This window comes from Mixophyes fleayi, chromosome 9 (assembly GCF_038048845.1).
Source record: "Mixophyes fleayi isolate aMixFle1 chromosome 9, aMixFle1.hap1, whole genome shotgun sequence".
NCBI lineage: Eukaryota > Metazoa > Chordata > Amphibia > Anura > Limnodynastidae > Mixophyes > Mixophyes fleayi.
Genome location: NC_134410.1, coordinates 63,729,659 through 63,801,747, shown reverse-complemented (window position 1 = coordinate 63,801,747; position 72,089 = coordinate 63,729,659). Strand labels below are relative to the sequence as shown.

General features: G+C 38.8%; 2 protein-coding genes across 2 annotated transcripts in view; one reads left to right on the top strand and one right to left on the bottom strand.

Annotated features, from left to right (window-relative positions):
- Positions 1-1,622, top strand: part of ATRX (ATRX chromatin remodeler) — a 157,537-nt gene extending 155,915 nt beyond the window's left edge. The window contains exon 35 of the mRNA XM_075184434.1: positions 1-1,622. This exon is cut by the window's left edge and continues 1,585 nt beyond it. The gene's annotated coding sequence lies outside the window, so the exon portion shown is untranslated.
- Positions 1,623-39,373: 37,751 nt separating this feature from the next.
- Positions 39,374-70,328, bottom strand: FGF16 (fibroblast growth factor 16). The gene is made up of 3 exons (XM_075186024.1): positions 69,696-70,328; positions 47,976-48,079; positions 39,374-41,661 (listed from the first exon to the last, which is right to left on the bottom strand). Exons 1-3 carry the CDS (start codon positions 69,967-69,969, stop codon positions 41,416-41,418), a joined length of 624 nt encoding a protein of 207 aa, XP_075042125.1. The 5' UTR covers positions 69,970-70,328; the 3' UTR covers positions 39,374-41,415.
- Between the last annotated feature and the right edge of the window lie 1,761 nt (positions 70,329-72,089).

Sequence of the window (72,089 nt, the reverse complement as noted above, 5' to 3'; positions counted from 1 at the left end):
TTAATGTAAAAGTGGACATCACAGAGAATGTCAGTGTTGGGATTCAAACTTTCATTTTAGTATGTTGTTTTTTTTTGTTTTTTTTCCTCTTTCAACTATGAGAAGTGACTAGGCTAATATTACTTATGGCAATGTTTTGTTTTTTTAAATGGAAATTTTTACCAAAAACTATAAAGTTTAGAAAGTAGCACTCACAGTTCTATTTGATATCAGATATTAATATAGTGTACTTAAGCTTCCTTCTAATGTGCAGTTCTGATTTAAATTGGCGATGGGAGCTCCCATAATCTCTACACGTTTTCCCATTTAATTACTCTTCGTGCCCATGGCTGTGTCTGAAGCATGCAAATAATTTCACATTTGGCTGTTTGCAAGCAACTTATAAATGGTTGACTTTCTCATAATGTGCATCTATTAAATGAAAGATGAACTGTAGATGGCCTTTTTTTAAATTGCAAATTTAATTTTGTGGCCCTTATATTTTTCCAACATTAATACTGCAAAATGTATGAAAGTACACTAATGAATAACATCAGAGGAAAAAAGCTGGTGAATATGAGCATTTCTTCCAGCAAACTTGTAATAATGCATATTTGTGTGGGTAGCTGCACTCAGAAGCTGCAGCCAGTATGGTCTCATAGGAAGGCTCACCTTGATACAGTTCAACAAAACTTTACATATATACTTTTTTTGTTATTTAAATGCTCTGTTAGTTTTGCATATTAGTAATTGAAAGTCAGAATTTAATTGCGTTATTGATTTGGCAAGTTAAAATGTTTCAGATGTTTAAGAAAAATGTATGCTTTCTAACTGCTTTAAATGTCTTGTAATACGTTCTTTTGTGTTTAATTTTTACCTAAATGTAAAAACAGAGTAAAAAATGCAGTTGCTCTTTAATAAATCAGAAAATGCAACTTGCCTTTTGAAGAAACCACTTTGGTAAATCGGCAAAATCCTCGGACAGCTTACGAACAGGACTCTTGGATATGAGAATTACAGCATTTTTTCTGGAGAGGACATGTAACATGGACCAGTCACACAATTTGTCAGTAGACATTTTAGCTGCATATATTGTCTGTGCATTAAGTAGAGCATCAAGCTTTAACCAATATGAAGACTATCTTAGAAAGATGTGGAAGGCTCATTTTTTATGTTCTAGACATTTTAACTAGCTGCACCAGCTTTAAGCACAGTTAAAACAAAGTTGCTTGTATTACAGTTTTGCCTGCAAAATTCTCCACATTTTAATGCTGTTACTTTGGATGTAAAGCGTTCTTGGCTTGATATTTGTGATATTGTACATGTATGTCTCGGTTGTATAGTAGTTTCAGTCCATTTAACCAGCTTTGGCTTCTGAAATCATACAGCTGTGGAAATTTGCCTTTTTCTGTTTCCTGCTCTTTGATTTCAGTATGATCTGAAGTACTATAGAAAAGTCATTTCTGACAGTTTTTTTTTTGTTTTTTTGTAATATACTGAAGGACTAAGATTGTGCTTTTAATGATTGAGCATTCAAATCTGGAATTATCCTATGTGTTTTCACCATTGAAAGTGCTGTTTAGTAGTTGAAACTTTAAAAAAATATATTTAATATCTCATTTAATAAAGTGACCAAAACTGTTTTCATGCTTGGACTTGTTTATATGGATCACGTGCAACTGATCTCCATACATGACATGCAAAGGAAAGAATGTTGGTGTAACGCGCTTCACCAGTGTGAATGATTACACTTGTGTCAGTCATTTGACTTGCATTTATTCAGACCCCTGAAAAGGACTCTTTGTAATTTACCACCTCTTGCTTCTCAGGTGTGTGACTATGTAAGAGGTATATAGGTAACACATGAATGGAAACTGGGACAAGCGTGGAATTAGGGAACGTCCTGTATACATTTTCAGAACTGTGATTCTGCTTTCACCAATGCAGACATGGCCGTTTTCAGCAGTGTGATATTTCCTCCACTTATTTTCTGGTTCCAACAAACTGCGTTCACATAATTGCTATATTTGTCCAATGTAAAGATCAGCAGATTATTACTGTAGATGAATCAGTCGCTCTATTTTTTTGGGCAGTGACAGCAATGTTAGTTTCAAGGTTGAGATCACACTTCTACCTTCATCATATTTGTATGCATCTAATTCAGTCCAGGTAATTGTAGTTAGGACAGTAAGTAGGGAAAACAAGCAGAGCTTTTATCACAGTATGGAAATAGGTAAAATCGGTAGATCAGCATATTTTGTGAACTGCTTTTTGTCTGCCATCAAAGCTTTTAAAATGCGTTATACATCATTTATAAGTTTTCTATGTCAATATCTTTTATTTACTTTTACCCATGGCAATTGCATCTGGTACCTAATATCAATATATGAGCATTAAACTGGGTAGGAGTACAAATTGAGGGAGAGGCCGGCTCTGTGTTGATAGCAGAATCCAACAGCTGCTGAAGTTTAGACTAGAGCCCTAGACAAAATAAACTGCATTGTTACTGCATAGAAGAGATTTACTATTCCAGTCTAATGTAACTATGATTTTTTCCCTGTAAACCAATCTGGCTGCAATGGAATTGGTTCCCAAATGAGGCTCACAGAGTATCGGCAAGAATGCAAGTGTCTAGTATACGTTAACACATTTATTAAATATTGTTAGATTTGATTTTCTACCTACTGTTATTGTCTACAAAAACATTAAGTTCAAAGACTATTTCAGAGTAGAAATTTAGTTTAAATTTAGAACAGTGAAATTTGGCCTGAAAAGTTGTTGGTGAAAATATACTGTATGCTTTTGCATTGGTGGCAGGATTGTTTTCTTATGCTTTGCCTTTGAGTAAACATTCTAATCTATTGTTGGTGATTAGTTTAATCTACTAATTAATTTCCCAGCTGAAAATACTCTGCTGGTCTCTGAGATGTTTTCATCTTTCTCTCTCTTTAAAGAAGATAGTCCACATTATGCAAGTCAGGTTCTTGTGTCCTGAAAGCTTGTCAGTTGAATAGTGGAAACTACTGCATGATTCATTTGAAATACATTGGTTCTCGTGAGCAGGCTTACAAAGCAATTCTGACAAAATAAACAACCACAGCCCTCTAAAATGAGTATACATTTAATATTTCATGTCCATTTTTCAAAGAGTAGGATTAATTTAGTTGTGAAGGAAAATTGATTGTATGTGGCATAAATGATAGATGAAAGAGAGTTATATTTATTATAGTACAGATAACTAATAGTTTGATACAAGATCCAGAAGATCATGCCAGTGATTAATTGTTGCTGTGTCCTCATAGAGCCTATTCAGTAACTGCATTTCTGATATATACTTATGAGAATACCATCCTTGGTCTCCAGAAACCTTACTTTGCTGCAGATTGCTGGGCCAAATCATAAAGACGTTTATAGGGGTTTTTTTGTGCATAACTTTGTGCTTCCTTAAATGTAGTGTTTTATTTAATCTACTGCATGTTCATCCTAATTTCACAGTTTTTACAAAAGCTATAGTTACTCGACACATGATATGCCATAAATACACACTGTAGATAGGTCACTAACTCTAAAGGATTTTAGTCAAGCCAAGACTACTTTGAAACCAAATTTAACACAAGCCATGTTTGTGTTTGGCTATTTTTAATGTGTCACTTTTTTTGGTGTTAAATCATTTGAGGAAAGTACTTTAATATGTTTCTCATTCATTGGATTTTTACTTTGCCAATAAAGCCAACTTTTCTTTTTATGACAATCTATTGATTTAGATTTTTGCCCAAGTTACTAACTGTCATCCTATTTTTTTCTCCATAAAAATAATTTTGCTATTTGTTAAGCCTGCCACTTGCTTTACTACTCCACATATAGAAGAATATTCTATAGGAGGATATGATCCACAGCCTTCACTACTTAAATTAGGAAGGTTTATGGAGATAAATTCCATAGCAATTAAAAAGTGACTCTTTACAGCATCCCACCAACAGTTGCTTCATGTAACTTGTACACCTAATCAATAGTGGTGACTTACCGCTAAATCCTTCCCATCACAAGTGTAGGTTCAAACGAGTGGGCTGATGCATTGTATTAACCCAAATCAACAATGTTATCACATTACATCTTCAGTTAATAAAAGGTTGGACAAAGGGACTTTAAACTGTCATATTTTGTGGCAGAGGCAATTTGGGTATTACTTTTCTCCTCGGGTGGCAATCCATGTTATGTGGATTTCATATAATCAGATTACTGAAAAATGAATTTTAATACACTTCTGTTTACAGTCAATCTCTTATGATTAATTCTCTTCCGGCCTATAATGTTTCCAATACAACATTAATTGCATTTACAAATTAAAATGTATTTACATATATGCAAAATTACTTCTTAGAGTAATAAAAATAAACTGGTGTTGTGTTAGGGCTGAGTACACACTACAGGGTTTTCAGCAGATTATCAGGCCAATCACACGATAATCAACCATTTGGCCCACATTAGTATGTACGCGCCAGTGATAAACGATTATCATTTCAAAGCACATTGTATCGTTTTATTTGAGTTTTAAACCGAACAGTCTATCGTTGAATATTCATTCAACGATAGAAGTATGCCGTGCCAATTCTGCAGTGTGCGCCTTCAGGGCCGGCAGTGTCCATCTCTGAAATGTGCAGAGTCAGGATTTTTTCAGCTGATGGTTGACAGTTGAAGAGCACAGATTTGAAGATAAAGTTTTGTAAAATGTGTTTATGTACACATGATTTGGCATGCTGATCGGATTTATTTTTTAATTTTTTTTTTTTTTTTGTCAGTCATTGGTAATATCGTTAACAATATCGCATCGGGTGAAATTTTCTGTAGTCTGTACCAAGCCTTACACAACCTAATCTTTGGAGTATTCTCTCTAATCATGGATTTGCACTTATTTAGATCCACTTTTCAAGTTTCCTGAAGATCTAAAGGAAAATAGCCACATATTAACTTTTAATTAAGTGATCTCTGTTTACAATGTCTTTAAAAGGATATAGCCTGTGTTCCTTCTCCTTTAAAATGTTGTCCACCTCAATTAGATGCCAGTTGTTTCGAACAACCCTGAGAATCACCTCTAAAATGATCACCCCCTGACTTTCTATTTCATCTAATCACTTCTTGTCCCCATTAGCTGCGTAAGTCATTCTTGTTGCTGCTTGAGCCATTTTCATATCCAGACACCTTTTATAGCTTATTAACTGATTTTGTATAGCAACCAATGTATTTTTTAGGAATTGAAGATGACAATACAAACATCATGTGCACAATCACGTATTCTTTGTATTCTATATCACAGCAGAGTGGAATACTGCAGTTTTCTGGTGTCCAATCTATTTTTTTAATCAAGTCAAAGTCATGATAACAAAAATGGAAAAATAGTTTTTGGGGTTTTCTTTTATTTCTTCCCAGAACTCTCTTTTGGGCGACCCCCATTTAACAGCATTGAGTAGAGCTGTCCGCACTGAATCTGTCTTAGACGCTGAAGTAGACAGAAATGGACTGTTGCCATTTAGAATGCATCTGCTAGATGCAGTAGATTGACAGTTCATAGAAGTTTACATGGGTTTAATGGATGCTATATATCAGGGTTAATTCAATTAGCAAAGTCCTGCAGTTGCATCACACTGTTTCATGAGATGTTTTTGTAATATCCATTTTTTTTCCCTCACCTCTGAGGTGCAAACAAAAATGAGTAAAGTTTTCATTTACTGTAATTACTGTTAATGTGCACATAAACATAGCCGCAAAGTTATTATGGACGCTTGCCTTATTGAATTGGCTTCCAAGTATTAAATCATCTGTAGTCTCAATATAAAGCATAGTAGTAGTAAAATAATGAGTGGACTTATCACCTACATTCAGTATTGCTAAGTGATGGCACTAGTTCTGTGCAAGTTGATGGGCTGCATTTTCATGAAAAGCATTTCAGCCATAAACTACTCTAATAACCTTTGAAGTGATTATATTTATAAGCATTACTTATATAGTTATACAGTCCTTTATGAATATTTTTTTTTACAAATGTGCATATTATATTGGAATAAATATTTGCATAGTACACAATAGAGCAAATTCTTAACCATCTAACTCACATTTATTGGAATCATCCCCAAACTCGAATAATCTTCATCTTGATCATAGACCATGCTTAAAAACTCTTGGATGGCTGCCATGATTTCCTAACTTTGTTTACAGTTCAATAATGGCTTCCTAAAAATATATAAATATAGTCATCTTAACCATTATGTGACTAGATGTTGCATGCCTGCAGATTAAAGAGTTATTCATGGAGGAATGTAAGATTACATGTGTATCTTCGCTAGTATAATGGGTGTTTCTTTGATTCTGAAGTTAATGAAATGCATCACAAGCTTGATTTATGACGAAATAATTACCAACAAGCAGGATTTAATGTATAGCCCTTTAAAGTCTGAAGTTATTTCCTGAAGAGTAACTCCTAAGAAATGTTCCCACAAATCCCAGCAAAATGTCATTAAAGCCACATTTGGGGTTTAGAGTCAAGCCTCCCCCTCACACCCACCCCTCTTCATCCCTCCTCCCATCATAGCCTGGAACTGAACATACGGCTTTGGTTATGATAAGCTCATATACCATTCCATCAATAGCCAATATGGTTGGCTCTTAAAGGGCTTCAGTAGAAGTCGCAGGTAATAACTACAACTCCCATCCATTACATTTTTATTTTGCTCTGTAAGTTACAATCTGAGGTTTTGTTTTTTTATCTTAATATTTTTTTTCAACACTGTCCTGAACAACTTGCAATCTACATATAAATAACAATCTACAACATAAATAACTAAGCAAATTAACTAGTTAGCAAAAGCACTAGCACTAATACTGCTCTCTGCCCTGTCAACAAACCCAATTTGCACAGTGTTTTGTGTTTTCCAAACTTATTTTCCAATTGGAATGATGGGCTGGATTAGATAAAGAATATTAAAAATATATTAAACATGCGTCCGGAAATGTGAATAAAACACAAGGATATAAAATATGCTGTGCTGCCACTGCGGTAGTTACACCCCTGGGCCTATAACCTGTTTTTGTATCCATATATGGCACCAAATAACTAAGATAGAGTATTTAGTCTAGAGCTCCCATCATTTTTTATGACCTGAAGTTAGCTCAGGCCATAGATTCGTCTCCAAACTAACTTTAGTGTTCGAGACAGGGTGCAGGTGTCAGCCCTGCATGTGCCCCTGGCACAGGATTAATGATTTTATTGTTGCAACCAGGACACTACGCCAGCTCATCACCAGGACTCTGGTGAGGAGCTTGGTGGGGGGGGGAGGTGGGCTTTTTCAGAACCAGGCAACACCAATGTTAATTTGTGCTGCAAGTAATGACCAGGTCTAAAACTTCTGAGAATATAAGATCTAGCAAAGTCCTGAAACTAGAGCTTACTTATCAAACTAAAATATGACATGCTGAGATATCAGACTATATAATTTAATCTACCTATACCCAAAGCATATGGCTTTATACATTGTAACAAGCACTCTACTCGCTGGTAGCACATTACTGGAATTGATAAAATTGATATTGCAGTGAAATGATCATACTGTCTGAGTGGCACATGAGAGAAACAAAGAGTGAGGTGCATATATTCAAACCATTTATGTTCTTTTCAGATGCTGTCCTGCGCCATGTCTGGAGCGACCACTTGAGCAAAAACATTACTTACAAGTGCTCTTTCTGCAGCATAACCAGAGCTGCCAAAATGTGGTGTAAACTAATAAGGAGTGTTCGTCACTGTACATCTCTGTTTTTTTAAAGAGAAATTTAAATTGTTTATTGCATAGTGACAAAAATGCACATACACGAGGTCTACTAAAGGCATTCTGAATACAATATGAAAGTGTACCAGTTTTTAATATAAATACAGGGATGATGGGTGGCACTAAGTTATACCTATCCAGTAATGGAGTGGGAATATATTGATGCAGTATGTTTTACTTGCTTTAAAGAAGTGGCATTCCTATTTTCAATGCCTGCTATGAACCAGATCTTATTAATGAAAGACTGAAACAATGGTGGGTTTATTTGTTTTCAGTAGAGATGCACAGGCTCGGTTTCCCTGAGAACCGAACGCACCCGAACTTAGCAGATCTGAGTACCGAGCCAAGCCGGCTTGGCACTTTCGCGCGCCCTCGGAATTGAAAACGAAGCAAAACGTCATTGTTACATCGTCGGATCTCGCGAGTTTTGGAATCTGTAAGTACCGCCCTCCACGGCGATCCAGCGCCATTTCACAGAGGGACACAGAAGGAGTAGCACAGTTTTTGACAGTCTCTAGTGCAGTTGGGCGGCGTCATAGGTAGAAAAGAAAGAGGAGGGGTAGCAGTGTTCTTCAAAGTCTCCATTGACATTCAGGAGAGCTCCGTTACTCCATTGCTAATTGTCATTTCTGAAATAGAAATAATAGGGCTGGCAGTGTTGTTCTTAATCTGCAGTCACATTGTACTGTGTTATCAAAATGGATTCACAGCAGTACACAGAAGACCAGGAGCACCAAGCAACTGGTGCCACCAATCCTGATGATGGTAATCCCTGTACGTCATCTGGTAAAGCCTATGTAAAAGTACATAGTGTTTTTAAGTCAGGGAAACAAAAATGTAAGAAACACCTTTTACCTTGGTCACGAAAAAAAGACCTGTAATCCAGGCAAAGTTATCTGCAGTAAAAAATAAAATTGCCAACATGCCATTCTACACACGCAGTGGCAAGCAAAGATTGAGGCTTTCGCCTTTCTCTACGAGTGCGAATTCTGAAATTGTCACTGAGGCATCTTCTTGTAAGGTCAGTCGTGGCCAAGCAAGACATTGTTATTCGGACTCCAAAAGTGGTGTCCAAATACTTCTGTGTGTAAAAGCCGAGCTGGAAGAAAACAGTAAGGCATTAGAGAAAATGTATGTTCAGATTCAGAAATGACACGAATCCCTGAGGAGAGTCTGTTCACGAGTGCTATGTGTAATCCTGACCTTTATGATAGTGTACCCATAAAGAAGGCCCCTTTCAGCATTTCTGTAGATGTGTGCATGAACAAGCCAAATGTAGCCAGTGATACACAAATTGAGGATGCCACTTTGGAACTGCAACAGGATGAGAGGGATATTTGTGTAGCTGACAAGGGTGCTAATGAAGATGTTGATGAGGATGATGATGTTTGTGTAAGTCCTGCACCAGTGAAAGCAGTTCTTGCATGTGATAACAAGAAGGTCATTATCATGCCTGGGCACAGAACCAAAATCCACCTTATGTGTGGAATTATTTTTACCCTGATCCTGACAACAGTTGTCTAGCCATTTGTAGCGTTTGTAAAACCACAGTAAGTAGAGGTAGGGTCCTTAACCATCTAGGAACCTCATCCATGTTACGCCATTTGAAGCTAGTTCATGGCAAGCTGTTGGGAAAATTGGAAAGTTATGCTAAAAAAATAACAAGCAATCCATCATCAGCTAGGACCCTTCTCTCAGCTACGTCCCGACACCTGCAATTTACACCCACAACACCATCCTCATCAATATCCTCAGTAGTGATCGGAGTTAGTCCTGCTTCCAAGGTTAGATGAATCCTCAACTATCCTGGATTCCTCAGAAGAATTCTTGAGCGTTAGTCCCACTGCTGCTGCTGGGGGTGAATCTTCATCCCAGAAGCAGACCAAGAAGAAGAACTACTAGTAGTTTGCAACAATTGACTGTTAAACAATCCTTTGCAAGAGGAAGCAAGTATGAAAGCTGTCACCCAGTCGCAAAGCGGATCACAGACGCCATAGCGACTATGCTAGTATTAGATCTGCGTCCAATATCCACTATTAATGCAGCTGGTTTTAGACAGTTACTTGAGGTCTTGTGTCCCCAATACCATATTCCATCACAACACCATTTTACCAGAAAAGCTATTCCTCACCTCTACCAGAAGGTTCGTAAAAATTTAATTATTGGGCTACAAAATGCCATTCTACCCACTGTACACTTAACCACAGATATATGGACAAGCGAAACTGGGCAAACTAAAGATTATATGACTGTGACAGCCCACTGGGTTGGTGATTCGCTTTCACAGGCAGGAACAACAGCAGCATATACCCAAGTACGTCACATTTTTCAGAGACAGGCTACTCTGTGTATCACCGGCTTCACTAAGAGGCATACAGCTGACAATCTGTTACAAAAACTAAGGGATGTCATTGCAACATGGCTTATCCCGCTTGGACTCTCCTCAGGATATGTAATTTATGATAATGCCACCAATATTGTGAGAGCATTACAGCTGGGTGAATTCCATCACATTCCCTGTTTTGCTCACACAATAAACTTGGTGGTGCAGAGCTTGTTAAAAATTGAGATTGAGGTGCATAAGATACTGTCTGTGGCCCATAAAATATCTGGACATTTCTGGCATTCCGCAACAGCAGGTAGGAGATTGCAGTAGCTACAAGAGCAATTTAATTTGCCCTGTCACCAACTGAAGCAAGAGGTGGTGACAAGGTGGAATTCCGCCCTGTATATGCTTCAGCGGATGGAGGAACAGTGAAAAGCCATCCACGCTTACTCCACAAGCCATGACATTGGGAAAGGAGGGGGGGTGTATTTTACTCAAGCACAGTGGAGAATACTTTCCGTGTTGTGCAAGGTGCTGAAACCATTCGAAGTAGTCACCTGTGAAGTGAGTTCAGATACTGCTAGCTTGAGCCTAGTGATTCCCTTAATTAGACTTTTTAAAAAGCAACTTGAGAAACTGAAGGAGGAGATGAAACAAAGCAATGACACTAAGTATGTCGGACTTGTAGATCAAGTACTTTATTCGCTTCGCCAGGATCCAAGATTATCAAAATCTTGAAATCGGATCTCTACATTTTGGCGACTGTGCTTGATCCTCGGGTTAAGAGCTATGTCAGCACGGTGGCTAAGTGGTTAGCACTTCTGCGTTACAGCACTGGGGTCAGTTCCCGACCATGGCCTTATCTGTGAGGAGTTTGTATGTTCTGCACGTGTTTGCGTAGGTTTCCTCCGGGTGCTCCGGTTTCCTCCCACACGCCAGAAAAACATACTGGTAGGTTAATTGGCTGCTAACAAATTGACCCTGTCTGTCTGTCTGTCTGTCTGTCTGTCTGTCTGTCTCTGTCTGTGTGTGTTAGATAATTTAGACTGTAAGCCCCAATGGGGCAAAGACGGATGTGAGTGAGTTCTCTGTACAACGCTGTGGAGTTAGTGGCGCTATATAAATAAATGGTAATAATAATAATAATGGTTGCACTAAGAATATGTGAAGTCAGTTTCCCAGTGTACATTATCTATCCACATCAGTAATGATGAAGGAACACCCACCATTCCTTTATGATGTATGGCCAGAATTCAATCAATAGTTTATCTCCGTCGCAAAAAGGGATTTTATTTTGGATGTGTCCATTAATTATAACTAAAGGTCGCCACATGTTCTCCAGCAGTAAGTGGTGGTAGTCTAAAATGTTTTGTAGAGTTTAACAAGGGGCATAGTACCATCTGTAATATACTTTATAAACAGATCATTGAACATAGAGCTTTTTGCTACCCCTTATCAGACCAATAATTCTCATTGGGAGGACAACCAAGGTCCTGTACGCAGTCTAGCTCATGGATCACCTGGACCTTCAACTTAGTATAAAGCTATATATAGCAAGGATATGAGACTTTCTATGATGGAGATTTTATGCATTGGAGTGCAAATAATGTAAATGGCCTAATTCCTGGGACGATGAGGAGAGATACTGTTATTTGTTAATATTGAACAAGGGGAGAAAAATGTGTTGAAAGGTTAAATCCAGATATACATTAGTCCCAGAGGATTCATGAGAAACAAGATTGGAAAGGTATTCAATAGGAGTCAACACTGTGGCACACTGGTTAGCATGGTTGCTTCACAGCACTGGGGTCAGGAGTACAATTCTGGACCAGGGTCCTATCTGTGTTGAATTTGCATGTTCGTCTCATGTTTGCATGGTTTTCCTCTGTGTGCTCTGGTTTCTTCCCATAGTCCAATAACATACTTGTAGGTTAACTGGCTTCTAACAAAATGAGCCCTAGTTTTTGTGCGTGTCTGTAATAGGGAATTTAGATTTAATGAAGAGGAAAAGATAAAGGAAAGAAGTGTATTTTATAGGGGCACTCCTGGGACGTATTTTAACATCTTGAAATATTGGATCTCTGTTTTGATTTTTTTTAAAGATTTCAAAACTAAACAACCATTATTATGATTAAGTGACGCTTCAGTGAAAAAAAAGTGTGCATAAAATTGCATTTTAAACTGCAATGAGTGGTGTTGCCTATTCTCTGTTTTAATCCCCCATATACATCTTGCCTGCTAACATTCAAGCATCATCTTGTTCCTTCAAGAAAAATAAATTGTATATTGGTGTATATAATGGATGTCTATACTCTTATCTTATTAAAATCATGGAAGTTTTGTTTTATTAGCTATTGAATATATCTCTAGGCTGAAGGAACTGTAAACATATATATTGTGTGAAAATATATTTATCACAGCATGCTTATTAACACTGATCTTTTGGCCTCAAATATTTTGACATCTTTTAAATAACATCAAGTGATCATCAAATATTCTCACTGTATAAGTAACCTAGCAATCAATAATTTAATTGTCAAACTTGATGGAATTATATATATAGTATAGGTCTTGTGTATGTAATATCTGTGAGCAATTAAATGTTTTTCACATATACCTGCTTGTATTCATTCTGATTGTCTGTTCCTATGGTAGAACATGTAGACAGTCGCTTTTCAGGTAAGTCTATTAATATTGACATTGCTTTTTAATACTTTCGGGTTTTTTTGTAGGTCAGGTGGATGTCGTAATTGGGTAATCGTGTTAATGATTACCACCAGATTTTCTTAGCATTCAGCAGTAGCTATCATTCACTGCTCTATCCCTCCTGCCTAAACTGGCAGAATCTAAGCCCTATCCAGTGGTTGCATGAGTAAAACAGCCATTCATATATACATTCATATTTTTAAAATGGTTGAGGGTTATTTAGGCAGCATAAACCAGCAAAACAAAGTTTATTGAAATACAATTTATCTTTGGTGGCTGCAGATGGAATTCTTTCTTTTCTCTATGTTAGGGATGTAGATTGTAAGCTCTAATGGGAAGGAGACTGATGTGAATGACTAAATATCCTCTGTATAGCGCTGCATGACATGACTGTCACTATACAAATTAAAGCTAATAATAATAATTTAGAAACAACCGGTAAATATGCTAAAGAGCATGCCTCTCAATACCTGCTTTTTCAGTCCGCAACCACCAGGAGAGGTGTGGAGTAGAATAAGATCTGCAGGCCAGTTGACATCTAGTAGCCTATAGTAGGCTGGGAGGTCGTCTATTCCACACACAATCAAAAATCTGCCTTGTTATTTGATAGAAATTCTCAGTACTGTTGAGCATAGTCACCTGTAATATTTATTTCTACTAGCTTGGCATTTAAAATAAAGTTGGAGGCCAGAAGTTGTCTCATATTGGACAGATAATATAGTGCCTCAGTTTTAGAATAATTCATTTTGTCAAACTATAGTTGTTAAGGGTTTTATACAAGTTTGGGAGGTAGATGTGTATGTGTGTGTGTGTGTGTGTGTGTGTGTGGGGGGGGGGGGCGGGCAAGTATTAATAGAACACTCTCTGCACAAGGGATCCATTGAGTACAAATGATACCTTTTTGCAGATGTTGTTCTGTACTGTCATCATTTTGCCTTATGCCATCCATCATGGTTTCAATGATCATAGTAAAGATTAGGGGGAGCCTTGTGGAACCCCATTTTTTTAATACTAATAGTATCAGAGACCCTTGCTGTAGCGTCTCAATATAGGGCTTGAAAGTTGGTCAAGAAGTGCAACTGTAAACCACATTTGCACAAGGTAATTAACATGAAAGCACACAGAATTCAATCAAAAACCTCTGTGACAATTAGAGGACTAGAGCAGGAGGAATGTCCTCGCCTTCCTTATGAATAAAAATAATATTGACTCTGAGAGCTTGTTTTGATGGCTAATATATTACAATGAGAAAGTTTGGCTCTAAGCTTAGTGGCTATGATTCTCTCAGCTTTATCCTCTTGCATAAAGGCATTGGTTTAGCCATCTTAAAGTGGTTTTGGTTTCCAAGAAAAATAAGTAAAATATAAGTTTGTCTCAACCTATCCGCAGTTTCTCAAAAGTTGTGCTACCCTTATTTATAAGTAGTACTTCTAAAATCTGATTTACTTTGTCAAATTTGTGATCTGTACAAGTCTATCTCTCTTCCATGCGGTGGTAGAACTGATATTTAGGGTCAAATTTAATTTAAAATACTCCTTTGTTATGGTGGTGAATTGTTGTTTAGTCTTTAGGCTATGTAAAAGGAACTCATTAAGGTGCCAAGTGAAAGCAGAAAGGAGGAAAGATATTGCAGAGACATCTATGGAGACTGGTGCGTATCCAGTGTCAGAATTAGGCATGAAGGGCCTACTGGGGGAACGCAGTGGTAGGGGGAAACAAATATTGTGTGTACGCAGCCTTCAAAGCAGGGACACACCGCTGAAGGGGCATGGTTACCCACCGGAGGGGCACTTATTAATTATACACACACCACTGTAGCTCCTCAGCACTACACATCTTTTTCCACTTAAACTGCTTTTTTAAGTCCGTGAATAATTCAACAACTCAGCCAGGCAGTGGAAGGTTTGAATACAGTCCAGGTATAAGTAGCAGCACAGTGCCTGCAAGCTACAGTGATGTTCCTATAATTAAAAATATCAGAGATAACATAAACGTTATTTTAAAAAAAAAACCCAAAACATTTTATATAATTATTATTTATATTTTAAATATTTTCCATATGAAAGGCTATTTTTAATACTATAAATATTACAGTAATATATTTATAATAGTAATATATAAAAATACTGTACTTACACTTGCCTATAACAAAGTTGTTGTCATTTCTTTCTTTTCTTCTCTTTCTCTCTCAGTGAGTAAGGGAGGGTGAGTGTGGCATTTGGGCTGTCTGGCAGCAGGAAGGAAGAGTGTGGCGGATGGAGTGCATGGAAGAAGAAAAAGGAGGGAGAGGGACAGCAAATGGGGTGTCTGGAAGCAGAGAGGGGGGTTGAGGCACATAGGATTCCTGGAAGCATTGAGGGCAGAGTGTGATAGGTTTGCAGTAGGGAGGGGAAGTGTGGTAGAGGGGGTGTATGTAAGCAATGAGGAGGGAATGGGTAGAAGGGGTGCCTGGAAGCCGGGAGGGGAGAATGCAGCATAGGGGGTCTATGGTAGCAAGGAGGAGGATTGTGGCAGAGCAGGTGCCTGAAAGCAGGGAGGAGGAGAATGTTGTAGAGGGGGTGCCTGGCAGCTGGTAGGGTGCCTATCATGCAAAGCTTGGCTCGCGCATGCACTCACTCCCTCTCTCATACAGATATTTCTCATACATTTCATATACACATTGTCTCACACTTCACTCCTACACACACACACACACACACACACACACTCCATTACACTTACCTATACCTGCTGTGCTGACTCTAACTAACTCTGTGACTTGGGCGGTGTGGGTAAGGGGCATGTCTATGCTCCTATTGGTTGAGTGACATCACACAGTCACTCAGCCAATCAGAGAACAGCAGAGACTGCTGAGGAATGTGGGACCCACCAGGCAAGTCCAACACAAGTAGTTGGTCTAAGCATGATTATCTCTAGCCTAGAGTAGGTACCATGTGCTGATGAATAAATGGTATAGATAGCCCTTTGTAAGACTCTCCAGAAATCAAAGACTAGGTGCTATTTAAGTGGTTTAGATATTGCTTTAGAGCAGGTTTACGCCTGTAAATGTGGCCCAGAAGGAGTTTTGGTTGTGGCAAGGGGGCAGCACTGTTAATGAAAAAAAAAATCCTGCAAAGAAAAGAAAATACTTACCTTGCGGTCACGTCAGCTGGTACTCCGGCTCCCTCCCTTGTCTCCTCCTCCATGCGGTGCTCGCAGCGAATGTCGGGCGTGATGTCATCACGCCCAACATCCATTGCGGAGCGCAGCACAGAGGAGTCACCCGCGCGAGAAGAACAATCAGCAGCACAGAATTGGAGAAGAGAAGAGGAGAGGACAGGAGAACAAGCCGTTTAAAAGGTAATTAAGGGGGATTTTTTTTATTATTTCAAAGGACGCTGACAAGTGAATAAAAGTCATCTGGTCCTGGAGCATCATGGACCTTATCTCCCTGCTACATACTCCTACTTGTAATACTAATGGGGCATTATATATTATTCTCTTTGGCCCATTATAAGTTGTTATCCCTTAACTAACATAGTGGTGTAATTAGCAAAACAGGTCACAATTTGGGGTCACAGTGGTGTATATGTCAGGTACCGCAGGCCTGGTCAGGGCACCCTGATATACAATGCCTGGCTTAAATGCACTTTATTGATATTGCATCGAAACAATACAAAAAGTGATTATAGTATAATAACTAGAGAGGATTTTTTGAACAGGGCGATTGAAAGGTAAGTATAGGGGGATTTGAAAAAAAGTGATATATAGTGATATATATATATAGATATATATAGATATATATATATATATATATATATATATATATATATATATATATATATATATGTATATATATATATATGTTAACTATGTTTTCTATGGTTTTTTGGATGATCAGCTATCGTTATTGTATCTTATGTGCGGCCCAAACCAACTCATCGCCTTCCAATGTGGCCCAGGGAAGCTAAAAGGTTGGACACCCCTGCTTTAGAGTTATGATTGTTTTATGTCAAAGAGGGTGGACCATAGGTGGTCCTATCTAAATTAATTAAGATAAGTGATCGTAAAGTCCCCAGCTAATATTAACTCTACTTTTTTTATTCAGAGAAAGGATTTTGTTAAGAGACTAAATTTTTTTTATATACACTGACTCACAGTACTCCACTGACTACAGGGTCCAACCGTACTGCTACACATGAAACTCTCCCTCCTGCTTAGGGACACATAACTCTGTCTCACAGGGCATCTGGCCATTAATTATCTTCTCGGATGCTGACACTTCTCAGGACTATACCAGGGACCTCTTCACTCCCTGTTATCACACAAATGCAGGGTCTCTGGCTTCCATCCAACCTTGTACATAAAAAAGAAATGATTATCACACAAGGAATGGGACTAACCTCATTCCAAATAAATCTCAACAAATGTCAGATGTATCTGTGAAGGGGTGCTCTGCCAATATGAATAGAGCAGTATGAACAAAAACACTGAAGTGAGGTCTAAGTATATAGATAGAAGGCACTCCAGTCCACTAGTTAGTAATTAGCAAATAGAAGTTCTTATTCATAAAAAAACATTGGTTTTCTCATTAATTTGGCAAAATACGCCTTTATTCCAGAGACCAAATGTCGGCAAAATATTAAAAACAGCGGCAGTGTAGTTGTGATACTCTGCAATACATTATACGCCAAATCTAAAGCCACATACCTAAAGCCTGGGTTATGAAATTAGGAAATACACAGACGTTCTCACAACACATGGCGGTTGTGCTATGATTTACGTTGATAGATAATACAGAAAGCCTCTGTGAATATATCACTGCTATATATCGGCTATAATACTAGCCAGGCTATTCAGTTTCATAGATATTAGTATGGAAACTATAAGATCTCATTGAGATCTGATATTTGACAAGAATACAGCATTAATATAGGAATATATGACAATTTGGGAACAAATGATATGTAAATCTTTTACGGTAACTAAGTAGTGGGATACTATATTTTGATCCTATTATTGAGATATACTGGCTAATAATCCAATACTTAAAGCCTTGAATATGAAGCTTAACTGATATATAAGCGACCCTGATCGCTCCCCTCTTCGTTGGTGGGGGGACTTTAAAAAAAAATACTCACGTGACCGCGGCGCTCCCCGACTCCTCTCTGCTCCGTCCGCAATGAATGTCGGATGTGATGACGTCACGCCCGATGTTCAGTGAGGAGTGGTGCAGAGAGAAGACAAGAAGACAGAAGACTGAAGAGAAGAAAGAAGCCGATAGAAAAGGTAAGTGAAGAAAAGGGGGGCCAAAGCAGCATGGCACAGTGTGATGAAGGGGGGGTCAAAGCAACATGGCACAGGGTGATGAAGGGGGGCCAAATCAGCATGGCACAGGGTGATGAAGGGGGGGCAAAAGCAGCATGGAGGGCGCAGTGTGATCATAATGAGGCACAGCATGGTGATTAAGGGGCACAGTAATGTGTGTGTGATGGCACAGTGGCTTGTGGCAATGTAATGTGTGTGTGGTAGGTGGCTAAATAAGGGGTGCTATTTTGTTTGTAGGGTGAAGGTGTGACAATTTAATTTTATAGTGGGGACTATTAATTTAAGATGTGGTGGTTTGGGGCTTATTAATTGAATGTGGGGCTGAGTTTGAGGAGCATGAGGTCTATTTATTAAATGTGAATATGAATTATTTAATGGCAGTGAAGGTTGCGGGAAATAGGTATATTTATTATACGTAAATGCGATTAATATATTGACGGGCTGTCTGGAGGGAGGAAAATAGGTTTATTAAATGGGAATACTATTACTTTAATGTTGGGGCTGGAGAAAAGCCTAAGTATTAATTGTGGGTCCTATTGATTTAACGCCGGGGCTGGTTGGAATTTTCTAAATGTACCCATTACTTTTTCCAAATAGGGCCCTCAATATTCCAGGATCCAGACAAGCCGCAACTAAAGAAACCAGCAGCCACAGGTGGTAAAAGTGACAAGAACAAGTAGGACAGTCTGTCAAATGAGTCTAGTGCAGGCTTGGCTAACCTGTGGCACTCCAGGTGTTGTGAAACTACAAGTCCCAGCATACCATTCCAGCAATAAGCTGCTATATATTGGCAAAGCATGCTGAGGCTTGCAGTTTCACAACACCTGGAGTGCCACAGGTTAGCCAAGCCTGGTCTAGTGGGACAATCCCGATTTTTGGTGACTGTTTTGCCCAATCTAAGGGGCAGTTCAAGACTGTGTACTCTTTATATATACACTGCATTCTTTATATACTACACTATGGTGCTAGTTGTCTTTCGTGGGCTGACCTCTCCCCCTCTAGTGTCTGGTCTCGCCTCCAAGATGGCTGGCCACACCTCCTCTGGTGGGCCCCTAGCGTTGCAGTCCCTCGGTGGGCCCTTCATGCCCAAGTCTGACACTGTAAGCGTCTTTATACTTTAACATACAGCGGTATTTGCTAAATGTCACATTAACAGGCAGTATAGAAAGTTTATGGTTATATATTAATGCTATTTATCAGATATGCAGCAGAAACTGTCAGTGTGGTATACTCTTTCCATTATTAGTATGGGAGCCATAGGATCTTATTGGAGATCTAGTGCAGTTGTATTTTATCCACATTAATACCACTACCAGTTATCTTTGATTAAATTAATCATAAATATCCCTCAGGGATTATTTGTTCCCTATGCCATATAAGGTATTTAAATGAGAATATAATTGATAGGTAGCTTTGATATTGATTGATACTGGTATCCCATTACCTGATAAAATTCATCCCTATCCATTCACACACTGAAGGGTCTGGTTTGGTTTTTTAATTAATCTTTCTCTCTGTTTACACATTTCTTTTATTGTTTTTAATATTTCGCTAACATTTGGTCTCTGGAATAAAGGCGTATTTTGCCAAATTAATAAAACCAATGTTTTTTATGAATAAGAACCTCTATTTGTTAATTACTAACTAGTGGACTGGAGTGACTTCTATCTATAAACTTAGACCTCACTTCTGTCTTTTTGTTCATACTTGCATCCAACCATGCTTTTCTTCTTTGGCATACTTTTTCAGCATCTTCTCATCCAAAGGCTCTACCTTTTTTAAGGCCTTTGCATAGGGGACTCTCCCCCTCTTGTCCACTGTCATCCAGAGGTCAGTCTCATGTAGAGCTCTACCCTCTCATGCTCTCGTCTACACTGGTGCCTCTCCTGGGGTACCCCTGAAGGTGGGGATGCCCCCTCTGGCATGTTCCCTCTATATGGGGTTCTTTGTAACTTGCGGTTCTTTACTTGCCCTCACTGGACTCGTAAATGTCCCCTTGCAGCACCCGCCTTGCCCCCCCCATCTTCACTTGTGCTTCTTGGGTTATTTCCGCTGGGAGCATTGTCCCCTTACAGTGGTCCTTGATTTATTTGCATCTTGCGATACCTGCCGCACCCCCCCTCACTTGGAGGGGACCCAGGAATATCCACCTCCTGCATGGGTCCCGGCTAATCATGGCTACCTCCCCCAGGATGGGAAGTCAAAGTCTTTTAAAGACTCTGGCTCCCATCTGACTCTCACACCATTGGCGCTTTTGCGCCGTTGGCTATGCCCCCATCGATTATTGACCACGCCCCGACCAATGACACAGACTCCCGCTTCATTGGAGCCGAGTCCTGACGACTGCTGTTCTTATAGACCCACAGATCATAGTATTATATAAGACATGTACTTGAATATGTAGAGAAACAAAGCACCATATGAAACTAACTCATTTTAAAAAAAGTACAGAAACCCCAGCTAAGGTGCAAGGAAAAACCTAAGAAAACCAAAGCCCATTGTCTGAAAACAAGGTGGAAGTGTATAATCTAAAAAAGGATTACGTCACTGGGGTGTAAAGACAGGCAAAAATATGGTAGTTCTACTCCCACTTAACTGGCCTGGAAAATCATACAAAGCACTTTTGAGAAATAAGACATTGAGAAATATCTGTATTAGATGGGAACACAAACTAGGAGTGGCCTGCACAAAGATGCATGCAGGTTGATCCAAAGTTGGAGTAGGAAGGCCTAAATGATATATGATCTGGAAGGCCTGCTCTGCATTGCAACCTGAGGACTGTTTCTTGTTGGGCCACAAAAGCAAACGAAAAGGGAAGCTCTATTTATATTTGATAGTGTTCCCTCTAAGAATTTCTGTGACCTCCTTCAGCTCCCTTATTTCTATCAGTGTTCATCATCATCATCAGCAGCAGAAGCAGCTGCTATTTATATAGCGCCACTAATTAGGACATTGTATAAGCAGAGCTGATCATTCTCAAAGGTAGAGCTAGTAGCTTTCCTACATTCCTGCAGGATACGCCTCTCAGATGTAGACTCCATAGATCTCAGGCAAAGAGTCCTAAGTGTTCTATTATTAATTAGTTGATTAGCCAGTATATCTGGAGACAAAAAAAAGGTGAAGAACCTTAAAGGATAAGGTTCCAGTTGTGCTGTATCCACATATTCTGGTATATTCTTAATTCTTATAGCTGGCTTTTCTATATCTTTCTGGTGACCTATTTCTTTGAGCCCTCATCATCTGATTCAGATCCACAGTGGTTTTGCAGGAAGTCCAGTGGGCCCTGTAGTCGTTTGATGGCGTTCCTTTCCTTAAAGAACAAGTTAGTTCCTGTGAGACTGATTTTTTCTCCATCAGCATGAAAGGGACCTGCAGGCCAGGTGAGTAATTCAGTGTCCTCCAGAAAAGCCTAATCTGAGGATCCAGTAACAGAAGCTCTCAGATCAAACAACAGCATGAAACCACCTTGGTGAAACTTTCCTAGCACTACTATCACTGCTTTCCACTGCAACTTAAAACATATTTATTGACATCACTGTGCAGCTTTAATGTCCTTGTGTACAATCTGGAATGACCTTGCACAGCTACACGTTTGTGCATGCACACGAGAGATGATAATTACAGCAATCTAATAAAAGAAGCATCATAGAAACACAATTGAAGCCCACGCACATGCATATATAGTTCTTGGGGTTTTTTTTTTTGCTTTGAAATGTCGCAAAAGGATGGCGCAAGTCCAGAGAAATGCATTTTAGTGCCTTATTAACTTACACTGGCAGACGTGCAAAAATTATATGATTCCTCTCAAACAAGGCTTGAGGGAGGGTGGAAGGGGTGTCTCCTGTCCCTCTCATACCATTAGATCTTCCACAGAATTGAGTTGGTTAATCATGGGAGGGGGGCACCCTTGAGAAAATGTCAAACTCATTTAGTAACCAAGCATGAGTAATCTCATCCTCTCAACATCCTACGGACCAGATAATAAAGGGTTTGTTCCCCCCCGTGGAAATAACAGGGCATCTAATAACAGTTCAGCTTATCTTGCTTTAGCGTTGACAAATCCTCTAATTTCAAAGATCATAGGACCAGGACAATGTCTGTTCACATTACCCCTCGGGTTATATTACAGAATAAAAGGTTCTCATTGGGAGAGGGAGGGATCCTGTCTCAAAGCTGTATCAAACATTTAACTCCTCTGCTGCAAGAAAAGGCTAGAGCCCTTTAAATAATGTTTAAAATTATTTCAATTATGAAGCTATTAAAATTATCTGTATCCCCTTTTGGGTGCATTGGGCATAGAAAAGTGGATGGATTATTGCGATACATTATTTTATTCCTACTTTGTTCTCTTCCTTTAGCAAAACCAATGAACAATATTAAAATACATTGCAACAGCTGCTTCCATACAGTGTAACTGGTTGCAGCTCTGTTTCCTTTTCAAACTCTTATCATTACCTTGTACCTTTGTTGCCAGTGTGAAGAAACCTAAGGTGACAGGAAGCACTGAAATGTATGCGGGTGCTAGGTGCCCAGTATAAGTAGAATAAGAGAGATCCTTTATGTACATGTTTGTGTTTCATCTCTGCAGGGTCTTTACACCCCTTAGGTGGCTGACAGACCATGCTGGAACTGGTTGTTCCACAACAGCAGGTGAGTCACAGTTGAATAAGCCTACTCTGAGAAATGTATTCAAACGTTGCTTGTAATTCATATAATTAGTCTGTGTGCATATATATATATATATATATATATATATATATATATATACATATATATATATATATGTATATATGTACAAACTGTTCCCCTTCTGTATCACACTTTGCATCTGGCCCCCTTCACCGTCACACTGTGCCTCTTCTACATCACACTGTGCCCTTGGTGCCCTTCTGTATCACACTGTGCCTTTTCGGTATCACACTGTGCCCCCTGGCCCTCTTCACCATCACACTGTGCCCCCTGGCCCCTTATCAGTCCCGTAACTAGATATTTTAGTGTCCTGGGCGAGAAAGGGCACCGGAGCCCCCCATCTTAGTGGGAGTGACCTTTGTTGAGCGGATGTGACCAACCTACTGTGGAGGTGTGGCTAACACTTTTCCTTCTATGTGTCTCACTGTTATTCCTGAAAGCTGTAAAGAAGCCCAACGATGGGGAAAAAACATGTATCTATACACAAAAACGAATCTGTCTCAGTGTAATTATGCATTACATATGAGAATTTGACTTACAGTCCCTCTCTCAGTGATGGATTGCAAATGAAAAGACTGGTCCGTCCACTGTGCCCTGAGACAGGTCAGGTGGCGTGTTTCTTCTTCTCTAGTTGTTTTTCCTAGTCCTGGTGTGGGGCACGGGGGTAAGAGAGGGGTTCCAAAAAAATTGACTTAAAACAAAAATAAAAATAATATAGCAATCCCAGACTGTGTAGCCTTTTCATATACATATCACTCTCACAATCCCAAGCAAAATGTACAAACAACATTCTTGGCAGAGTGAAAGGTGATGGCATATTGGGAGAGATACAACTGATTTGATGCCGATATCAGCCATATATTTTCCTGCATATTAAAGATATGCAGTAAAACTGGATATATATTTTTTATGCGTTATAAGCATTAGGTTCCACTTAAGCAGGTGACCGTGTTCTCAGTACAGTGTCTTAGCCATATGAAGATGTGTGCTCTCTGATTTTATAGATATCCTGGCAGAAATAAAATAACTCCTTATATTCTTTTTAAATGTTGAATTCTATAAATTGCAGAGGTGGAGAGGTGCTTGGTTGCATAGGGAGAGGAATCATTAGCAGAAAGAAAGAAGTAATAATGCCACTGTATAAGTCATTGGTACGGCCTCATCTAGAATACTGTGTTCAGTTCTGGATGTCATATCTTCAGAAGGATATAAATATATTAGAGACTGTACAAAGAAGGGCAACTAAAATGGTGCATGGCCTACAGCACAAAACTTACCCGGAAAGACTAAAAGATCTTGATATGGATAGTTTGGAGCATACAAGGGAAAGGGGGGACATGATAGAAACTTTTATATATAGGAAGTGTTTTAACAAGGTACAGGAGGAAAACATACTTCAAAAGAAGAGACATATTAGAACATGAGGACATGGACTGACACTGGAGGGAAGGAGGTTCAGAGGAAATTTGAGGAAAACTGCTTTACAGAAAGGGTAGTGGAAAAGTGGAATAAACTACCATCAGAGGTGGTAGAGGCTAATACAGTAAAGCAATTTAAACATGCTTGGGATAGACATAAGAATATCCTTATAAAGAACTAAGGATCAAATATTGTTTGAGGTTACCATAGGTTAAAAAATGGGCAGACTAGATGGGCCAAGCAGTTCCTTGTCGTCAAATTCTATGTTTCTATGGAGAGATGCTAGCACAGTGTAGAATATTAAATGATTTGGTGTGTTGGGATATAAAAGAGGCATGTGGGGAAAAAGCACAGACTGTTATTAAAGTGACTTTTATTTTTCTTCCAGATTTTGCATATGTGATTGTGGGCAATTTATTGCTTCATATTTACCTTTTCAGCTTCTCTTCTATACTTTTGTATTCTTCTTCATTATCCTTCTTCTGTATTATGCTGTCTGAAGACAGTCCTCTTCTACCTTCCCAGTCCTGCCGCCGCTGTGCTGTGACTCCTGGCTCTTCTCGGCTCCTCTAAATCCGCTAGCAGCATTGTGACATCAGATGCTGCGGGAACAGAGGGCAGAGTTCACAAACCAAGAGGAGCTGGGTGCTGAGCGCCATTCTGGAAACGCTGAGCCACCAAGAGCCCAGCGCTGGTTATCTGTAGTCTGCAGTCACAGAACCAGGGCACAGAGGCAAGTAACACACAGAGGGAGGGTGGCAGAGGCTTACACACACACAGAGGGAGGGTGGCAGAGGCTGACACACACACAGAGGGAGGATGTAGAGGCTGACACACACACACAGAGGGAGGGTGGTGAAGGCTGACAAACACACACAGACGGAGGGGGACAGAGGCTAAAACATACACACAGACGGAGGGGGCAGTGGCTGACACACACACGCAGAGAGAGGGGAACAGAGGCTGACACACACACAGAGGGAGGGAGGCAGATGCTGACACACACACGCAGAGGGAGGGGACAGAGGCTAAAACACACATACAGAGGGAGGGGAGCAGAGGCTGACACACACACACACACACACACACAGGGAGGGTGGCAGAGGCTGACACACACACACACACACACACACACAGAGGAAGGGGGCAGAGGCTGACACACACACAGAGGCAGGGGGGCAGAGGCTGACACACACATGCAGAGGGAGGGGGCAGAGGCTAAAACACACATGCAGAGGGAGGGGGCAGAGGCTGACATACACAGAGGGATGGTGGCAGAGGTCTTTGTATTGTGTTCTTCATGTATCATGTAATGTCTAATGGACCACTGCTTTTTGTATATGTCATGTACAACTCTGTGTACCTTTTGTGGTGCCTTATAAATAAAAGATAAAAAATAATAATAATCTGAGCAACATTGACAAGGGCCAAATTATGATGGCTAGGCAACTGGATCTTGTGAGATGTTTCCAGTCTGCTGTGGTTTGTACCTACCAAAAGTGGTCCAAACAAGGACAACCGGTGAACCAGCAGCAGGGTCATTTGCTGTGCGTGGAAAATGACGACTAGCCCGTCTGGCCCAATCCCACAGAAGAGCTACTATAGCACAAATTGCTGAAAGTTAATGCTGGCTATGATAGAAAGGTGTCAGAACACACAATGCATCGCAGCTTGCTGCGTATGGGGCTGCATTGACACAGACCGGTCAGAGTGCCCATGCTGACCCCTGTCCACCGCCAAAAGTGCCTACAATGGGCATGTGAGCGGCAGAACTGGACCATAAAGCAATGGAAAAAGGTGGCCTGGTCTGATCAACCACATTTTCTTTTACATTATGTGGACGGCCGGATGCTTGTGCGTCATTTACCAGAAGAAGGGATGGCACAAGGATGCACTATGGGAAGAAGGCAAGCCTGTGGAGACAGTGTGATGCTTTGGGCAATGTTCTGCTGGGAAACCTTTGGTCCTGGCATTCATGTAGATGTAACTTTGACACGTACCACCTACCTAAACATTGCTGCAGACCAAGTACACCCCTTCATGGCAACGGTATTGCCTGATGGCAGTGGCCTATTTTAGCAGGATAATGCCACACTGTAAAAAATTGTTCAGGAATGGTTTGAGGAACATGACAAAGAGTTCAAGGTGTTGACTTGGCCCCCAAATTCCCCAGATTTCAATCCAATCGAGCATTTGCGAAATGTGCTGGAGAAACAAGCCAGTGCCTGTGAGGCCCCAACTCGCATAGTACTGGACTTAAAGAATCTGCTGCTAACGTCTTTGTGTCAGATATTACAGGATACCTTCAGAGGTCTTGTGGAGTCCATACCTTGATGGGTCAGAGCTGTTTTGGTGGCACGAGGGGGATCTACACAATAATAGGTGGTTTTAATGTTGTGGCTGTTCAGTGTATATATGTTTGATGGAAATGTTACAATTTTGATAAAACAGGTAATTGGAGGAAAAATTAGGTACTTAGATACTAATAATTTGATCAGTTTGCAATCCATATACCACTCCACAGTGACCTCTTAATATGGTTTCCAACACTGACATTCTGAGAAATCAGTTTCTGAGCTATGTTGCCAGAAACCTGGTTACATGCTATGCTAATTAGAACACATGTAGCCAAATAGGAAGGTGCTGGATTATACCGAGACATAATCCCCAAAATTATAATACTTATAACTTTGGGGTGTCCACAGGTGTTGTTAGGTATCATAATTTGGCCTCATTTGGCTGCATAGCATATTGCTTAATGGAGAATGTGCGTATGTACATGGTGGCTTCATTATCTGCTTGTTCTAGCTTAATCTATGGTTCAATTTCATGTGTTTCCTTTCATCACAGCCCACTATATCCATTAGGACTAGTTCAGCCCTCACATAACGCTAATATGATGGGCATTGAATATATGGATAATGGATAACTCTGTCTTTTCTCAGTGCTTTAAAATGTATTACTATCCGAAAATCAGACCAGCAAGGTAGTTTCGGCATGCAGAGAGATACACAGTTAATTAGCGGCAATCAAACAGCCGCCCCGATGTTCCGTAATATATGCACTCATCGACTGGTTACTGAAGACTGGACAAGTATGCAAATCAAAAACCTGCCCAGGCAAGGACCAAGGTAGTAAAAATATGGTTCCACAGATCTTTCTTTCTCCGTAGCCTGTTTATAACAATATGCTCCTCCTTAGCGTATTGTATTCTTGACAAAGTACAAGTGCCAATAGTTAGTAGATAAACTGGCTGACGCGTTTCATCTCTGGACTGAGACTTTCTCAAAGCCAAATGAAATATGTGTATCTCTATGCATGCCGAAACCACCTTGCTGGTCTGATTTTCGGATATTAATACATTCCTTGAAGAGCCTATTTCATTTGGATATTCTATACATCACGGAACACGGAGGTGATTGTCTGTTTCTACTACATCACCTATGTACTGACATCATCCTGTTATCGGAGGACATATCAGACCGGTCTGTATACATCTATTACTCCGCTGTTGATTGCCTGCAGATATTATAGATTAGTCCTAAGAGGATTTGGCAGCAGGATAATAATTGCCATACATGGACATTTGTACCTGCTGTATTCAGATTGCCCGGACATCCGTATAATTTATCTTTGAATTACATCTTGTGTCAATGCCTATATTAGTGTCATTTATTGTGATGAATTTTATATACTCTTAAACTTATTAAATGTTAACTATGGTCAATTGTACTCTGCCATAGTTTTTACATTTTTATTGTCAATATTTAGTACACGGTTAAGCTGTATTATTTCTTTGACCTTATACCATATGTATTAGCAGCTGATTGCAGTGTCTCCCTACCACACTGACGGCGTTAGGGGCCAGGCAGCTCGCCACCATATGCGCTAAGAAAACCCCCCAAACCTACTAAAATCTTCCTAATAAAAAGACTGAGACCCTCTTTGGTGAGGTGGACATTATACACGAGCTTGATTGGCCGTCAGTAGCGGGTGATCGATTACAAAACCACCCAATGATCTAATGACCTTTGCTGCGGCCCTTTTCAGTTTCCTAACTAATTTTAGCATTATCTACAGGATTTGCTATCTCCAAGCAAGGCAGGGAATTAGTGCGGACCAGCCTAATGTTATGGTTGGTCATCGAGTTCTGATAACATTCAAATCCTCCCTAATGCTTATGATGAGGTCTAACGATTTCCCTTTGCCTAAATCGTTACCCTCGAGGTGAATTAGGTGTAAATCGGGGGCACCCCATTGTGCAATCTGCCTTGTAAGCCAAGGAAGAAAATCGGGCCAGCAAAGACTCCTTCTACCCATCCAATGGATCTCTACGGGGAACAAAAAGGGAGACAGAGACTGCGCCATATCGTGTCTGACCGCCCAAAACACATATGAATGCCCAACAATTCATATGTATTTTACTTGACCTTCCAAACCTGCAGACAGAAATTATTGCAAATCAGCAAACAGGGACACGAGATGAACATTCCTGAGGTTCCATGACAAAAGTCAGCCAACCGGATACATCCTGGTGCAATGAATGGAGACCTGCATATGGAACGTGAGGAGAGGAAAAAGAAGGAGGGAGGGGGAACCACCCAAACGAAGGTAAAAACCCAAACAAACACTGGAGGCACACCACTAATCAGGCCTTGATCCAGGGAAGAAATGGGAAAAATCCCTTAATGCCCTCGCATAAAAGCATGAGCGGAGGAGCCCTGGGTAGCCCCAAAGAGAAAAGAAGGGGGGGGGGGGAGGGAAAGGATGGGAAAGGGAAATAGATAGCTAAAGTGAGGCATGGAGAAAAAGAGAGAACAACAAGAAAGGAGACAACGAAACAAAGCACAACAATTAAACATTAGGTCAACTGCTTTTTGTAAGCAGTTGACCTCCAACGACCCAGTGTCTAGATAGAAGATACTGATGCCTCGGACAAGGCTGCGGACATAGCCGCCCCGATTCTAAAAGTGTGTGTGCCGTACTGTGAAGGGTCTAAACCAATGTGTTGCACAGACTTTTATAACAGGGCATAAAACTGAAACTTAGTGAGGGCCGAACCGTCCATGTGAACGAGAAACAAGGCACTACTATGGGGTGGCGTAGAGTTAAATTGAGAAACTAGATTAATGGGACAAATTTCCTTATTGATGTGTGGAAAATTTTGGATTTAATAATTTTAATTGCCAAATGAGAATCCTAAATAATTAAATGTTTGGCAAGCAACCCTGAGGTGTTTGTAACTTTAGACTGAGCTGCTAATTCAGAAATCCTAAAAGCTCAAAAAAACGCAAAAGCAGTTTGAAATAACAGCAGCTCATATTGGTAATGTGCTACCACTTGAAGCACCTGCACTAATTGGTGTAAGATTTGAACTGTAATTGGTCGCCTAGAGTCTTCTGGTACTGGCCTATTTCGAGCCCATCCCTTTAAAGCTTTTGAAATTACAAAGCTCTTAGTGACATCAGTTACACCCATAAGGCGCAACATGAAATATATGCCAGCAAGAGTAGCAGCCACGGTCGTTTTGGAAGCTCCCTCCTTGTATCTTTCCGACATAAATGCAAGAATGTTATCACTCTGACCTACGTCCTCCAGATCCCTGGCACTTAAGAACTGGGACCAGAGTTGCCATGCTGCTTGATAGGATCGTCTGGTTGATGGTGCCAACGCACGCTCAGCAAGTCCCCTAATGTCGGTTTGATGATCTGCCAAACACAAGGTGGACATGTAATGCCAATACTGCTAGCACCCGGGGCCAACTCTCTAAAACGGTGCCACTAAAATCTGGTTTGTTCCTGGCACATGGCGAGCAGTGAAAGAGATATTATGTTCGAGGCACCGAAGAATGAGTTGTCACAAAAGAGAAACGGCATGGGGAGACGATGCAGTCTGCCTATTTATTGATTGGACCACACCTAAATTGTCGCACCAGAAAACAATGTGTCTCTCCTTTAAGTTGGAAGCCCAAAGTTCGATTGCCACTATGATTGGGAATAGCTCCAGCACTAGAAGGTTGGAAACAATACTGCATTGATGCCATGATAGGGGCCAGTGTGAGGCACACCATTCGCCATCCAAATAAGCACCAAATCCATGCGATCCAGATGCATTAGTGTATATTGGTGGATTTTAAGTTTTTAGGGAAAGGAAAGTTAACAGTCCTTTATACTGGAATTAGAAATCCAAATATGAAACCGTTTCTTAACATGCTTGCAGCCTCCTGATCTGGATAGAGGCTAAGCCACTTTTTCATGTTTTTTAATTTAATTGGGGATAGTGCCTTGGTGCGGAGTAGATGCCTGAGCGTCTCTTCCTCAATCAGCGCTGGATATGTGTCTGGGGCAGTCAGTGGCGGGATGTGGGCCTCTGCACGAGGAGCAGATGTGCCAATATTTGCAAGCTGAACCTTGGGGACAAGAACCTGAATTAAATGCAAAACATTTGTTTTTGCTGGGGAGGGGTACTTGGACCCTCCCCGCTGTGGTAAACCGCCTCGGAGCAATAGTGCTTGATGTATGACTTCTGGGCCGCATTAAATCCAACCAGTTGTCTATATCTTTAAATCCTAGAGGAATGCCAGCTCAGCCATTCATCCTCCGTCTGAACATTTCGCCGTAAGCTCTCCAGATGATGGGACCGTCTCTGATGCGCATATCGCTGATAAGGTGCAGATAGCGTCAAACCTCAGAATGCTCATCCGGCCTATATTCAATATAAATGACAGCAAAGATAACTATTTACCCAATTAGGAAATGTCTTATAGGCTTTATTGCCAGTCCCATTCTTCTCACATGTGGCTGCCAAGCTTTTCCTACCAATCTCAGTAATAGTGAACATGTCCACATAAAATCCTTTTTTAATTTTGTCCCTGGCGCTAGGCCTAACACCGCATAAAAGAGTGGGATTCTCAACCCTACCCATGTCACCCGCTCTAACTCCCATGTCAGGACTTAAGGTCGGATCAGACTTGTTCGCCTGCTTACCTACAAGTTTTGACTGCAATACTTTAATTAGCTTGTGTCAGATGAGTCTTCACTGGTGGTAGGAATCAAGGGACTAGTGCTACGTGTCGAATGCAGTAAAGATAAGACGTGCTCACTGGAGGTGGCGAGCCCAGCCGGGTCCGTAAAAATATTCATTGCTGCTGTCCCTGCTGCTTGCTGGACCTCACTGACTCCCGAGGGACCTGAAACGGCAGTATTTTGCTTGGCTCCAATGACCTCCAATGATTACTGCTGGTGTGATGGATCTGAAACAAGACATATGTTAATACCCGGACTGACATAGGTGGTTTCTGAACATTGTTTGTCTTGCACGCCAATAGGGGAAGCATTACGCCCACTCTGGGTGACCTGTGAGGAAAAGGAAACCCTGCCCTGAGCATCCAAAGAACTGCGGGACGACAAGTGCTGTGTGATCCTGGGAGAACGTGGAGAAATGGGATGGCATGTAAGATTGGCTCGTGAGGGAGGTTGATCTATTTCGGTAGTGCTGTACTGTCCACGGGTGGCTAAACTACTCAGGATGGGTCAACGTGGGGTAGTTGGCACCCTGATTTGCTGGGGAGCGTCCCTAAAAACCGCTGGAGGAATGGGCCACTGTGATGGTCCACCTGAAAATGTAAGATGGTAATCTACTACTAACCCCCTTTGGGTCCTATATGATGTCATAGTGTAATCTGGAGACACTTGAGAAGCCATATGGGAAAAATACCGAAAGCCACGACTTCTTGGCACGTCTAAATCTTGCTTAAACCGATGTGAAAATAGTAAGGGGGAAACTGCTTGGGAGGTATGATCCCTATGGCTAATAGATGGGGGATCTTGATATAAATTTGAGAGAGCGTGTCTACTCGGATAATCTGACTGCATTCCAGGCCTGTAGGGAGATGCGGTATGGCCAGTAGGCGAATTACCACGTTGAAAATGCCTTGTAACATTTCCCCTGTAGGTGGAGAGGTTAACGTCTGCCAAGTTTTGTTCGTGGTAAAGGGATCTGCGAGCAGGGGAGGGGTTTCTGAAAAATTGTGCTCCCCATATGGATCCCCTTACATTAATGGTAAGGAAAGGACGAGATGGAAAATATAGCTGATGTGGAGCAGGACGGGACAGCTCACGACTGTGCCGAGATTGTGTTGGCATAGGAGGGGTTAACTGCAAAACTGTGATATGTGCCTCATCTGTTTGTGTAAAACCTCCCATTGCCAGTTGGCTAATTGCCTGCTCAATATTCATTGAAATAGCAGCAGGGGGGTGTTGCTGGCTTAAATCCACTGTACTTTGCCTTAAATGCCTTGTGGGAGACACACTTAACCCAGCAGGGTGATTGCCCCTGCATTTGCAGCGCACTGGCGCCCTACCGGGTCACGCGCCGAGATGGAGCTGCGCCCCACAGGTAAAACCCTTGGCTGGTTATACTGGGGGGGGGGGGGGGGCGGCAGGCAAGCCAACTGCACTAGCTGTGCCGCTGTTGGCAAAAACGGGGCAAGGGGAGACATTTGAGGCAGGGAGATTAAGATGGCTACCACAGGGGGGGGGGAGAAGGGGAGTGGCCTAAGTGCGAAGGGCAGTAGGTGATTCTCTTAGGAAGGGACATTATGAACAAACTCTAAAAATTAAACAGCTTTAAGGGGAGAGGAAATACTAAAGGAGGAAAATGAAAAGAAAGGAGATGTTGGAGGATTAAAAGAAGAGGGGAGGGGTAGAGGGAGGGAATAAGAAAGGTAAATAAGAAATTGACTCAAAGGGGAAAGAAACGAGTAGTCAATGTACTAAAATACTCAGGATATACAGAAGTATTCTTGAAATAAACTGAGCAATAAAAAGCAATAAAGGACCAAGAAATTAGAACAATTTGCAAATACAAATCCTTATCTCTCTCTGCCAAGTCTTTCAATGAATCTCTTGTGAGTCAGCCAGGAAGTGATGTCACCTATAAAGCAAACTCCAGGACACTCCCCTGAATTATTCATTGGTCGGCCTGGGAGAAGAATTTAATTCCTGCATGTATATGCAAGATTACAGAAGCACACATGTCCACCATTTAAGTGCTTTCGTCTATAAGGACTCACTTGTCATTATGATCACACTGCGCCCTCCATACTGCTTTTCCCCCCTTCACCTGGACCCCCTTCATCACACTGTGCCATGCTGCTTCCACCTCCCCATTTTTCGTTCACACTGTGCTATGCTGCTCTCCCCCTTTTTTTCAATCACACTGTGCCTTTCTCCCCCCCTCCTTTTTCAATCATACTATGCCTTTCCCCCCCTTTTTCAATCACACTCTGCCTCCCCCCTTTTTCAATCACACTGTGCCTTCCCCCCCTTTTTTCATTCACACTGTGCCGTTCTCCCTCCCCCTTTTTCAATCACACTGTGCCTTTCTCCCCCCATTTTTCAATCACACTGTGCCTTTCTCCCCCCCTTTTTCAATCACACTGTGCCTTTCTCCCCCCATTTTTCAATCACACTGTGCCTTTCTCCCCCCTTTTTCAATCACACTGTGCCTTTCTCCCCCCCTTTTTCAATCACACTGTGCCTTTCTCCCCCACTTTTTCAATAACACTGTGCCTTTCTCCCCCCCTTTTTCAATCACACTGCACCATTCTCCCTCCCCCTTTTTCAATCACACTGTGCCTTTCTCCTCCCGTTTTACTCCCCTTGCCTCCGTTCCTTTACTTACCTTTGTATTGGCTTCTCTCATCTCTTCTCTTCTCTTTTCTTTTCTTCTGTCTTCTCTCTTCTTGCTTGGTCCTCTCTGCGCCGCTCCTCACTGAATGTCAGGCGTGAGTATGTTTTTTTTTTTTTAACTACCCTGCTCTCCCCACCAAAGAACGCCCCCCCCCGCCGCAAAAAAAAAAAAGGAAAAACACACAAAAGAAATGTAGTAAAAAAAAAAATACAAATTTTAAAAAAAACATTGGCAATGAGGTAATTAGTACACGCCCTCCCCCCCCCTCAACGGCCCTGTTGATTAGAAGCTAGCAGGCTGCCAGGCCTGTTAGCAGAATCATGGCTCCTTATGGAAGCAGGTACTTGTCACTAATAGGTTTTTATGTTTAAAAATTGAAAGAAAGAAGTGGTTTCCTCCTGGGATTAGGTGAGCATTTTTAGTATTTTTTGCCAGTGCACTACAGGTCCCAGCCTGCCATGGATGCCAGGGCTTGCTGGTGCTTGTAGTTCTACAAGTGCCAGTGTAATCAAACCGTTTAGGGTTGCTAGAACTTGCTAGGATCTAAAGTCCCCCATACAAACAATACTGAAGACTAAGGGGGGGAATTCAATTCCTCCCGAAGTACCGCCGTGTTATAGATATTACTGTTATTATGGTAATATTAACCCGGCTTTCTGAGCTGAGCTGCGAGTAAAAAAGCCAGCATTAGAACTACCGTAATAACGGTAATTGTGCGCACTATTACCGTGATAACGGTAATAGTTTTAGCGCAGCGGTACTTCGGGGGGAATTGAATACTAAATTAAAACTCCAGTCATCATCATCGATGACTGGTATCTCAACAGCATGATACGCATAATAGCAAATCATCATGTTTTAAGCATTCACCTGCAATTATGTGTATGCTGATTCTCAGTATGTACACTAATTGCATGTTTTTGGGTTAACGTATTTTACTTCTGCGTTTTGGACAGCATCAGACCCAGAGTGTTCACCGTAAATGCATATGTTTACTAGCAGTGCTTTCTTCATAGGGTTCAACAAACCCTGTATACACTGCTATATTAGCTGCTTTGAAGTGTTGAATCCAGCTTAGAGTGAAATTAATATGTGTGCAGGTAAAGTGCCCCTGTGAATAAGACTGTAAAACGCGTGGTCGTGTGGTATTCATGTTTTGAGCAGATTTTCTGAGTAAACAGCTATTTTGACATGCAATGAAGGGTAAGACATTACCACCATAAACAACAGATGTTCTTAATGGATAATTGCGTTCAGTGAGTTAAAATAGAAAAACATTATACATTGTTTGTGCCATTCACCAGCTGGGGTCCCTAATTTTCCTCTACTCTTATTCCTCCAGCCAAACAAACCAATCACATCCAAAAGTAAATTTTTACATTTGGGTGATGTTTTTCGCTAACCTTTTCCATAGATGACCTGAACTATGACTGTGAATTAGCTCTGCAACCCTTGTTTATTGTTTTTATTTTTTTTACTGTTGTCTACACATTCATTATTAGAGTTAAAAATACAACTGGAGGACTTGGACTAAATAATATTGAAACCTATTATTATTATTATTATTGTTCTATTACAAAAACTGTTGTTATTATATTATTATTATTATTATTATTATTATTATTATTATTATTATTCTATTACTATTCTGTTGTTATTATTGTTATTATTATTATTATTATTAATAACAAAAATACATTTATGACACAATAGGGGGTACATTTATCAAGCTGCGGGTTTGAAAAAGTGTACATATTGCCTATAGCAACCAATCAGATTCTAGCAGTCATTTTGTAGGATGTACTAAATAAATGATAACTAGAATCTGATTGATCTTCATTGGGCAGCACGGTGGCTAAGTGGTTAGCACTTCTTCCTTTCCTTCCTTTGTACATATATGTGTGTGTGTGTGTGTGTGTGTGTGTGTATATTTACTAAATAACTATCGCACATCACACTGCTACACACCAAACTGTTTTTTTGTATACAACATATTTGTATTTCCCTTTAAAAATTAGGCTTATTAAAGTCTATACTGTATGTACTAGATCAATGTTTTAATGGCTGGTTACTGGGCCAGTGATTTTTGTCTTAGTTTGGATTCCTGAGTTAACATACACAAAACAAAAGTTTGGTTAGGTGCATAAAACACACTGATGTATTTAGTTACTATGGTGACCCTAAAACACTATACAAATAAATATTTTAGAATTCTTCTACTAGTCTGATTTTCGCAGAGAAGGCAAACATAAACATGTCATTACCTTTCAAAACTCTGGAGCTGACCCATTTCATTACAGACACCACACATTATTATTGAGTCATATTTTAAAGCAGGTTTTAATGGTGGAGGTTATTCCTCAGGCCACCAGAGTGTAGATGGAGTCTGATCTGGCAGCCTCAGGGTTAAGGGTGGCACAGCTGGTGGGAGACACGGATTCTGGCAGCATGCCAGGCACAGCTCTCTGAAGACAGGACTAGCTCCTGCTAATAGCTGGGAAGGGTGATTAAATGCAGCTGCTTTTATGCAGAGCCTTTCAGGGGATCCCCTTTCAGATGCCTCTCATCATTAACCCTTTCAGTACCTCGCACATTTCACAAAAGCATAGAAATGCCTGTACACATAGTTGTTGTATTTAGACTTTAGACTGTGCCAGGCTATGGTGAATATATGCTCCCTTAAATAGTTTTTGTACACCCACACGCTCAAGCCACCTTTCCCAGAATCTTACACTACTTGGATCTGACTGGATCAATAGGTATCTGGGAAAGATTACTTAGCAAGAATAAATAAATAGCAGGCTCGCCAACATGACCCAATTCACCAGGGAGACATTTGTCTGGCATTTCCCACTTTTCAGCCAAAAAAACCTGTGTTCATTTAATTCATTGATATAAAATAACATCATCCACCATGATGTTTTCCACCGGGTACAACATGCTCTGCTTTCTACTTCATTCACTATTGCAGTTACCTGTTTAAAACCACCTCTCTTTGTAATGAATTAAGTCAGGGCAAGTAACTGCAAAAGTCAATAAAGTGCAAAGTTTAGGAGCAGAACATTTTGTACCAGGTGCAAGGGGTCATGTCAGAGAGTCTGAAATATGTACTCATTGATATTATGTCACTTTAAGTGACATAATATCAATGAGTAGAGAAGATTTTATTTAAAAAGAAAGTGGATGTCTGAATTAAATAACACAACAATGTGACTCAGCTCAGCAAGGACATACTTACCCTGATTCAACATTGTACAATTATTTTTTGATTGATTTAATCATTATTCAGCTGCCTCTGAATGGTGGTTTCTGACACCTGTGTTATATTGATGTTATGTTTTGCTTTAAGAACCATAAAGTATAGGCCATTTGCCAACCATCTTAAATATGTGATCCCTTTCTTTCTATCTTGGACCCAAATATATATACATATACACTCAGTGGCCACTTTGTTGGGTACACCTTTCTAGTACTGGGTAGGATCCACTTCGCCCTCCAGAACAGCCTTTTCATGGCATGGATTCAACAAAGTGCTGGAAACATTCCTTACAGATTCTGGTCCAGGGTGGCATGATAGCATCACAAATATGCTGCAGATTTGTTGATTGCACATTCATTCTGTGAGTCTCCTGTTCCACTGTATCCCTAAGGTGCTTTTTCGGATTGAAATCTGATGACAGTGGAGGTCAATACACTGAACTGATTGTCACCTTCATGGAACCAGCTTCAGATGACGTGTGCTTTGTGGCATGGTGTGTGGTCCTACTGGAAGTAGTAATAATATGATAGGTACACTGGACATACAGGGATACACATTGTCAGCACTCAGGTAGGCTGTAGCATTTAAACAATGCTCAATTGGTATAAAGATGCCTAAAGTGTGCCAAGAAAACATTCCCCAAACCATAACACCGCCACCAGTGGTACAATTGACACAGGGCAGGATGGATTCACTTTGTTTACACCAAATTCTGACCCTACCAACTGTCCCGTTTTGGTGAGTCTGTCCCTGATGTAGCCTCAGTTTCCTGTTCTTAGCTGACAAGAGTGGAACCCGGTGTAGTATTCTTCTACTGTAGCCCATGCTTTCATGATTTGATATGCTATGCGTTCAGAAATGTTTTTTCCTGTTAAAATGAGAAAATTTACTGGAAATATTTACTTTTAAGATACTGCTTCTGTACAGATTTAGGGGCCTATTTATTGATCCATAAACCATGCATAAACAGCTTATTCGGCATGGTTTAGGCATTTTTAAATAAAATGGTAATTTAAGAAAAGCCTTATACAGGAGATCCAATTACTCATCAATAGTGGGAAAAGTTCCTTGACAGTTTTACTTTATTTGCAATTCAAAAGAAAGGATAGGGTGGCATTATCCTAAGCTGTTGGAGGACCTTATTTTTTTCCACTAATGCTGTGAAAATTCCAATGATCTTATTGGCCATCTGTTGTTTTATCCCCTCTCACTTCAAGTTTGGGGACACAGGCTCAAGCGAAAGATGAAGACTGATAACACATGTGCTATGACCCTAATCAAATGCATACAGAGGAAATAATTGTTGCTGCTCAATGATAATGTCACAGTGTCTACTTTTTTTATCTGCAGACACAGTAAGAGGCATTGCTACACAGGTGAATGAGTAGGCTGATGCCATGGACAGTGTAGATAATGGCTAGGGCATTTTAAGGGGGGTATTCAATTGTTCGTCCGGACCGCCGAAAAACTCGCGCTCTAAAACTATTACCGTTAATACGGTAATTACTCGCTGAATTTCAGTTCGCAGCTCCCTGAGCGAGTAAATTACCGTATGAACGGTTTTTACGCGCAATATTACCATATTAACATTCTCGGCCTGCCTCTCGGCCTTCAGTCACATGTAAATATTATGCAGCTTTAGGCAGTCCACCCCCACTAGGACTAATGGTGGGAGCACTGGCGGATCCAGGTGGGGGCGATCGCAGGGGCTTGCTGCCGACAGCTGCACACTGTGCAGGTCTCTTCAGTGGGAGTTAGTGAAAGGACCAATGAGAAACCGCAATGTCTGTGTTTGTGGCTTCTCAGTAGTCCTCCAGTAGTCTTCGGAAACGTCACTCAGCCCAGGTTTTCAGCTGGGGCTGTGAGATTAACCCTTTAACCATATAATATATATTGTTCTCCCGGGAAAATTTAGTCTCAGCTATGTTAGTCCTGCTAAATCGATTTACTTAACTTCACACGTTTGTATATTACTATACCGATTTTGATAATAAACTCACTCACCTAATCTGTGACTCGTTTTTGTATTACAGGTCTAGCTAGGGAAGCTGACGATACAATGTAAATCCATCTCTATTCTCAGCAGTGTTAAACATGTTTCATTTCCCAACAAATATCCACCATGTAAACCATTAAAAACATACCGACTTACAATATAAAGACAATTTTATTGCCAATAAGCTCTGAAAGACTCAAAATTATTCTTAATTTTTTTAATGTGTCAGTAGGACCTTTTTTTCCTCCTGATGAAAAATCTGGTCATAGGCATCTCTCATTAAAAATAAAATTATTTGAAATAAATAAATATATAAAATAAATATCATATACATTTTATAAATAGTTTTCATCCTTATGCACAGTATCTATGCTTGCATCTATATAACGTTCCTTGAAAACAGGAGCATTGTTAGTTCAGGGGAGTAAGTTCCACAGATTTGTATCTTCAGAAGAACATTGCCTAAGAGACGTGCAGGTCACCACTAGATATAGAAGGTGGTGAATTCCTCTGTCTTGTTATGTTTGAGATTCTTGCAATGGGACAGAAATGGTTATGTTCAATCATCCATCCTAGTCGGTTACAGGTGCTAAGTTGATATATATTCAACATTGCAATAAACAAAATTTGTAACATTCAAAACATTATTTTTGGCCTTATCTTAAGTGCCTACATCAAATACATATACTTGTGTGAATGATTAGTGGGTATGTGACTTGGTATTTTTATTTTAATATATAAAAGACACACACAGCCACAAACAAATGAAGCACATGTCTCTTCAGCAATCAGTGTGTGATGAGCGCCTGTCGTATGGCTCCTTGATGATGTCCCTGGAACAATGGAGATTCCATTGTTTTTCTGGGGACAATGGAATGCACATACCAGCAGACCTACTCTTCTGGGGTAATCCCATTGTGCCACCTATCTAAAAGAAATGTGCTCCATCTTTGCACACATACGCACATTATGGACCTCATTTAGAGTCGGACGCAAAGTCCGTTTTAGGCGCATCTAACCAAAAAACACTACCACGCATGTGCAGAAAGCACCAAATCCGCCTGCATCTTGGACGCAATTAACACTTGCGACTCACTACGAGAGAATGGGAGGAACGCGGAATTGTGAAGGCGTGACCATGTAAATACATCCTAGTCGCAGTGAGGCGCAGACGCAACACACGTCAAAACAGGGCTAAAGCTGTGCGGCAGGAATTAGGTGGCACAAGCAGTTAGCTAGCTGCAGGAACTACTTGCAGCTCGATAGGGTATTAAGAGTGGGACGCAACTGGGGTTGCTTGCCACTCATAATACCCTACCAAGCTGCGGCACACTCTCACTCCTACACTTCTTAAACGGACTTTGCGTCCTACTCTAAATGAGGTCCTATATGTATATTATATATACACACATATGTTTGTGTATGTGGTTAAGGAAGTATTTTTTGAAGCTGAGGAAAGCTACTAGTGAGAATAACAGTGTATAGTATTGCCTTGTTTGCCTATGTTTTAAACCGCAAACTAACAGCTCCCCACAGCTTCTAGTCATGTTGTGCTTGTGGAAGATTTCAGTGATAGTTCACAGTCGTTTAGAATTTTACATGTGGATTTCTAACATGAGCTGATTTGCAATTAAATTAATTAGAAAATCCCCAGGGTTACATATTTGCTAAACCACAGCACCAGTATGTCTTTTACGATGCACCCCTCTTATTTCACTTTGTCAGAGATTCCAGAAAGAATCCCGCATTAGGATTTTTTTTCATTTTAATAAAAAAGGAACAAATAAGTGATCCCCTTTGAATAATAATGCTCACTTACATTCAAGCACAGTACCATTACTCTCAGTTCAAAGCCTTTAGTAACAAACGGGCCATTAAAGGCCGTTACTCCTCAACTCTTCTCTACTGAAGGCTTTAACTCAGCCAATGTCAGGAATGGATATGTATATTGGGTTCCAGGAGACTGGTAACCAGTGGTATAGGTTTCTTGGTAGAGAATGGTACAAAGTACCTATTGTCTTATTATTTACAAAAGTAAGCATCTCTTTAATATAAAAAGGAAAAGTGGTCTATATTCGGAAGGCCCTCACTCTTCTTCCTAGATCACAAACCTTTTAAACTTGTCCTCTCACAATGGTTTAAAAGGATTGTGCTTTCAGTAATAGCGCTCTAGCCACAGTAAGAGTCTCTGGTATGTACATTAGCATCAGAAGCCAGCGGAACATCACCTATAGTGAAAAAGGTCCCTGTACATAACTGGTATTTTAGAAGAATCCACAGGTCTTGGGAGAAAATGTGAGAACTTCTGAAGTCTTTTAGTCCTGTATCCATCTCGTGGAGATCCATCTTTATTTAGAGCCACATACAAATGTCTGTCCGGATCCGTGTGTTTATATAAGGTGGATGCGTAAGTATTGTACCAATTTTCTTCAAATTGCTCCCGAAAAACACATTCCCTGTTCAGCTTCTTCTGTCAAATAGAAAAGAACAGACTGGTGAGGATCAGGTCACAATACGAATAACACATAATGAGTAGTTATAGGAAAAGTTATATGAAATGCACTTTCATTTGTAGTAGTACAATGTCTATAAAATCAATAGGGAACAATTTATTTTACTCTAGAATAAAAATAAAAATTAAACGTATTAAAGTGACTTTCATACAGGCGATACATGAATTACATACAATTGTTACTGGTAGCAGGTTAGGAACCCATATTTATTATGGTGCAGAGAAAGATGAAAGGCAGCGTTTCGGGGCACTCATATGCCTCTTTGCAGAAATTAAATGACATATTACCGCACATATTGTACTACTTAAGTTTCATATTCAAGCAAAAGTGCAATCAAAAATTTTTTTATTTTTTTTTGCTTTTTATAAAATAAATGTACATAAATGATACTGCATTAAAATGATTAACATTTACATTTTTATGACAAGGAAGGTTTCAAATAAATAAGAAAAGTAATATTCCAATTTATTGTCTGGAAACAGCATGGATGTATAAAAATATTGTGTACATTCAAGTACTACTACTCTTACTTTAAAACCACTACTGCGCCTTTCTAAGTAACACAACAGATGCTGTTCATGCCATGTAGAAATGTTGTATCATTTTTCAAGATAATCTGGTCACTGTGTAGCATTGTTCTACTTCTATGTAGATAGTATTATCTCCTATATACATTTTTGTCAACAGTTCGGGGTGACGGGGAGTAAATGAAAGTTAGCAAGTATGTTTATGAATAGGGGCATTTTAGTTTTAACTCCAAAGATAATCACAACCTACTTATTTTAGATATTTATTTTTCCAAAATGGGATTAGCATTTTGAGGATTGCCCTTTTCAGAACTAACTAAACCTGATATATTAATACCACTATTGGAATAAATCAGATCAAAACTAGAAACTTGCACCTGATTTATCAGCATAAATGGAGCAATTAGTCAAAAGTCAGAGAAACTTACCAATGATACACAGTCGCTATCTCCCTGTTAATAGTGTTAAAACAGCCCAGCCTGTTTTGCCTAGTGCCCTTTATTACTAGCAGAGGGATTACTACATGGTTTGGCCCCTGGTTTTAGTGGCAAACAATATATTTTACACTTGGTTTCACCATATGTTTTGGCCCAAGCCGCAGGCATCAACTTGGATGCGGTTTGAGATTTCAGACTCCGAATCACAGTTTTATAGGTACTGCAATTTGGATCTTAAGACCACATCTCAGGTGTGGCAATTTGTCAAATATATTCCATAGGTTTGACCTTTAAAGAATACGATGTAAATCAATTTTCGCCTATCATTTGCTCCCTGCAACCACTATCAGGAATGCAGGCAAAGGAATATGGGGATTTAAAGAAAGCTTTAAAGATCAGTATTAAAGTTCTATTGAAGAACCAGGAAGTCTACCTTCTTCTAGTACCTTCCCTATGTTGGAGCCCATGACTGTCAGGTACCAGATACCAATTTGGCATGGTAAGAGTTAACAACCTATGATTTTTGCTTGTGTTCTTCCAGCTGGAGCCCTGGGAAGAATAAAAAAATCCTTGACTTTTTCCTTTGGACTAAGAATGTTTTTCTTTTAGCGTTGCTAATTGTGTCTTTGATCATTTTAATAGGAAAATCTCCACCTGTACATAGATTTTTTGAAGATTGTTCCCTTATGCCTTGGCACAGACAGTATATGTTTTCAACATGAATTTTACAGCTTTGACATAAAAGAAGCTGGCTTGCAAGTGACACATCGCAGGGCCAGCTCAAATCCGCAGAGGGAAGAGAGCAGGCTATTGTAGAAACACATTTTTAATCATGAAATGACTACCATATGTATATATGTTTCTGAAAAGCGAGACCTCGCTTTTACAGACACCCCCCCTCCCCTAAAGTATAATGCAGACTGAATATCTACAAATACCAGCCTGAAATTGGGTATTTCTCTTCATTTTGTGTACATAAATAATATATATATATATATATATATATATATATATATATATATATATATTATTATAATGACTGGGAGGTGATATATGAAGACTCATCTGACATATGATGCTGACATAGGAAGACTAGATTAGCGCAAAGATTTCTGGGTTGCTATGGCACACCAGGCTGAGATGCTCCAGGTTACAAACTTGTTTACCCTTTATGTGCCAAGACCCTAGGTTTCGTAGTGGTAAAAAGTAAAAATAGTGCAGACATACTGTTTGGGCTCCTTTAGTGTATAATGATACTCAGTGCCATCACAGATCTTTGGCAGGGTTCAACAGACATGTGATGCTTATTTCATTTGTACACCTGGAACCGACCCTTGCCCTTTGCCGCTATTCTTGTTTCAATACCTGCTCTATTCAGAGCAGGGGAATCGGAACAAGGGGACATGTCGCTGGCGCCAGAAAAAAAGGTTTTTCGGTGCAGGCAGATTGGCCAGGCTTATGTTCTGCAAACCCTGGCTGGAGCACATAGAAACTAGACAGATTATTGCTTTCACTTTCTAAACTGTACTAAAGAAATTTAAGGTAGAATTCAGTTGGTTACTATGGGTTACAGCAGCACATTGGCTTAGTGGTTAGCACTTCTGCCTCACAGCACTGGGGTCATGAATTCAATTCCTGACCTTGGCCTTATCTGTGTGGAGTTTGTATGTTCTCCCCGTGTTTGTCTGGGTTTCCTCCTGGTGCTCCAGTTTTCTCCCACACTCCAAAAAAACATACTAGTTGGTTAATTGGCTGCTATCAAATTGACCCTAGTCTCTCTTTGTCTGTGTGTGAATATGTTAGGGAATTTAAACTGTCCGCTCTAATGAGGCAGGGACTGATGTGAGTTCTGTGTACAGTGCTGCAGAATTTGTGGCGCTATATAAATAGCTGAAGATGAATAGCTGAATGTATAAATCATCACCATGATGGTGATGATTTATACACACAGCACTATAATATTAAAGTCATCCAGACAATCAAATATGAATATCTCTTAAAAAAAACAACAACTTAGTTTTTAAGGATGGGTTCTGAACTTCTGGATTCTGACACTGTTGGATTGTGAGTAATCTTGCCAATGACTAAATTGTTTTAAAATTGCCTTTGTTCCGCTTTGACTGATGCCTGGTGCAGAGCTGAACACAACTTCAGCGTACTTCACAACTAAAAAAAAGGACACACAAAAAAACGAGTATTGCAGTCTATATGCTGAGTGCAGCTCTTCATCTGTAGCATGCGCACCAGGTTTGAGGCAGGAGTACTACTTACACCCACATATACAGGGAACTTGCCCAAAAAATTCCTCTAGAATTCTTCTAGAATTTAGTATGCTAGAATTTACTTATTAATTCCAGTGGGGGCAATGTCTTGTAAGGATATTACATTCTACAATAATTGTCTGGATGTTACATAATACAATAACACATATAGGTATATATACAGTGTGTGTATATATATATATATATATATATATATATGTATATATATACACACACACACATACACACACACATACATATATATATATATATATATATATATATATATATATATATATATATATATATATATACTATTCCTCCTGATGAAGTCTTGATTTAATAAGACGAAACGCGTTGAGGACTGTGTTTACTAGGAGCCTGCTGACGCTGTATCCAGCTACATGGTGGTGAGCCTCCATTTGAATTCAAACTGCTCCGTGTGTAACAAAGATACCCAAAAATGCTCTTTTTTTTATAGTTTTTATGTACGTGTACATCTGTATTGCTATATAAAATAAATGTGTTGCTATACAGTTTCACACTATGTGAGTTCATTCCTTTCTATAATCCTGGCTATTACTGAGGATCTATGAAGTATCAGATCTGGACCCTAAGTGCTGAGTGAAGCTTCCCACTAATCTGAAGGGGCAATAGAGCCTAATCTGACCCATGAAGACATCAGTTATATCTACAGATAAGCCTTAAAGTTTTGATATTTGGTACGCACAATATATTGTCTCGGTGTCGGTGCTTGAAAGTACTTTTCCTCTTTATTGATTCACCAATAATATCTGAGTGTTCTTATCCACTTGGTGTTTCTAATTCTACTTTGTGGTACATCTTTCTGTATTATTATATACAGTATTATACTATGTGGCGCCCCCTCCCGCTTATTTTGTTATATATATATATATATATATATATATATATATATATATACACACACACACACACACACACACACACACACACACACACACATATACACACACACACACACACACACACACACACACACACACACATATATATATATATATATACACACACACACACACACAAATTTTATATATTTTCTCTTTAAAGATGAGCTTTGCCATCATAAGCTTTACTGTACATGTGCTTGTTTTCATTTCACTGCAGGGGTTAAATTGATGGGAATACATTTAACCAGCTGCAAAATAAGGTACCTGTCATCCAATATCCAAATGTCTACAAATTCATATTTTTAGGTGCCTTTGCACACAAGAGGTGGGCTTCTGTTTGTAAACAAATTGCTAATATTTTATTAGCTTAACTGATTTATTCAAATGAAAGAATGTGATTGTCACAAGTGAACAGCTTGACTAAGTGAAAACTGGGTGAGGCTCTGTTGAAGTTCTAGCACAAGGGACATAGTGTTGTTTTGCCTGCTCTCAGATTTACTTATCTAACCATTTGTACAAAGGAGTTTGACATTTATGTTGGTGCCTAGAATACCATGCGGTCATCTATAAAGGGTTTGATCAAACAGTCACTGTGACCAACTGATCACCACACCACTGTAGGAGCTTATCAGTGAGATATATTAAGCCTTCATGACTCACAGTAAGTTAAGTAACCCTGTCATTTAGACTGCTACACCCAATTGCAGTCACTTCCCGGGATTTTAATGTGGAATTCAGCGCCATCACTGAATCTCAAATATAGAAAGTTCATCAGCCGAATAAGCCATGCTGACCCATTCTAGACTAGTATGAGCATCATCAATGCAAGGTTATACTACCACAGATACTGTTAAGTTGACCTTGCTGGTGGATGCTGATGATACCAACACACACTCTTGTAACAAACCCTTTTTTCATACACAATGATGTTGGCTATGTCTGTAGTGTTAAATAAACTAAAGTAGTTAAACAGGGCATGACATCATTGGTCAACACACAAGATTACTACATGTTAGTCTACAAGATACCAGTTCTACTTTAAAAAAATAAATAAAAAATAGGTCCCAAATAATTATTAAAGCTGGCCTGAGGCGTATTAAGGATGTTGGACATTGTGGCTGCGTTTTATCAAATTAGGCAAACATTATAACATGTCTGGCCAATCAGGTGACTGTCACATCTGATCAAAATACAATTTGATCAAACAAGGTGGATAAGTGATCAACCGATTACACACAGGGCCATCTTAACAACATTATGGGCCCCCGGGCAAAGCAGTGCACTGGGGCCCCTACACACACATATATATATATATATATATATATATATATATATATATGGATGTATAGAGATACAGATATACATATAGATATATAGAGATAGAGATAGATAGATGTACCTGCTCAGTGACCCTTGAAGGGTTTTTTTGCAGTTTTATTTTTTTTAGGATTATTTATTCTAATTAAGAGCCCTGCCTATGGGGCCCCCTTGCCCGTGGGGCCCCCGGGCACCTGCCCATCATGCCCAATGGAAAAGATGGCCCTGATTACACAAACAGGTGCAAATCACCAAAAGATATAGACATACACTGTCAGATACAGTCATTGGGCTTGATCTACCACATAGTCTGTTCATTTGGCATTTGGGTCATATGGCTGGATCAGATATAGTTACATTGTAAGTGAGGTTACAAAAAGACATATCTATTAAGGTCAAAGTTATATAAATTCTAGAAAAGCAAAACAAAATCCCAGAAACATCTGTCAATTTGATCTCACAAGGAGAAAACCTTGTTTTAGTTGACAACGTCTATGTTCCATTGTAAATTAGTGGTCAACTGGATTTTTCATATTTTTTATTTGAATGGATCGGAGTCTGATTAGTCATAATGGTCATCCGATTGGCCAGACAAACTACAATGTAGATTGAAACTGACCAAATTGGCCATCACCTGTGTAGACATGGCCAGTTTATAGACCTCTCATGCCACTTGTGGACCTTACATTGACTAGTATTTCTGCTTTTATGAAGATTGGGAAACAATCCAGCAAACATTTGTCCTTCTATTGTGCAATAATGTTTGTAAACTAGGAAAGTCATGAAAAATTCAAACTTACCGACCCATACAGTTCGCCTCTCTCATTCATGCCCAGGTACAGTCCAGAGTCCACACCACGGATACTGACAAGACCAAAAGCCAAGCTAATGAACTCCAAAATTCCTAAGAGATAAACACATGTATACTATGAGCCTTACATGGCAGAAATATAACAAAATGCTGCAATCTTTTAGGCAAACTTATACATATTGTTATACATTTTATAATAATGTATCACTGACAACAAAACACCAGTAAATAGGTCCCAATTTTTCTTGTCATATCCCTAGTGAGGATATGTTGTATTAAAATAATATTTAATATTAGATGACTATGCTCATGTCACTAACAAGTAAAGGCATGTATCAATCTAGACTGCTCTTCCATATATTGTCCATTGCTTTAAGGCTGCCATTTGCTGAATGTAGCAGATATCTCGTGTCAAACTGAATTGTTCTCTGTGGGGAAATGCACAAGAAATCAATGGGTGTTAACTCGAAGAAAAAAATAAAATTTTCTTGTGGTCAAAGCCAATTTCAACATTCTGTATTTCCCTATAGAAGATAATTCACTTTATTTGACATAAGATATATGCTACATAGTATAACCTTACTGTGCGATAAGTAGGTAATTTCTGCATTAATAGTTCGATTTGAATGTCCCTTTCTATTCCCAGTAATGTGTCTCTAATACGTCATTTTTATACAACGGATCAGTAAGTAAATTTACACCAAAGAAAATATTTTAATATGTTGTAGAGATCGGCTTTCTATCCCACCTTAACTTCCACTGAATGTCAGAAGAGCTGTGTTTACTATTGATAAGTTGTGCACTATGTGCTGTCATATTTCTGTGATAGTCCATCCTAAATTCTTTCTGTACATACAACCAGAGCTGGATTAACACAATGGGCTTTCTGGGCTATAGCTCATGGGCCTCGGGCAGCTGGGGAGCCCTAACAAAGATTGTCACTGTATGCCATTGCCTCCCATTCAGTCCTGTTAGACAGACACTGCTAACAGCAAATCTGAGGCTGTTAGCTGCCCTCCTGCCAGTGCACTGACAGGGCAAGAAGAAAGAAGTGCCATCTGAAGCCTGCAGAGGACCTGAAGAAGACATCAAGTAGGCAAGTGGTTTTTTTTTTATATATATTTGGGGGGAAGAGGAGGAGCAGAGGTGATACATTGGGACTGAGGGGGTGTGATTTGGTTGCGGGGGGACAAGGGCCTTTACAAATTATTGGGGGCCTTGCAATACCCTTATCCCATTGTCTTAATTCAGCCCTGCATACAACACAGTAGCATTTTTTTTTTTAAGGCAGCTCATTATGGCAGTCACCACTCAGCAAACTCTGAGGTTTTAAATAACTAACAAGAGCCAGTTATCTCTTTCAAGTGCATAAATAGATTAATCCAGGTGAATTTAAAAATATTTTAAAATAAGCCTCCATGTTAACATTCAATAATGAAAATATAAATCTGCAGACCAATAAATGTTAACCACACCTACCGGATAATTGCATAAATGCATTAATTGCAAGTATTGGATGGGCAGCTATTGTGCTCTACCAGTTGTATCTTGTTGGCTCACATTACAGCAAATATAATAGCGCAAGAGCTGCTTAACTTAAACCTTTAAAGTTTGCACAGAATGAGGCCTGCAGTAACTAATGTCCTATATGGAGTAATTTGTACTAGTACATCTGGTTTTTAGTAACCGGTAAATAGAAGATATGCATCTTGTTCGCCTCTGGCAAAGATTTTAAAATTATAATAAAAGGAAAATTACTGTTACACAGTTACATAAATAGTAAATCTAACCGGTATCATACTATTTTGGTACACACACACACACACACACACACACACACACACACACACATATATATATATATATATATATATATATATATATATGTATACACTCAAATAGAAACAAGTATAAGTACACAATTTAGCATAAACATTTTAAGTTGTTAAACCATAGTTCAGATGACAGTGCAGGCAGTCGTTAGAGGCTGGTGTTTTACACTTAATGCTATGCTTAACAGTGAGCTTACGCAAGCAAACAGAGCTTACGCAAGCAAACAGATGTCAAATGAGCATTAGTGAATGTCTAATGATAGTAGTTTGAAATCTAAAACTTTATCTACTATTCATTTTTATAACACATACAATTTTACACAGTACTCTACAAACACAATTGTTTCCCTGGTCAGTCAATACTCTGGGAGTTCTCAGCATATCAGTGTCCATAGCCAATGAGCCACTCTCTTCCAGATATTTTGCATTACGGAGGAAAACACATAGATTTTTGTCAAAGAATGAATGGCCATTAACTCTTTCTTATCCATGCAACAATGTGAGTGATTGTTACTGTGTCTTACACATACTTGCCCAGGGTTCCCTGCTCTCTCGGGTGTAAGGGAGGACCCCCCAAAATTCATGAGTCTCCAGGACTTTCCAGTAGAGTAGGCAAGTATGGTCTTCTTTACACTATAAAAGCAGCTTAGTCTGCAGTAATACATGTCAGGGCCTAACTAGAGTGGTATTAGGGGATCCATCCTCATAAATGGCTTTCTAGATTGGAAACAAATAGCTAGATACAAGCTTACACACACTAAAGCATTTAGAAATAAAATATAATGGATAGGCCGTGTCATACAGGGCCGTCGCTACCATTAGGCGAACCTAAGCACTTGCCTAGGGCGCCAATGGTTAGGGACACATAAAACATTGCAGAGTTTTAATGCTGCGGCAAAGCCCCACACAGAGCGTCAGCTGATGACATGAAGGGGAAGCAGCGTACATGTGAAGCTGGTCGGCTGATGCTCCTCCATGTTAGTGTTACAATGGGAATATGAGGCTTGGCTTTGATGTTACAAGCCACACTTCCAGTCCCAGAAGAAGTGGATGTTGTCAACACCTAGGGCCTGCTAAGATATGTAGCTGGGATAGTGGAGCAACACAAGAGGGGGGAGTGCAGCCTAAGGCACCCTCAGTACCTGCACCCGCATTGGTGTAATATTTTTTTATATGACCTTAAAGCTTGAGTTTACACCTCTGAAAACAACCAATACAAATTTTTACTGATTTGGGTACAAGCTTCTGGAAGCCATTATATTAACTCTTTACAGCTAGAAATTGATTTTCTAAGCTGTAAAGAAAAGGGCTGTCTTGTTATTGAATTTAATTGCATTTGCTTTTTTGAAATAAAGTGAAAATAGTCATTAAAAACATATGGTCATTTAGATAGGGAGTACAGGATGAGCATATAATTAGGCAGGGTACATCTTGATCCCAAATGCAAGAAGCAATGACTCGAAGCTCCGGCGCAGTAAGATATGAGGCTAATGATCTGTGCACATGTGTTCTAAAGTGGGTACAATATAATCATTAAAGAGCATTACTAGAGATAGCTGCAGGGAGTTCTCCTCCAAAAGAGGAGAACAATTTGTGCTATGATGATGCTTCTCACCAAATAAGCTTACAGACATTTTTAACTGTTCACCTTTAAATATCAAAGGTCTTTTAAGGATTCCTCTGTACTTTGGCAGGGAAATGACTGTCTAATGGCCAGAGTTGTAGTCTACTTTAAACCCAACTTGACTTTCTTTGGTTTTTCAAATGTACCCGATGCCATACATTCATTGAACTGGGGACACATCTGATCTTCATTTCTAACTTATGAGATCATAGGTCATATAAAGACAATAGTCCCCAAAACAAATCAGTCTTTTCCACTATTTGCTTTGCAAAATTGGAAATGGAAGGTCCCTTTTTCAAACTGCTTGACATAGAAACATTTGGATGTCACCACATCTTACATCAAACAACACTGAAAAGCCTTGTTGACATAGATCAATATAAAACTGTTAAAGCACAATGAAGACATCCTAAATGGCAGTGCCGTTTTACGAACCTCCTAGCTTGCCGGAAGCAATAGCATGAATCCCCAGGACAGATTTCAGAGGTTACTCTAAGAAGAATATGCTATTTACTGTACAGAAAACTCAGGGAGCCACTGACTCCATATGGAAGCCGTTTATTGGTAGCAATTTAAAGAAAACATAGTATGTGACATCCCAGACATGCCCCTTTGTACTCTTTTTCACCAGATGCAACAATTAGGCAGTGGTTTAGATGCAAATGTGTCTCCATCCTTTAGCTTAAACACAAGCACCGGAACTGGACTTATGGATCCCAGCTGTCTAAAGCTGGCCTTCAAGAAACTTCCCATTCAAAAGTATGACTATGTTCAGAGAGTCCTACAACCTAAGGATATCCCCCCTAAGCTGTTATCACCCTTATCTTTATCAGATACTAATTAAAAGTGATGCAAATGGTAAAAGGTTGTGTTTTATTGCATGATTTGGCTAATGAAAAAAATAATTTACAATAGATCATAAGTGAAAAAACAAGAGGATAGGATTGGGTTAATAAGTTAATAAGTTACCTATAATTGCCTAAGTACTAGTCCCACCAAAACAGTTGCAACTTCTAATTCACCCAAAAGTGCTAAAACATGAAACTGTATATTATAAGCAAATAAGATAAATATTTCATGTTTAACAGCAATATATTTGTTCTGTTATAGAACGTTCAGATCCACTGGTTGGTATAGGGCTGTAATAACACAGCAGGTTGAGTTACTTACTAGCCAGTTGTGTGATTATAGACCACAGCTACTAGCAGAGAAACCTGTGACATGTCAGATCTAATATATCCAGATACGTGTAGTTCAAACTTAGTAATTATTTCACTGAGAAGTCAGATGGCAACTTTACGTCATTAATCCTGACTGGTGTTTCAGTTAGATAATAATTCTTAGTTTTAGAAAGAGTCAGACAGTCTGTGATGAATACACACACTGGAAATGTCAGGTAAGTGACAACATGACTCTACCTTTGTACCATTGTTCACTAGATAAGGACACTAAACAAGGAATGTGTAACTGAAACCAAATCCCACTGGCTCAAATTAGCTTTTTAAATTCTCGACGGATTCGCTAGGGTGTCCCAAGGCCAGAGTTTCTCTAGCATGTTTGACATGAGGAACCATTGAAAAGTGGTATTATATTTATGTTATGCTGGAATCTACACATTGCATTTTATTGTTTGTTGAAGCCAGGGGGTTTTAAACTTATTGTCCCAGACGCATATTATATGTTTGATTGGCCAATGTTTCATTCTTTAGCAAATGATTATGTTACAGTTAAAATGAATAGATAACTTGGGGCTTGTACAAAATAATATATTTAAACATGATAATAATGAGGTTGATGTAGAGTGGGACATATGCCAGATTGCATTGTATCTGTTGCAGGCAGGGTCGTAACTAGGGCTGTGCGATAGGGGAGACCGCCCAGGGCGGAACCCTAAAGGGGGGCGCAGTTTATAAATATATTAAAAGTTCATTTGGTTAAAATTGAGGGCTAGGGGGTGGCAGTTTTGTTTCTCGACCCAGGCTCTAAAATTTTAAGTTACGGCTCTGGTTGCGGGAAATTGCTCTGTGCATGTCCAGAAAGTGGGCACAAGCATATACATCCATACAGATTTGAGTATTCTGCCACTTATGCCAGGATGTGCCGGAGAGTCAGGACAGGGTGCGTTTTAACGTAAGAGAAATACAGTCAGGGTGTGTTTGCACAATTGTGAATTAATGCAGAATGGGAAAAAGGTGGTTAGGGTCAGATTTTTGGCACTGATGAACTGCTTGTTATTGGCTGTTTGCGACTGCATCCCTGATGCTGATTGGTGCTTTCTTTGTTGCTTGGGCATATATTATGCTTTTGTGTGCATGTTTAAGCAATTTTATTTTTTCAGTACCGGAGACAGGGAATCGTTTCTGCTGTATTAGGTCTTTCTTTAAAGTTTTATTGATGCCTAAAAAAGAATGCATTTGGTACATTTAAAACATGGACATAATTAGGAAGTACGTATCCCTGGCATAAGCTGAAAGCACATGCAACCAGTGCTGACCTAATCTTAAAATGCGTATGGCTTAGCATGTGGGCTTTTTTTAGCATAAATTATGCTCAATTTATGACAAACTCATGAGGACCAATGAGTATATTTGTAGGTAGTATACAGTAGGTTTACAAAGACAGGATGAACATGACCCATGCTTAATTGTACGGTTATCTTTGTTTTTGGTTCTTACCATAAGGTTAGGAACTCCTTTAGACTGTAAGCTCTCATGGGCAGGCATCTATATACCTCTTATTTCAGCGCTTGTTGATGGTGCTGGAATTTCCTCACATTGTAAAACTGTATGAAATCTGTTATCACCATATAAATATTAGATTCTATTAATGAGACAGGTTCATCTGATTGGACATATGTCAGCAACAGCTTCCAATTTGCTGGTTGCACATAACATTATTTGAAAACATTATAAAAATTAGTATATTAGTAGGTGGTATACAGTAGGTTGACAAAGACCCATCCTAAATGGTATGGTGATCTATGTTGCTGGTCCTTACATATGGGTTAAGAACTTTTTGTTTAGAGCATAAAATGTGTGAACTTCACATGATGCAATTTCTATTTAGACATAAGGCGCAATCTGATGAGTAATCTTAGAATATAAACCTTCTTCTCACACTTTAATCTAAGCAGACGTAGCTCGGACATATCACAGAGGCACAAAATTTGTGTTTACTTGTTCCAGTGATGGCTCTATAAATGTATATTATTACATTTTTCAGGGCAATTAATACAAAAAATAAAAATAAAATAAAAACTGTTGAAGCCTCAAAACGAAATTTATTTTCCATCTTTACTTCCTGTAGATCATTCCTATTCCATTCTCCTCACCCGCATTACTATCTAGCAGTGCAAATCACAGGCACACTTCTTATGTTTAGCCAAAACTCACGCTCTGGTAAACAGACAAACCTCAGTCCCTTCTGCAGTTTTACATGTTGTATATCCTAAAGGGTAACACTGAAACAATAGCTGTCTTATAAAACATAATGCACATTTTCTTACTGAATAATAGAATGTATTATTAATAATTATTATTAATTATTAATTATTATTAATAATGCACATGTCTGAAAGATCTCTACATCTCAACAAAGTGCCAGCTTTAACTTGTGCTATTAAATGGAACCAAGCAGAGGAATAAGATTCTCTTTGCAGAATGATTTATGTCCATATGTTTTACAGATCAACTATGTAAAATTAAGGGGAAAATATACTCTACTTAACTTATCTTGTTAAGTTATGAAATCGTTTTAATAACTTTGCCCACTCATGCTGTGAACCCCAATATCATGGGCACAACTCCAAAACACAGCTGTTTAATATGTTACTGAAGCTAACCTGACAATACAATGTAATCATTTTTACTATATTGCATCAATTTAATTTAGCACTTAACTCCCATACTATTCTAAATGTTACTGGTCCAAAAATGTACTCAACTTTTCACCATGTATCTACTGTATGCTATCCGCCATTATTTTCACACAGAATTACAAAATTCTCTGCTATTTTTTTTCTTCTTAAACATTTACTTCCACCACCAACCTGAAACAATCCTCTAAATGTGGTAAAAAGAACCTGCATCCGATTGATATGTTCCCATATCTCCTCTTTAGTGACTCTCACCATGTTCACACTCATCGTACATCTCTTCCAATCCTTCCCCTTTAAGCTGTAAGCTCTCTGTACCTCTTATTTCAATGCTCATTGACTGTTTGTGCTGAAGTTTTCTCACACTGTACAACTGTCTGAAATATGTTGGCAACTTATAAATATTGGCTTACAATAATGACATAGGATCATCTGATTGCACAGGAGATGTCAGCTACAGCTTCCTATTGGTTGGGAGGAGCAAGACCAAGAGGAAGCAGCAGGTGACACATATCCGATATAATGAACGGCTGTAACTAGATGTTATGAAAGTTCAAATATCTGGCTCAAAATCCAGAGTGATGGACACTGTAATGGGAAGACAGCTTGGGTAACATAAGCCTATGTTGTCATATAGCTTCTGAAGTATAATGACACCATTATATATGCATCTGTTCAGTATAAATAAAGTAAATAAATACAAATGTGCCTAGGACTCTTCCAATTGTGAAACTCAACCAAAACCTTCATGGACTTCCGTGACCTGGGCACCTTCAGGTGGACAGCGGTCATCAATGGACACTGGGAAAGGTGGTTCTATTAAGGAGGATGAAAGTTTGACACTAAAATGCTTGAATTCCCTGTTTCTTGGTGTAAGCTGTCTAGCACATCTATATGGTACTTCTTTATGGTCATTATTTATTGTTAACAACTGAGGAACTTATAGACAATAGCGTTAAAATACTGATAACATTTATAAATATATAGACTCATTTAAGCCATCTGGTGTTAAAGTTTTAAACCTATAAATCAAGTGAGATTCCTGCTGGCTGCCCTGTGTTCTACAAATTATTCTGGTAACTTTAACATTTGAGGTTGGAGTGATGGGAATTAATGACATGTTTGGACAGGCTAAGTGATCTAAAGGAAGTCAAAATATTTCTGAAACGTTCTGGAAATGCTTTTTAAGATGCTCTTTTGATGTGTTCCAAGTACTGTTTTATACAGTCGTATTATATAATGTATACTCAAAAAAGAGGTGTTGCAGGTTAAAAAACTCATGATCCTAAATGCGCATCTCATTCATGAAAAATGTTGTAGGTTTAATGATGAGGTGGCAACTAATGGTGCATCAGACTCTAGAATACCATTCAATGGGAAAGATATTTCTGAAATGTTTATGGTCCTATTTATGCAATGTTTAGAAAGACTGGTGTATGTCCAGAACCCCAGCAGTCTATAGGGCATCATATATTACACTATCCACGTTACTCTTAGTTGCTTTCTTAATAAATTCAGTAGCAAAGTTATATTAAATTATAAAAATGAAGAAAAAATGACTGAGGTCTAAATCATCTCTCTGTCTTTATAACACTATTATAAAGCTATTATCAAGTAGGGATGAATCTATAGAACCATCATCACACCAATGAAAAAAATTGTCTTGTACCACACCTTTTACAAAAATAACCGTTTCTTAGTGATGAAAGTGGTGTGTACTCAGGGAAATTGATAGTAAATAAGCACTTTCTCCCTATGTATGTGTACTGGCCAACTGTCATTTTCCATTTTTCCTATTTTTATATAACATGAAAACAACTGTTATTATCTGTTTTTTTTTTTAAATATGTTTTAATTTAGAGCTTGTTATCTTTGATGAAGATATTGACATGTAAAAAATAAATTCTTGGTGGGGGATTAGAGAAGTAAAATTGATAATATGGACACATGCTATCAGGCTTTCAGTGGGGTGTTACAAAAAGATGTAAATATGCCTCTAACAACCCATAAATAAACATTAAGTAAATCTGACTCTTCTAAACATTCCACAGAACTTGAAATGTAGGAATTACAATGTATAATTATGTATACATTCATTTTAGCATTGTAACCCTTACTTTGCAGGGTATATCTTATCCATTTATCATTTCATCAGTATCTTAATTTTGTCAATGATTTTTATTTTATTCTACTTTTTCATTCAGTTGACTAAGTATAATTTTAGTCCGAAACAGCTTTCATTGTTTCCACATGTAACAAGCCATATTGTATTTTATTCACACTAAATAGACATTGCATTTCTCTTTTGTGTTTGAGCCTGTCCACGAATAATTAAATGTAAATCACAATGCACATGTATATAATAAAAACAAATTATCATAGGGTTTATTAAAAGTTTCAATGTTAGACACACACAACTGACACTTTAAAAATATGTCAAATAAATATCTTGGGTATCAGATATGCTATGTATCACAAAAACTACTTGACTTGAAGTAATGGTACTTTATGTGTAATTTAATTGAATATTATAAATAATAAATATATTTTAAATAAGTGGGACTACCCTTTTACAAAACAAGACAGCAGTGGGCAGTGATGCTAATATTTTGATAAGCACTGATACAAGGATTGGTGAGCTGGACATTACACTTAAAGCAGCAATACCACATAGAAGAGTTCTTACTTAAATAGCAAGTTAAGTACATTTTAAGCATCTGATTTTTCTTAGCTATCCTCCTATAGATCATTATCTCCTTTTTTACAAGCTCTCTTCTCTCTCTGGCATCAAAAATGGCTGTCTGACAAGGACACAATCAGTCTGCTACACACACAGAGGCTCACAGCTCTCATCATGTCATGTGATGGCGCATTTGGCGAGAAGGGGGATGTCACAGTGCATACAGAGCTCAGAGGGGCATTCCAAAGCCTCTCTGCTCACTACATTATGTGCCATATGACTGTGGTTGCCATGGTAATGCAGAATCTTAATACATTAACAGCAGCACAAAGAAAAAAAAATCAAGGGAGAATGGTAAAAAACAACAACATTATACTTACCACAGTGATTTATGTTAAATAGGATTGCTGCTTTAACTTAGTAAGTGTGTGAGAGTAAACGGAGCCTTTAATGTTCTACCAACATGCTGTCCTCCTTTCTAGTTCCTGAATATGAGAGTAAACCTCAATTCAGAGAAGTAGCAGAAAGTCATTAGCATAAATAGCAAGGGACTTTTAACCTGGTGAATTTAGCAGTACATGAAATAGTCTGTGCAGAGGCTGGGATATTGCATGATGGGTACTGAATCAATGCAGCAAACTCTGTATTTCTGTGATAACCCTTAGCCTAAATGGTCCGCTTTATTTATTGTTTAACTTTTCAGGTCAGAGGTTCCTAGATGTGTTAAACAGCAACCACAACAGTTACCAGAAAAATGTAAATATATCAGTGATTTTGCATCCTAACCAAATACTCTTTGTATAAGCACCATACTGCCCATTTAACCATCATGATTCTGTATTCACAGTATGTGAGTGAGGAGTCCTCATTAACTCCTTCAAGAGCAGAAATGGTCAATACCTCTATGACAGAGTCCGTTTTCATGGTTTTGTGCCGGGAATTACTTTGTTATTTCTCATTCTACCCAAGTATATTAAAATTATAGATAGTTTTTCAGGAGTGTCTTTTGGTAGTATATTTAAATAAAATTTTCATTTTAATCCATTAACCATGGCAAATCAGGCAAAAGATCACAATAAAATATACTTTGCCATAATTTTTCCAAAGGTTACTTATACATATTCAGAGCAAGTCTAGAAAATTACACGGAAATGCATTTGCCTAGTTTAACTGAGTGATACCAAATATGTGTTCTTTTAAGCAAGGTCTGAGGGTGAGGTTAATGGCATATTTGCTTACTTTTTGGACCTCCCCTCCAGGAAATCCTGGAGAGGAGGACCAAGGGACAAGTGCAGGGGGCGTAACAACATATCAAATTGCGTCATCAAGGCCCCGTCCTGCCCACATCATACAAAAGTGAAGCGGAATCTGGGAGCATATCCTACACTGCTGGGATATTCAAGAGTCTCCCGGACATTCCAGAAGAGTAGGCAAGTAGTTATAGGGACACAAAAGGGATATATTTTATCCTATTTTTTAACTCACGTTTTCAATTTTTTTAACTAGGAGAATCCATTAGGAGTCATCAGAAACTCCAACAGGTATCTCCTATTTTTTATTACTAACACTGTAGTTCCAATGCAAAGTGGATCTACTAATAATTACAATAGCAGTAACTATTAGATCCATGTCAGCATGGATCTACTAGTAATGCCTTGGGATAGTTGACGTCACTGGGATATCCTGTGACAGTGTGACAGCACTCCAAAGTCCACCACGCACGGGTCTTTATATATCCACAGCATCGTTATTATACTCAACATGAACATATAAATGACAAATAAGAAGTTTACAGTGGATATTCATCTTGCCCTATAATAATATACAGCTTACTATAAGTATCTACAAACATTTGAGGAATGGTTCAACTCTGTTACGCCACCTGCTGTCCACAAGTGGCAATGAAGGTATTGTACTTTTTTGTTTGTATTTTTTGGTTGGTTTCTTTTAAGTCGTCAATATACCATGCAGTGTATTTTATGACCTTGGCTGAATTCCAGATAAATGTAAGAACTGATTATTTCCCATCTAATTTAGATCTCTAACAGGGTGGATATTTTACAGGTGCACATCGGTAGTTGGTTCATTTTTCACATCCAGATAATTTTCTGAGTAGTTGGCTACTTGGAAAGTGCTCGGGAAAATTGCTTCCCTGGTAAAAGTGGAGTCACTATATGCAATTTTAAAACGCTTTTGTCAAGAATTTCACTATATTTGTGAGTACCACAAAAAGCTCTTCCACAAAGGAAAAAATAGCCTGAGGAGTAAGCCATGTATTTCTTTATAACGAGCAGCACATTCCTCTGTCAGGTGAAGAGTTAATAGCAAATTAATGTTGCATGTACATAATATTATAGACTTGTGGAGCATGATTCAGCTCCGCTTTATGTACAGACACAGGTTTCCAATAAATACTATTGGGCTTCTCTTTCAAATCCAGCACACAAATATTCATTTAACACTGCCTTGGGGAGCAGTGTAATGCACAAACCCAGAATGTCTTATATTGGATGTCTAGACACGTTCATTCACATGAATAATGGGGAATGAAACATTTGTTTAACAGAGACAACAAAGCCAGGGAGTATGGGGCAGGGACTTAGGTGGAGCTATCAGAGACAGCTGTAACCTGGAATCTAATACTAAGATAATAGTTGAGGACAGTGTACAGATCTTGTATCTTGTACAGACCCCTAACTAATGGTAAAGTGATTTTATAAATTGTTAGCCTGGAATTGATTCCTTTGGGGTATAATGTAGTTTTATATACTTTACTTAACACCTACTTGGCGATTAGATTTTCAAACAAAACCGTCTTATTGTCTAGAATGCTAGTACAAGTCCTTTGTTTTTGGAGATAAACTAGATAATAAATAGACTTTTCTTCAGCAGTGCAATAACACAAAAGAGAAAATATTAAACTCAATATATGCAGATGTGAATGTGATAAAAGATTATATGTTGACATCAGTTCTGAAATTGAAGGTATTGATGGCTGTGGGTTGCTGATCTCTCACAATGCGGGCAATGCGAGACAGCAGAGAAAATTCAGTGTTAATGGACATTATTTGCCATGGCGTTTATTTTAATTGTAATGTGACACTGGTAAAAGAGTTAACAAAAGCCTGCTTCAGCAAACTTGCTGAAGTTTTCAAAACAGTACAGTTTTCCCATTTCTACAGTGTAGGAGTGTTGGTTGCCATATTCTGACACTGCTATGTTAATGGGAGCACATAGACAATGTAGGTTGGACAATGCCACACATTGGCTAAATAATCATGTAAAATGTTGTAATCCTATCTCCCTTATTACAATTTGTGTATGTAGCTTGAGTTCAATGTTAACTGCAGAGTTTAACAGTGATCGCCTTGGAGAGCTCTGAAGAAAGGGGGAGTGTTCAATACCATAAAGTGCAGCATATCAGATGAAATGTATTAATCAGTTGATGTAGTTAATATAATAAACATGAAATGTACCATTTTTACAACATTGATTTCTTTCCTTAGGGAGGGGTCTGACAATTCTTAGAAGCCTGTAGCCAAAGCACTCAAATACATTTTATACAGGTGTTACTTGGGGATATTGTATATAGTGTTTAGATGAACTGACTTCCTCTCTAATTCCTTGACTTACGTAAATTTCTGTTATATTCCGTATAATATAGCTCAACCCTAGCTTAGAGACACAAAGAATTGTAAGATATTACTTAGTCTTATAAAATGCCTAACTTACTCTATAGGCAAAACTAATGAAAAACCTAATATGGGACTTCCGGAATATCAGGTTTCACAAATTCCATTAGTGGATAGCATTTGCATTTAAATAAATAAAATCTTTCAAATCATCACATTGTGATTTTATTTCTAGACTGCACCATGCAGAAGCTTTTTAGGCTGGTAAGAGCACTAAGTGACTTACGAGTATTTCCAAATTCATGGCTTCATGGAGTTCAAATACAGCTCTCCCGTGACTATATCATTCTGTGAGATGATTGTGGGATATTAAAACATAGTGGGCCTGATTCATTAAAAGTAAGGCAAAAAAGGAGTAAGTTTGCTCCTGGACAAACCATGTTACAATGGAAAATACTGGCTGTTTTTTTCGTGTAGCACAAAAATACTTGATAGCTTTCTTTTAACACAAACATCATCATCATCACCATTTATTTATATAGCGCCACCGATTCCGCAGTGCTGTGCAGAGAACTCCCTCACATCAGTCCCTGCCCCATTGGAGCTTACAGTCTACATTCCCTAACATACAAACACACAGACAGAGACTAGGGTCAATTTTTGATAGTAGCCAATTAACCTACTAGTATGTTTTTAGAGTGTGGGAGGAAACCGGAGCACCCGGAGGAAACCCATGCAAACACAGGGAGAACATACAAACTCCACACAGATAAGGCCACGGGCGGGAATTGAACTCATGACCCCAGCGCTGTGAGGCAGAAGTGCTAAACACTTCGCCACTGTGCATTTAAAGTTTATCTAAAACATGCCTTACCCCAAATATAAATCTGTCCCCACATTTTAAATTTACCCTCCCCTCCAATGCAACATGGTTTTGCCAAGGTATAAATGTACTCCTTTTTTTATGCTTTGCTCTCCTTAATGACTCAGGCCCTCTATATGTAAAAAGTTGTCTCTGAATTTAGGGGATGATTTACTAAAGGTGTACATTTTGCTTAACAATGTTTGCTTCAGACTTAGGAGAAAATAACAAAATAGTAATTTTTTTCTTTTAATTTGCTCTCAACCTGGACTTTGGAAGAGAAAGAAAGATCAGCAAAATGTGGGTAAAATGTATACCTTTAGTAAATAATACCCATAAACCTGCAATTCCACCTACCGAAAAACATTTATTTATTTGCTTCTCTCCCTAGCACAAGAGACTGCTACATTCAGCTGTTTTTAGAGGATTCCTCCAATCCTCTCACAGCTTGGTCAAAACCAAAATGAGCGTATGAGTAGGAGGACCAATCACAAGCTGCAGTTGAGAGATTGCAATTTGCAATTGGCCCTCTTGTCCATCCCACCCTACCCCATTTGCTACCATTTTAGATTGGTGAATGGTGACAGCAGGCAACATGTGCATTTGTAATGCCTAGAGTAAGCAGTAGGGGATTACATTTTTATTTGCAAGGTGCTGAATCTATATGACTCAATACTTGTAGGCATTCATTTTAGGGCTCCATATTTAAAGGGAGTGTCTGGATAAATCACTGATTTTACCAAATCCATTAAGATGTTACTGACTATCATATCATTCATTTGAGATGGTAGGAAAACAAACTGTATCTTTCTGCTGGGGGAAAGAGGTTATTTTATTTAAAGAGAAGACACTTAGAATAAACTTCCAACAGTCACTACTGAAAAAAAACTTAATAAATGATTGTTTGAGATTTCAGGTCTGTCTTGACATTAAATCATTAATAAGTAATAAGTTGGGCAGACTTTGACAGACCATCTGATATTTATCTGCCATTAACCTTCTTTGTTTCTAAGTTAGTCCTGTGTGTCAATAAACTGAATTGTATAACAAATATGATGTAAAACTGTTATGTTGACAATTTTTGAAGATGAACTAAATGCATAGTAACTTACTTTAGCTAAATATCTACACTTCATTTCATAAGCAAGGAACCATAAATACTCGTTTGCACACTTTGTGTAAAATTCCTGTTTCTCCACCAGTTTTCATGTGTTCAACAAGAGTTCACAAAATGTTTAATTGTGGGCTCAACATTGGACCAAAATGAGCAGTAATATGAAGGTCAAACAAGCAACATTACAAATGTTATCTGGATACTTAACTCTATCATTATGAAAAACAAACTAAGTACTAGAATAGTTCAGTGCTTTTTTTGGTCTATTATTTGATTGCATAATAGGAGCACTGCTCCAACTAGTCTGCATGCGCTGGATATAAAGAGTTAAAAGTTTAGGGCTTGTTCAGACAAGCGTTTTTCACAGAATTTCCAAAGGGAACAGGACGTGAGCCATCGTTTTTGAAAACCGTACAGGCCTTGGGAACTGCTGCTCACAGGACACTTTGCTCTCACCCATAATTTACATTGTTGCTGGTGTGAACAGCAGAGGCATGCAGGCACCAGGATCAATGTACATGATGCCTGCACCGTTCTCAGAACCGTTTGCTCACATTTTGTTCTGTTGGAAACATGAAGTGGGCAAATTCTGCAAGAACGCATGTCTGAACAAACTTTTCTCTAATAGATCCATTGCCACTGATTTCAGTACACCAAAGCACAACTGACTTCTATTAATTCTGTTTTTAATGCAACCTTTCCAGAGAGCACATCTGAATAGGAAGACTGACTGTGATAGACAGTGTCTGATCACTTGATCACAAGCACCACAATGTCCAAAGAATCGCATCGATGAAACCTTGGACAAAATAGCAATTTGTAAAAGGGATGAAACATTTTTAATGCAAACCCAAATAACTCAATTTATCCTACAAATCGAGCATGTAATTACATATTTATCTCACTAATGATGTCCATTTTAGTGATGCTAGACATACCCAAACAATAATATATTGCATTTTAATATAACAGGCAAGTTTTACATGTGTGCCAATTACTCAAGATAAAGTGTCATAATAAAGACACATGGAACAGTGCTGGAAACAGCTTGTAAATCCAAAATTTTATTTTGTTTGGCTATGATACATTGCTGCCAAAAAGACCTGCTGTAGATGTTGGTTACAATCGTGGACACCGTTTTGCAGGAAAAATACTAACAGTGACCTAGAGGCCTATTAATCAAAAAATTGTAGCCCATAAATCCTGTGAAAATGTAAATTTTCGTAGGGTTAAAGAAAGCATTGTATCTCATAGTTTTACCAATACAGGAGATATAGGAGATATCTCCAGTCTTAAGCACAGAGTCGATTGCAACAGTCTTACCCATAGTGCTCTATGGGGATGGTGAAATGGGGCAATTCCATAAGCTGCATTAGCAATGCTCTCTTATAGCTAAACGCCACCTGCAGAGGGATCTTCTGAGCCCTCCCCACAGACTGCATGCACCTCCGCTCCTTGCTGGATGGAACTTCTTTACGCGCATATCTAGGTGGATATAGGTGGACTACAGCTTCTAAATCACCACTGGATACATATATACACTTATACAGTAAAATCTAAGTCTTTATAGAACAGCATACTGAACATGACATGACCTGCTGTACATCAACATAATACTGTTCTCCTATACAAACATAGCACACTACACCCTAATATGATCACTGGAATTCATAATCCAATGGTAATGCCCTTTATACAGTCATAGGACACTACACCTACATAATTTTCACATGACCACTGGATATCAACATAAAACAATTCCGTAATACACAGAGACATAAGATACTATATCTGCACAATATCATATGACAACTGGATAGTAACATAAAAGAGTTCCATTACTCTCTATACAGACATAGAACACTACAACTACTGAATACAACATAAACAGTGGACTTTATTATAATATAATACGATTGTACTCTAAACACGCTATATAAACATGACATGACCACCGTACATTAACATAATTCAGTTTTATAACACTGTTTAAAGACATAGGACACTACACCTAGCCAACATAACAACTGAACATGATCATAATAGAATTCTAGAAGACATAGGACACTACACCTAGCCAACATAACAACTGGACATGATCATAATAGAATTCTAGAAGACATAGGACACTACACCTAGCCAACATAACAACTGGACATGATCATAATAGAATTTTAGAAGACATAGGACACTACACCTAGCCAATATAACAACTGGACATGATCATAATAAAATTCTAGAAGACATAGGACACTACACCTAGCCAACATAACAACTGGACATGATCATAATAGAATTCTAGAAGACATAGGACACTACACCTAGCCAACATAACAACTGGACATGATCATAATAGAATTTTAGAAGACATAGGACACTACACCTAGCCAACATAACAACTGGACATGATCATAATAGAATTTTAGAAGACATAGGACACTATACCTAGCCAGCATAACAACTGGACATGATCATAATAGAATTCTAGAAGACATAGGACACTACACCTAGGCAAGATAACAACTGGACATGATCATAATAGAATTCTAGAAGACATAGGACACTACACCTAGCCAACATAACAACTGGACATGATCATAATAGAATTCTAGAAGACATAGGACACTACACCTAGCCAACATAACAACTGGACATGATCATAATAGAATTCTAGAAGACATAGGACACTACACCTAGCCAACATAACAACTGGACATGATCATAATAGAATTCTAGAAGACATAGGACACTACACCTAGCCAACATAACAACTGAACATGATCATAATAGAATTCTAGAAAACATAGGACACTACACCTAGCCAACATAACAACTGGACATGATCATAATAGAATTCTAGAAGACATAGGACACTACACCTAGCCAACATAACAACTGGACATGATCATAATAGAATTCTAGAAGAAATAGGACACTACACCTAGCCAACATAACAACTGGACATGATCATAATAGAATTCTAGAAGACATAGGACAAAATGCCTCCTAATAAGACATGTTCATCATATAATTCCAATACTTCTGTGGAATAAATATTAACTTATAAAGCATGAAGAACAGGAAGACATTGTCAGAATTGTTTCCTCACAATAAGAGAAGTAATGCTGTGCAGATGATTAATATTAAAAAAGTACAAAGATTTCCAGTGAAAAATATTTAAAAACTGAGATTATTACTGGAAATTAATGACAGTTAGCAACGAAGTGCCAATATACTGATTTCTTTCTCAAGGTAAACATTTCTGGTTATAAGGAAGAATTTGCGACTCATACGCTATATGAACCAAACTTATGCTGATCTGTTATGTTGATTTTCTCAAAAAATGCTACTTTCCCATGACCTATTGCAGTCATTTTATTATTAGTATCCAATTAGAATGACAAATCTCTGAAAGTGTAATGAAAAGTCATAAATAAAAAAATGCAGCTTAATTTGAAAATTTGGAAACTAAAGGGAATCCTGGATTATTGTTTCCAAAATCGCACATGAAATAACATTCTTAATATACACATACAGACCCAACTGTAATGTGCCTCTGAATCAATACATATTCCTTTTTGCTGGGTTAAAAAGCATTGCTGATGTCCACACAGCACTCCAGCAGGATGAATTGTTCAGACACATTGATCATTCATCAAAGCCACAGAGCAGAAGGGACTGATAACATGTGTCAAACATGGAACAAATCAATAAATCAAGGTACATGAGTAATAAATATATAAATGCCTTGACAATAGGCAGATACACTGGACCCTGCGCTGTGATTTTGGAAAAAGAATCTAGGGAGGGCAGGATCCAGGATGAGTTGACTAATCCCAGACATTCCTCAAAAATGTTTTTTGTGCACCTGCAGAAAAAAGGAAGTCAGAAAAAAAAAAAGAAGTTGACATTTCTTCAAAATGAGCACATTTGTTTAGCATTTCAGTTCTACCCAAGCGGAAACTGGAAAGGAGAGATGATTTATATTAATCGTGTAATTAGTTTTGTATGTGGCAGCGGTGGCGGTGTTTCTGGCTTGGTATGCAGGTTGGCAGGGAAGGGGTTAACCCTTCAGCTGCCAGATCGGGCCCGCAAGGCATCGCAGGATGGTGATGAGAGGAGAGCAGACTTCTAGAGGAAGGACACCTGTTTCCTCTAGGGTGGGTCCCAGACCAAGGGAGCATGGGAGAGGGTCACTGCAAATCCACTGCGATGGGGGCACACCTTAAACCTAGGATTAACTCTTCCATTACTTTGAAAGCACAGATTTGTGACATACCACAAATCTTGCGTGAAATAGCTGTCATGGTAATGTATATACAATTTCTCAGCTTGGGCAGTTTACTACTTGTGACAGCAGCGTAGGATATTTCAATAGTTAATCATTTAAACAAACAGGTATTTTTATTTGTCTGCTTTCTGTGGAAGATGCGAGTTTTCTGTTTTCTCTGCATATCGTTATTCATACTCGGACAATAACATTCAGCACACTACCCAATTTTCAGACATTCCCCCCATTTGCCAGCAATCCTGGCTACATCCTTGTTAAAAATAGTAACACTGAACCTTTTTACTTCCACAAGATATTTGCAGGGAATAGGTTAAACCCGCACAGAAAAACTTATGAAATAAACATATAAAAAATATACTGAATTTTGTCTTAATTTAGCAGCATGAAGAAGACATTTTGCAGGTGCATGTTAGAGAATAATCAGACATAGCAACGCTGTAGGAGCAATGGATTCAACCTCATGTTCTACTGAACTGAACCAAGTGATGCTTTTGCCCTATCAGTTTCATGATAGCTAATTAAAAACAACAAAGAAATAGAGGCATGAATCTACAATGTCCAGGTGTTCCCTACAACTTTAGTGTAAATATTTCTGTTTTACAGGGTTTTCAATCCAGCCCAGGCAGTATCATAACGGTGAACAACACGTGTTCAAGAATAGCATGTCTTGTATATAAACCAACCCCTGTGCCCACAATAGTAAATTATTATACATTATTAGTTGTTATGTAATTGCTTATAAAGGGTGAGAAGGAAGAAGCGTATAAGCATGTGTATTGTAAACAGGGTTCCAAGATGAGAAATTCTAGAACACAAAATGCTTTTAAAGCAGAATCTAGGATCATAGTTTCTTGCAATGTAGGATGTTGGTTTCAAGTTTGCATTTACATTTCAATTTATATATGTAGTATGTAACTACAAAGCGTGCAGTGATTAGGACTCAACAATTTGATAAACTCCAACACCTTTTAAATCCTCCACTGTAAAACTAATGATCTTTACTAAAATATACAGGTAGTTCAATGTACAGTGTAAAGAGAACAAGTGTAGCCATGTGGAGCAGGTGGCATAATCCCAAGAGCTAACAATCTAAAAAGCAAACAATCTAAGGGCTTTGCTACCAGATAGTACATAGAAATGTATCTTTAGCAGCGAGATATTGTTGTTGCCATGTTTACTTCTGTTACTAGTTTTGCCACTGGTAATGTAGCCCAAAACTTTGGGGGTGGTTCATGCTATAACAAAATGAGAACATTTTCTGATATGATTGACATTATATATATATATATATATATATATATATATATATATATATATATATATATATATACTAAGTATTATGACAAAAACAATTTAATGATAATCTGGGGGAGGTCCATGCACAACAACTACAGGTAATGTGTAGGTATATCATTGCTTTAAAGACTTTTATGAACTACGTTTTAAAATTTCCCTCAATGTGATTATACTCTTTGTGTTTAGGATTTCAAAAGTAGCCAAAATCTGATCTGATATCAACAATTCTCAACAGGAAAACAAACAAATAAAAAAATAAAATAAACAAAATTATTTATTTTTAATCACTAACAGTATAATGCACATTTAAAAGTATAAACATACTCTACTGTGGTAATTGAATGACATTTAAGAATAAAGTGAAATGTTTGATCACCAATGAAACAAACACAAAATACAGGCCATCAGGATTATCACTAGGCACATTAAGTTATATATATTGCACACACCATTTACATGCATTGATAACATCTAATAATGTTAGAAAACATGGGGGAACCTTACCAAATCTGCTGTGGTCCTGCCTTGTGCCATGCACAGTGCCATTGGGGAAGATTTCCAGATGAAATCCTGTCCTGCAGTAAAGCTGTCTCCTCCTCAGGATACCCTTCAGGTGGGCAAAATCAGTGGGAGACCCTCGCTGTAGTCTCCCTTCTATTTGACCCAGTCTCTCATTCAAAAAGCCAGGAGAATCAGCTAAAGGAACATTCCCAAGAGATGAAGAAAATCCATGCACATCTATATCCAGAGATGCTAAAAAACCACCAACTTCAGCCATGGCCAGAGACTGGTAGGAATGAGTACAGTGTGTCAATTTTAAGTGACCTCGGATTTTAAAGGAAAAACAAAAACTGGAGTTTGTCAAATGTGTGAAGCAATTAGATATTAAGTTTGCCGTTGATGTCTATCAACTTGTCAATGCCTTTTGGTTCCAGCAGTCCCTCTGTGCCGTTGTGTCCACGAGTGACCTTGTTCCAATAGGGAATTGCAAACTTGTCCCTCTTCATTAATCTCCTCTTGCTTTTCATAGCTGGGTCTGTCTAGCTAAGAGATGAAAACTCCACTTTATATACATAACACACTCCCCTTAACATTGAGTTACTGGATATTTAAATACAAGCCACACCTCATTATTATTCCCCCTGGCTAAACCTTTTTTTTCCCCTCTGATCCATTTAGTTCTTTTTGGAGAAAAAAATGTTGCACTCCCTCCTTTATTATAAAAAAGGAAAAATCTGCACATGGCAGCGAGGCAGAACAGTTTTTGGCAAAGACCCTGTAAAAAGCACTGATGAAATCATGTGTGTATGTGTGTGACCTTACTGGTGTACACAAATCACGCTGCACTCAGATACTCCACATCTCTGTCTGTCTAAGGTGTCTGGCCAAACACTTCCAGTTACTGCACACGAGATAGACGCACCAACTTAAGGCTACAAGTGCGAGTGCTGAGAGGAGATGAGCAACTGGATTTTGCAAACTACAGAAGAAAAAAAAATTCAGCAGGATAGAGGCGCAGGCTCACTGTATGTCAGGGAAAGTGATCTTTTGAAAAATGATACTGCATAGTTTATGACTTGATTTTACAAGCCACTGGAGAGAGGGATATATGTCCACCTTTTTCATGTTGAGAACAGGTGTTTCCCCCAGATCATTTGTGCCCAGTGATACCGTGGCTGGAACTGCAGCTGTTTGGGGAAACTGAGACAGATAATGTGAGTGACGGATCCCATGTAACAGACTGATAAGTCTGTGTTGGTGTTGAAACAATTCTAGTTAAATACGATCACTCAAATAGTATAACAAGTAAATTAAAACAGGTCGTTTAAAGTTCAATCCAACTGTACCTTACCAACTGTTTGATCGACTTCACCAAACGTATTTGTGATCTTTTCCTGTGTTTTATCCCTTCGTGGGACTGATGGGATGGGTGCGTACGTTTTAATTATGCACATGTTAAAATCTGTTTACATAGACTTTGGGGAGAGAGGATTAACTGCAATCAACAAACTGGTCCTGTAATTAAATGAATGCTCAGCAACTGAAGTGTCTGTCTGCGTTTGTATTGTCGAAGAATATAAATAGTTCAGCCTTACCAGTTAGTTCTAATTGTGAGATCCAGATATATCCACTAGAAGGCGCTGTTGGTCATTTGTTGGACCAAACTAGTCGGCTCTGTTCACCTGCAAATGTCCTGTAGATTATGCCGTTCACAGACCTAAGCTCCTTGAGTGAAAAAGGATTGTACTCCCTCATTAGAACTTTTGGGAAATCCTGAGGTCCTGTTGCAGTCGGGTGTCAGCCCATATGCAAAACTCAGACTGTAGGGCTGGCACTCTGACCTCTAGGGAGGAGTTGTAGAACATTCCATAGACTAGGAAAAATTCAATTTACATGCTTAGGGCTTTCATGAGATAATAAAACTACATAGCATTTCTACAGCCAGACCCAGAAATAAACATTATGGTTTAATTTGAACCCTTTTGTGTTCTCAGTATTGCCTAAGGCCTAAAATATCATGATTATAGGTTTATGTCCCTTACAGTTTTAGTTTAAATTGCCCAAACTGTATGACTTAAAGATTGACCTTGGGACAATGAATCCCCCTTACAATGTGATATATTAAATGTTTTTGCTCTTGAAATATTACATTTTTTTACAACAATTTTGTAGTTTAGTTCTTGCATTTTTTGGATAAATCTTTTGTCTGCCTACTTACTCAGTTTAAGTAGAATGCAGCCTCTATGGGATACGGTCCTTTGCTATCTTATTTACTATACTATAGATAAAGCCTTTTAAATAGATAATTAGCAATCTTTGTAAAACGAGCTACTAGTAAGAAAATGTTGGAATTGCAAGGATCATGCAATGCTGGAAAAATATGTAATCTAGCTATGT

Bases quoted from the DNA above. Each gene is read 5' to 3' on its own strand.
- FGF16 (XM_075186024.1), bottom strand. From the start codon at position 69,969: ATGGCTGAAGTTGGTGGTTTTTTAGCATCTCTGGATATAGATGTGCAT. The intron at 48,080-69,695 runs GTAAGGTTCCCC...TTTATCTCTTAG, and splicing joins GCAGGACCACAGCAGATTTG to GAATTTTGGAGTTCATTAGC. The intron at 41,662-47,975 runs GTAAGTTTGAAT...TCTATTTGACAG, and splicing joins GAGGCGAACTGTATGGGTCG to AAGAAGCTGAACAGGGAATG.